Genomic DNA, 60,948 nt, shown 5'->3' on the forward strand with positions numbered 1-60,948 from the left:
CATATCTCAGCAGATTCCCCTGCAAGAGTAAAAGATCACTAATGATCAAACAAAAGTGAGGGAGAGAAGTGGTAGAGCCAACCCTAGATTCTCCCATATGAGGGGCGTTGGATCAAGATGGACCAAATTAGAGTCCTGGAATTACAATCTGGAAATTTCATACAAGAGCTATAGAAACTAATGGTAGAAGAAAAGCCAGTGAGATATGTTATCCATGGTTCCATGTCAGCATAGAGCCAATGAATGACACCTGAGAATTACAGATGCCTGAGGGAAGATACACCCGGGGCACTTAATTAATGCAGTAATAAATGGGTTGCCAGTCGAAGAAGGGGGATTGAAACAGAGATGCCATCTCCATTTAAGTCAGCAATCATTCTGTGAAAAATGAGGAGAGTAAACACCTGAGGCAAATCAGGGCCATGAGGCAGGTATGTCTAGTGGGCAGTCGGCCCGGGAACCATGTGGAGACATAGCTGAGTAGGAGGGTCTATCCTTAGGAGCTTTTAAACTGTTCATTCCCAGCTCCACACCCAGATCCACAGAATGGGGATGCACTGAGGAGCAAATAGGCTGCATTTCTACCAAGTTTGCGGGGCTACTCTGATAAGCAGCCACCATGGAAACCAAGAATCACCCTGAAAGCTACCTATGCTGGAAGCAGGTGCTCTTGGGGTCCCACCCACATCCCAGTGCCTCAGTGCTGACAGAGGGACACCGCAAGCACCAACTCTGCCCCGGGTACTCTCTTACCATTCCCAGGACAGCCCTCAGCCCATGACCCTATAGCTTCCTCACCCTCCAGGGCACTAGCTCTGAGACCCCCAGATGCCCAGTGAGAACCTGCTTATTAGCCCACCCTGTATGCTGTGTCCCTACCTCACTCTTCCACCCACATCTCTTATTGTGGAAATAAACAAAGACTACCTAAATGAGAACAAGAAAATGCTACATTTTCAGAACTTGTTATAGCAGGGGAGGTGAGCTACCATCTCCTGCATGTGGCAGAGTCTGGAGTGCCGGCTGGGGAGTGGGAGAGCTCTATGATGGGAAAAGGGGAAGGCTTCAAGTTTGCCTGGGGGCACTGCAGGCAGGCAATCAGATGTAGCACATCCTATGTGATTGGTTAGGGAAGCATATTCCTTTTTTCTCTGGTTGATGCTAAGTTGGATACAGGGACAAAAATTAGGGAAGCTGGCAGTTATTGACCAAGTCTGACCGTTGGTCCAATTGCTACAGAGGTTGTGGTCTGGCTTCCTGGGTTGGTGCTGCAAGTTGTGGGTCAGATTCTATTGTCACTTATGGTCTGGCCGCTGTCTGTTATGTGTATGTGTCTCTCCCTGGAATCGCCTCCCTGATATGCTGGGTACACTCCAACCTTTGTCTTAGGTCTTTTCCAGGGGACTTAGCACAAGACCTTCCCCAAGAGATAAGGATGAAATTTAAGTGGCCTATGAGACAGTGGAGCCAGGGGACATGCCCCCAGAGGCCTACCAGCTCTTTGTCTGCCACCTTGCAGGCCACAAAGGTGCCCATCCAGTGTGGGGGTAGCCCTAAGCTTGGCAGCCATGAAAGGGGTCTTCCTCTTCCTGACACACCCTGTGGCTAACGCAGTAATGGTTCCAGAGATGCCCATGCCCTGACCCCGAGACACATTAATATGGCACTTTACAGGGCAAAAAGGACTTTGCAGATGTGATTAAGGACATTGGGGTGGAGGGATTACCCTGCTTACCCAGGTGATCCCTCAGTGTAATCACATGAATCCTTAAAGAGCAGAGAACCTGGTTTTGGACAGAAAAATGTGAAGAGGGGAGACCGGTCAGCGAGATGCCTTCCCTCAGCTGTCAGCAGTCCCCATGTCCCTGGGGTTGCACGAGGCTCTGGACACCAAGGAATCCTGCCCTGTGCCTTTACCTCCTCATCCTCTCTGGCCCCCACCTCTTGCAGGGATTGCCCAGAGTCCCAACTCCAAAACCCCTGAGAAGAGGCAACCCTTTCATACCCTTAGATCTGAAAGCCCGATTCAAGGGGGTGTAGCTCATGGGGGCATGTCAGCAGGGCAGGTAGGGGACAATTAGGGTGAACACACAGTCAATCTACACATGGTCCTTGGCTCTCCTGTGCCAGGTGACAAGTCACACTGCTGTCACTCTTCTGCAGGGTGAGGCTTACATAGCCTTGCTGATGACTATAAAACAAATCTCACTCTTAACACCACCACTTGTTCTCCTCAAGCACACCTTTCTAGGGTCAGGCAGCTCCAAGAATGACCCAAACATCCAGGACCACATGACAAGGGCTGGACTGGCCTCCACTGTCCCCAGCAGTAGCCATATGGAAGCAGCATGGCTATCCTAACAAGGAGCTCCCCACACCTGCATGCCATGCCCTTAGTTGAGCTCTTCCTTCAGCTCTTGTCCCTCTCCTGTCCAAGGACACTCCTATCTAATCACCAGAACCCAACTTAAATATCCCTTCTGTGGATACAGTGCATCCCACCTGTTATGGATGAGTTCCCTGGGGAGCAAATGAGGCAGATGGTGCTGGAGGAGCAGGAGCCTGGTGGGGAGTGAGGGCAGTTGGAACTCAGGAGCGGCAGTGGGCATGCAGACATACCCTGCCATGAGCCAACGGGGTTCAGGCTGCCCCTAGGAAAGGGGTGACCCTGACACAGGTGGCTCTCTTCAGCCAAGGATGACCTTTCCAGCAGCTGGGGAAGTGAGCACCCTGGTTCTGCCTTAGAGCCCATTGCTGCCCTGTTCCCACCAAGCAGCTCAGACAGAGTGAGCAGCTCCACCCTCCGCTCTTGCTGGGCAGCACTGACTATCTGAGTGACACCTGTTCTCCCCTCCAGATGAGCTCCTTGGGACCAAGCCTGGGCCTCAGACACCCTCAGGATAGGCACAGATAGTTCTGCTGACAGAGCTCTGGTCTCCAGACATCACCTAGATCTGACTGAAGGGGTGCAGCCTTCTTGAAAACGCTCACAACTAATGTCATGAATCATTGACATAGTGACACAGCCAGGTGGAGAGTCTAGTCCCCACACAGGTATTAGGACTTCTGAGGATACTTACCTAAAAAACACAAGGGTGAGAGGAGCAAAGGAAACACATCCTGCCATGTCAGTACCTGTTCTTGCTCTGGTGACCAAGCAAGAACTCTGAAGCTGGCCAGTATGGTCAGCTGATCAGGCTGACCCACCAAGGCTCTGAACTCTGAAACCCCAAGCTGATAGCTTCCCCATTCCACACAGGAGAATCATGTGTAGAGAGTTAGCAACTCTGTCCTACAAAGTTCACCAGGCTACAGAAAGTAGAGTTTGCCAGATTTGGTAAGTAAAATACAGATGCCCAGTTAAATTTGAATTTCAGATAGTGAATAATTTTTAGTTCACGTATGTCCCATGCAATATGTAGGATATGCTTATACCAATAATTCATCTGTTGTTTCTCTGAAATTCAAATTTATCTTGGCCCTGTATTTTAACTGGCAACCTTAGGTAACCGGATGTCAGAAGCCATGCCAGGCCTCTAAGTCGCCTATACGTAGATGCCACAGAACTGGCAACAAGGAAGACAGGTTGTGTCCAGCCTCTGAGAATCAACTCCACGTCAGTCTGCTGAAAACTGACCAGGCTTGTGGCACCTGAATTCAGTTCCACCCTTTGATCTGGACTTCCATCACAACTAGAAAGGCCTCAGTTCTCCTGGTAAACAGTATTGCCAGCTTTGGCACACTCCCTGGTTTGCTGGCCACTGAAAAGCACATACCCTTGATCTGACCCAGCCACAAACCTGCTTCCTATCCATGTCAGCTGGGGCCTTTTTATTCTAAGAAAAAAGAAAACAACTTGAAAATCCAATTTGAATGGACTACACAGTAAGGGATTTTATGGGAAGTCATACTTGGAAAATCTAGCAGTATGTGAGCCTCAGGATGGGTTTGATTCAGGGGTTATCATGCTTGAATCTCTACAGTTCTCCCCTCTTATGGCTTTCTCTTCAGTCTGGCCTGCCCTTATATACCAAGACAGTTCCCAGCAGCTCTAGGAACTACATACTGTTTTATTCATCCAAGGGAAGAAGAGAGAAAGAAAGAGAGGGAGCAGGATAGAGGAATGGGAGATAGCTTTTCTTTCCTCAACTATGGGAAATAGGTCCTTCACTGGACTCTGACTGGGCCACCTCAGTCACCTGTCCACCTGAAAAAACCAAGTTGATGTGGACCAATCAGAACCCATTCCATGAGCTGGGGTGGTGTCAACCTCTCCCGAACACTTTGGCTACAAGGCCAGCATGCCTACTGCCCCACTGCCCTGCCCTGTCCATTACCAGCATAATGGCAACAGGTGGCATCTTCATTGGATGGGTTAAGTCAGAGAGGGTCCCTTTCGGAGAGGTTTAGACCTGAGTTCTTTCTGGATCCACTTGAAGCAGATAACTTTCCAAAGATGCCCACATCCATGTATCCCCTCCCACATGCTTTTCTTAAGATGTGACAGTGACACTGTCTCACTGAGAGGTAGGGTCTGCTTTGTTTCCTATCCTCTGAATCTAAATGGGTCTGTGGCTACAGCAGAAGGAACACTACGCTCATTTCTTGGATCACAGCGCCAACATGTGGATAAAATTCTCCTCACACAAATGTGTAAAATACATTCTCTGTGAACAGAGAAATACAAGGACAAAAAAGGGTCTTGTAACCTCACCATTCAGATAACCACCACTTACTTTAAAAAAGAAAGTACAAGCAGAACATAAAGGTATCAGAAGGCCATCAGGTAATCCTCTCAAGAACAACTGGTTCTTGTTTCTTCTATACCTGGTTTAGGTACACAAAAATCTCTCATTCACACAACACATGAGACTCCTGAGGCCACTCACTCCCTGCTCTGCAAGGCTTTGTGATGTTTTGGCCAACAGTCCTTCTGGATGGTGTATCAGCACCACCTGCCCTTCTGCATCTGTCCCAGCGCACTTGGGCCACCATCAGAGGCCTCCATTGCCAAACTGGCATCTGCAGGCTAACCAGAGCTCAGGAGTCATACCCCATCCATCCCAGATGGGCCAGTGTCAATGAGGCTGGCACAGACACCCCAGGCCAGGCACTAGGCCAAGCAGGGAAGAGGTGGAGGACAGCAGCAAGGACCCAGAAGCCAGAGCCACACTGCCAGGGCCAGGCCCCTGCTCTGCAGGACATCTTGCAACTTCTTACCTTCTCTTGCCTCAGTCTCCTGCCTCTATAGTAATGGTGCAAGGATCAAGTGAGGAAGTAATCATAATGTGCTGAGAAAGTACCTAGCAAGTACCTAGAGGGAGCTGTCAACCTGCTCCCTCTCACTGTCATCATTTCTATTACTAACTAATTGAGCCCTGGGGCCTGGCTGTGGCTGAGACAGGCAGCATGAAGCAGGGAAGCTCAGGATTTGGAAATAGCAGGATGGTTCAGATGTCCCTTTGGCTTCTCAGCTGTGTGGCTAGGTGGTTGGGGACAAGACAGTGTTAGAACTGATTGGTTCAGGTCAACTGAGCCCCAGTGGGCACAAATGCAAGTTGGGTCCAAGACAGATCCTCAGCCATGAATCCAGTCAGGCTTCATCCAGCCTCTCAGAGCTCCACTCTGGAGTCAGGTCTGTCCTCCCAGGATTCTGGCTTGCATCATGGAGACTCCCCTGCCCCCTCACTGCTCACCCCCAGGCCTCTGCATCCCCCTCACCTTCAGCCTCTCCTCCATGAGACTGGGCCTCCCAGACTCCCAGCCCCTGCAGTGAGGGCCATGGACTGACAGAGGATGTTGGGTACAAGAACAGAAGGTCACTTTTCCTGAGATTAAATGCACATGCTCAGGTCACAGAGCACAAAACTCCAAGCCCAGAATCAACCCAAACTGGTCTTCTGACCCTGCACTCATTCTCTCCTCTATAGAAACAACAGATATGCAAAGGAACATCAAATGTCAGATCTTGAAAGTATCCCAAAGGGGCCTGCCAGGCTCTTCCCTTCTGGACAAGGCTGTGGCCTTCAATTGTCTTCTAGGATGCCAGGACTCCAGAACATTCCCAGAACTCAGTGTAATATCTCTGTGTTGCTGAGCAGGTGAATCTGCAAGCAGCCTCCTCTGCTGGAAAGAGCATTGTGGAAAGTCCTGCTAAGCTTAAAAATAAAACAGTCACTTATTTTAACAGCAAAAATGGGTTTATCCAGGAATAGCAGGGAACTGCAACTTGGGACAGGCACGCTCCTGCAAAACCATAGGCAAGTCCAGCAAAGCAGAGGAACATTATTTAATGGAGAAGAAGGAGGAAATTGCAAGTGGTTATTTGAAACCAATGTGTATTGGACAGAAGCAAGAATTCAGGGTGATGACGGTTTCTCATTAGCTGAGTTGCAGAAGTAGTAGATTTCTTGCAGGAGATGCAATGTACATCTTTTCCCTATTGGGATCTGCGATTGATGATTTTTTCCTGTTGGGGACTCTTCTGTTGGGGTCTGTAATTGACAACTCTTCCTGTAATTGGTGTTTAGTGGCAGGGCTCCCCCTTCTAGCCTCTCCACCCCACTTTAGTGAGGTTTCCTTTATTGATCTTCACAGTCCAGACCTCAGGCTGAGCTTCAGAGCTAGGATCAAGCCCAGCCCTAGAATAAGCAAGCTGTGTGACCCCAGGCAAGTGACTTCCCTCCCTGAAGCTCAGTTTTCTCATTTGCAAAGTGGGAACACTGATACCCATCTTAAAGAGTTATGATAACAATTAACTGAGCCAATTTGCTATTGTGCATCCAGGAGGTGATCAACAAACATCGGCTCTTCTGATTATTTCCATCCAGTCAACACACCAACCCTAGGTAGCCTCAGACCTTTTCTGCCTCCACCTGGCACCCCTGCCCTCCATAGCTCCAGATCAGCTGACCTCCCAGAGACTAGGGAGAAGGCCACTGGTCTGGAAGCTATGGACAAACAAACCTTTACCATGTTTTTCAACGGATGAAGCTTTTACAACCTTGCAAGTGCCCAACATACATTGTCCCATTTACCCTCCCATGGATTCTGTGAGATGCATGTTTCATTGCCATTTGTCTTCAGGTGAGTCAACAGGCCTTGGGGGGCTGCCTTCACACTTGCTAAGATTGGACCCTCACAAACCACAAAGAGCCCAGCTTGTGCCCTTTGTGCACATGAGACTCTCAAGGCTCAGAGAGCCTGAAGTCATTTTTTTAGGACATTCTCTCTCCCTTGCTGGCTTTAAGGAAGCCAGTGGCCATGTTGGGAAGGCCCACATGGCTAGGAACTGAGGATGGCCAACAAGCACATGAGCTTGAAAGGGGATCCTTCTCCAGTTGCACCCTTAAATGGGACTCAGTCCCAGTCAACACCTGAATTGTAGCCTGGTGAAGCCCTGAAGCAGAGAACCCAGCTAAGCTGTGCCAGATCCTGACCCGCAATTACTAAGACAATAAACATGTGTTTCAATCTGCCAAGTTTGTAGTTGTTTGCTATGCAGTAATAGGTAATGAATCCAATAACTAGAGCCATGCCATTGGATTTTTCTTGCAAACTTGCAAAGGGAGGGACAGTGGAGGAAACAAGCCAAGCACCCTGAAAGCAGGGCTGCCCGGAAGTTCACACCGTCTGTGCCAAGATGCACCCTCTGCAGTAAAATTCAATGTGTTTGAATTGCCTTGAGGCTGCCAATTGTGTCCATGGGCACAGACACCAATGCCATGACACCCACCTCTCCTGCAGCCCAGCCCCCTGCTGAGGATGAATACCAAACCTGGCACACATGATCAGGGCACAGAGCCTGGCGAGGAGACACCACCTTGGAGCCCTTGTGTCGTGGCCACTGACAGCCAGAGGGTGAGTGTCCACGACTGACACAGCAGACCCAGCAGAAAGTGGTGGCCCTTATTGAATGCCACCATCTACCATCTACACTCTGTGCCAAATGAGCTTTGCTAATAACAGTCCTCCCGATAAATCTGGGTAGCCAGGGACCCGGGAGGCCCCAAGAGTTGATATGGCTTGTCTGATCTCCTACTTGAAAGTCAGTATGACCCAGCAGGAGCCATCTGAGGAAGGCTCAGGCATCTTCTTCCTCCTTGTAGGGCAGTCCTAAAGTCTGGGGGGTTGTACGAACCACCCCAAAGCTAAGACCATACAATGTGCTCTAGCCCAGCCCTGAGCATTTATACTGAGGAAGTCCCCAAACTCTCACCACAACCATCAGGGGGAAACTGAGGCACAGAGAGGCTGTTCCTCACCTAAGGTCCCCAGCTGTTAAGAGGCAGAGCTGAATTCAAACAAATTCAGGCTGTGTGGCTGCAAAGCTCCCACTCTAACTGCTGGGCCGGGAATGTAAAGGGAAACCTCTTGGGTCAGATTCTGTTCTTCCTTCTTCTTTGCCAGTGTGGAGCCAAAGTTGGGAAGTAATCATACACTTAACCAGCAAACACTGCTGTCTGCCCATTTCCAGGTGCAGTAATAACCCAAAGGGAGCATGTTTCCTGGTGATGTTCATTCTCTGAAACTGCAGTCTGCACCCCATTTTCCTGCCCACTTCCTAGGGGGAGATGCCCACTGACACCAACAGGAGGGTGGTCTCCTGCAAGGGGCCACTCAGAACGCTGGAATCTTGGGCCTAAGAAGTATCTTCTTTGGAAAAGGAAACTCAGATCATTCTGCTTCCGAAAATCCCTGTTATTTTTTTTAGTTTATTTGAGAGAGAGAGAGAGAGAGAGAGAGAGAGAGAGAGAGAGAGATAACAACTGGGGGAGGGGCAGAGAGAGAGAGAATCTCAAACTGGCTCCGCACCGTCAGTACAGAGCCTTGGGGCTCCAACTCAGGAACGGTGAGATATGACCTGAGCCAAACAGGGTCCGCGGCTTAACCAACGCAGCCACCCAGGCGCCCCCGTTATCTTTTTAATGCGTTCTCTTCCATGTATGTTCTGAAGGTAGAAAAATCACGAAGGTTTTGTTCACAGCTTCTCATTTCTCTTCCTCCTCCCCTTGCAAATAATCGGTTTGGAAACTTTTGTAAAGGAAGCGGTTGACTTGGTAGCCCAAAGATGTGGAGGTGAGGAGCTTCTAGTCAAAATGATTCAGCAAGAAACCATCACCGCCCCGCGCCGCCCCAGCCGGAGGCAGGCAGCCCCCACCCCGGCCTGGGGGCGGTTTGCAGGGCGGGGCCCCCCCTGCTCTCCAGCACTGGGCACCGACTACCCCAGTGCTCACCGCTCTCCACGCAGGCAGCCATGCGGCGAGCCCGGGAGCTGCTCGCCTTCTGCTGCCTGGTCTTGAGCACCACCGGGCGCCCTTCGCGAGGTAAGGACAGGGTCTCCCCTGGGCCACTTCGGGTCAGGGCTCCAGGGCTCTGGTCGTCCCCGTGGCGAGGTCCCGAAATTGCCCGACGGCGGCTGGGTGCGCCATGAGCTTCCAGCCAGGTTGCCCAAGTCATGTTGCTGAGCCCCAGGGACTGCCTGGGGCGGGTGGGGGGAGGGGGCGGGAAGAAAGCGTCCTTTGTTTTCAGCCCCTACAGAGACCGGGGGCCTGAGAACCGTCCGCCCAAGGGAAGCTTTCCTGTGGCTCCTCCATGGGGACCTAGCCCCGGAATGTCCAATGGTTAGTTCCTGCTGCTGTCCTTCGACTTGGCTCCTGGGAGCCTGAATATCAAATACTTCCTGCCGGTCCAGCGTTGGGGGAGAAGGGGAGGGAGGAAGTCGCTGCTGTGCTCCTGGCAGCTGAGGCAGGAGACTGGGTGACTTGCCCAAGCTACACAGCCAGTGAGCACCTGTCCTCACTAGAGCACGGAGAAGTAGGCGATGCCCTCCCATCACTGGAATCATAGGCCAGGGTCACTGGTGGGGACTTAGAGGGCCCCCACTACACCTCCTTTAACTTATATGGTGGAGGCCTCATATGCCCTCATGGTGACACTGCCTCTGACCTCTGGATTGTCTCAGGTGGGTGCTGCATTTGGGGACATCAGGGACAGGACACCCTGCTTCCTCTCTCTCCTCAACCCTCCTTCTTAGCTCTCATGGTTAGGACCCCCCTTCTCCCCGGGATGCCACTGTCTTCCTGTGCCCCCTACTTAGTGCCCATCCCAGGAGGGGACATCGGGGGAAGAAACTGGATGTTCAGCACATTCCTTCTCAGAACCTTAGTGAAGGGTCTGCTGGAGAGATGTGGAGCCTGCTGTCTTAACTATACTGGGATTTCATTATTCACACTCATTGTCAATTGTTTTGCCACATTCCTCTGCTTGCCTGTTTCCTCACTGAACAAAGCAGGGACAGGAACAGGATTGAGTGGGAAATCCAGAGACAGGTGGCACTGGCCAACTACTAGTGGCCTCTTGCTGGCAGGTGCTCCCTCTGCTGCTGCTTACTGCTGGACCAAACCCTCTCCAATCCATGCCCACACCAGAGCCGCCTGTCCCCTTGGGAGGTAGGGGAGATGGGCTCTAGACAGCAGCAGCCCTCCGCTGTGAGACCTACTCTCTGTCACTGAGCAGCATCTGGAAAGTCCAGAGCCCACACTTACATGCAGAGAGCCTTGGGGCACCATAGACTCCCCAAACCTACTAGCTGTGGAACCTGCAGCCTAGCCTCCCTAAGCCTCAGTGTCACCATCCATGAGATGGGTAAATAACTGCATCACCTTGGAGAGTCCTGACTGTGGGGGCCCATGGAAAGCACTCTCACTGGGTCTGGGGTGCTTGGGAGCCACCCACCCACATCTCTGCTCTGAGTCTCTGCCATGTCTGCCATGCTGATAGCTTCCCCCACCCCCACCCCTCTGATGTAATCCCTTCTGGTGCTTCCTTCATTTGACAGATGAAGGCCCAGCAAGAACCTCAGAAAGAGGGGCTTGGAGGCCCCTCTTGTCTGGTGGATGGACAGAGACAGGAACTCAGCCCAGCCCCAACCCTGCCTCCATGGCTCTGACAGCCTTTCCCTTCCCTCCTCTGAGAACAGATTCCAGAGCCTTCCCATGGGGGAGTAGAGTATGACAGGGCCCCTGATGATGGTGCCATTTGGGCATATGACTTCCCCACACACAGACACTAAACTGCACTGACAGAAATGCAGAGCCCCATGGCAGCTTCCCTCTCTGATCCCTTCAGGACTTGGGAAATTGCTGCATCATTGTCCTTAGCCCATCTGTTGTCTCTCTGGGAGGCTCCACTGGGCTGCCATGTCATACTCTGCCTCCCTCCCCTGCCCCTAGCCAAACTTGCAGTGGCCCATCTTCCCATTTACAGGGCTGCCAGAGCAGAGGCCCCAGAGACCAGCAGCCACCACTCTTTCCACCTGTAAGATGACATGAGTTCTTGTTACCAGTAGCAAGGGCTAGGTACACCTGCCACACCCAGAGACCACCAGCAGCAAGGTTCACACTCCCCTGCATCCTGGGAAGGGGCCCTGAGAACTGCTATAGGCTGCATCTGGGCCCATGGGGGTCACCTGTTTACCCTCAGCGACCTCTGCTGTAGCCATATTGCATATTTGATATTTGTGAATTATTACACTATTCATGTCATTTGTCCATAAAACTTCATTTGTACTGGCTCCTGTCTTCTCATCACTGCTCTGTGAGGCCAGTGCCATTAACATCCCTATTTTACAGAGAAGGATACAGAGGCTCAGAGAGGGGTAGGCAACTTGCCCAAGACTTCACAGCCTGAGAGGCATAGCTGGGATTCAAATTCTGAGCATGCGTCAGTGGGTTAAATCAAGGACTAACCATATGTAGCCTCAAAAGGATGGGCCTATCCTTAACTGAGAGCCCCCAGAACACAGCTGGGTGGGTGCAGCCCCATGGAATTCATGGCAATGACCCAGACTTACTGAATTTTTGTGTCTTACAAGACGAGCACATGGATATGGGGCTCAGGGTGACATCTCCAGGTAGGGGCAGTACCCTACCCCAGTGGACCCCAGTACCCATGAGCCTAACATTCACTACCCACCACCCAAGTTCTTAAGCATAGCCTTCCAGACTGTAAGCTCTAGGAGCAGGAACCTATAGGGCCCCCTCCCCATGGGTCTCAACACCTGACCCACAACAAGGGCTCAGAGATGCTGTTGGGGAAAGCCCAGCGTGGATGTGTCCAAGCAACTGCACAGAGGAAACCACCCCAGGTGACAGGGGAAGAGGCATCTGCAGGGACTGTCAGCATTTGGCTCTTGGGCACCCTGGTTCCCTTCTCAGGGATAGTTTCACAAGCTGGGGTTCCCTCCACCTCTAGTAGAACACTCCTGAAAGAGAAAGGTGATGGGGAACCCCAGCCTCCCCAGAGCACCCCCTTTTCCTTCCACTTGCAGGAACTAGCCCCCCCCCCTCATAACTGGGACCCCCAAAGTAGCAATCAGGGTGGGGCAGGGCAGGCCGGAGGGGACCACAGGGTCTAGTCTTCCAAACAGCTTCAGTACTTGGGACACATGACCAGCATCCTGGGTTCTACTGCCTTCCTACAGGACATGTGTCCAACACATCTTAGTTTTTCAGAAAAGTAAATTAAGGAACATCTACCAAAAGCATTTACTACTGGATTATTTTACCAGCTGTTCTTGGTGAGGAAGTCTTTGCCCCATGTCTCTTACAGACATTGCTTGTAAGTTTGGTGGTAATTCCAAGGCAGATTACTCCTCTTTACTCTGTGTAGAAACAGTCAACTGTTGCAGCAGGTAACATCCTGGCAGTGTCCCCAAGCTTTGGCATCATCTGTCCAATTGTGGATTTCATTTAAACTCTTAGGTGTTCTGGGGCCTGTACATGCAGTACTCCCCTTAGAGAGGAGGTGCTCGGAGAGCACCTTGGGGTGGCCTCCAGAGCCTGGCACACAAACAGGGGTCAGTGTCATACTCTGAAGGAAAGGGTGTGGAGGCAGATGGAGAACAGGACAGGATGTTGGGAGTAGGAATCATTTGGGATTTATATGGAAAGTTACATTTTTAAGCAAGGAATAGCAGAACATTTCCTTGAAGCTCTGCTTCCCATTCTGATCAGAGGGAGAGGAGACTTTTAGACTCCTCTGGGTGTTGAACAAGGAGGAGGGGTGGTTTATGGAAGACGACAGGGGGAGATCCCCTGGGGCAGGCCCCAAGCAGCTGCGGAGACTGTGGGATCCCCGGCTGCCCCCTAGCTGATTCCTACCCACAGGTTCTGCTGCAGTGCCCGCTGTCCTGGGCCTGCTGAGTGCACGGCCCCTGGGAGGAGGCTACAGCAGCCTCAGATAAGCAGCCCCCTAACTTTAGCATCTTGCATCTGCACCCCAAGTGTTCAGTCCCGGGTGCTGTTACAACTGCATGCTGGGGGCGGACCTCGGTCCCCCACTCAGCCCAGCACAGCCTGCTGTCTCCCTCATCTGCCCCCAGGTCCCCCTGTGCCCTGGTGTCTTGCCTAGTCTCTTGAGTCATTTTCTTCAAGATCAGCTACAGTTATTCCTCTCCTGAGAGCATGAAGGGTCCCTGGGCATCCTGCTCCCGGGGCTGCTCTGGCAGAGCCTGCATGCCCTCCTTTCATACTTGTCCACCCTGGCCAGGCCCCACAAGGGACATCTGCCCACCTTCATCTTTGCTGTTCCCCCAGGCTTTGTGCCCTTCTGGGTGTGCCCCCCACTCACTCCCCAGCTGGCATCAGAACCATTCAGGCTGTGATGCAGAATCTGGGACTGCATTCCCTAGGGAAGGCCCACCTGCCTGGGCAGGGGCAGCACAGTGCAGCTCCATGCAGAATTTCTCATTTCTCCTCACAAAACTGCTCCTCTGCCCATTGCTCTTTCTATTGTCACCCAGGCCATCACCATGTCCCCGGTCTGAATCCTGGATCAACCTTTGCTTGCTGCCCCCGCCCCCCAGCCTCCAGCTGCCCTGTCAGTCCTGTCTTAGCACAGCCTTGTCCTCTTCACCTGGGTCACCTCCACAGTTTTTTCAGTGGCCTCCCATTTGCCAGCCTCCACCCCCTCCCCCCAGGGCTCTCTTCTTGCCCAGTGTCAGCTTCCTGGGAGCCTCCCGGCCTGCTCACCTCCCCTTCCAACCTCCCCTCCAGGACTGTGGGCTCCCCAGGCTCTGAGTCATTTGGCATTACCTGTAGTGTAGCACCTACAAGAAATACTTCTTGGATGAGAAAAAAAAAAAATGTTTGGTCTTTATAATTATTTGAAGCTGATTTAAACCCACTCTGCACTCCTCTGGGGCCTTAGTCTCTCCTGGGTGGAATGGGGACACATGCTGCCCTTGGTTGTGACAAGAAAAGAACAGTTCTGGCTGTCCTGCTCCCCAGACTTCAGCTGCACAGCACACACCCAGATGCCCCATCCCTGATGACAGCCCAGGGCCCCCTTCGTGTGGGAGGGGCTCACCCCTGGCCCAGGCCACCCAGGCTGCCCTGTCATCTCTTGCTCAGAACCCACATGGTGGCTCCTGTTCTTCTCTGAAGGACCACTGCCTCTTTGGGACATTGATTCTCCATGAAAAGCCTTTCCCTGTTGATTTCTCTTGAAGGATCCTAAAAATAGATTTGACTTTTCAACTTTTTTTTTTTTAATTAAAAACTGTTCAGACAACTGTGCTGATGAAGTTTTACTGACTTGAAGCCTACATTTTAGGAAATGTGGTTAAATAAAAATAAACCAACTTCAGTGTTTTCCCTAAACTTTTTGTAACATTACCGAAATTGCTCAGGAACCAACATCACATGTTTGAACAGGACACTTATCTGAGGTTAGGCCGCACCTATTTTCACTTCATTTTTTAATCCTGTTAAATTCAAGGAAAATTAAATTTAATATGTTTTATTTAAAAAACCATTAGCAGTGGTTACCTTTGAGATCATGAGTGACTTCTAATTTTGTTCTTATATTCTTCTGTATTTCTTTAATGTCCCACCAAAAATACATAAGCTTATAATCAGAAAAAGCAATAAATGTAATTTATACAAAGCAAAAAATAGAAGTCATATTGATCCATAGCAAGGGGGGGGGTGGTCCTCTAATCTCTGAGAGCAGGAATAACATTAGAGCTTCAATCCTTGTGCCAACGTGGCTTCATTCTTTCTCTGCCATCTAGACTACATTGATGAGCAGAAATGAAGCTATCAAAATGGTTTTTTGTTTAAACTAAAGATCATGCTACACTTCCTGTGGTCAACAGGCACAGGTGCTAGAGGAGGAGGCCCCCCCAGTAACACCACCTGAGTCACAACCATGTGGGAAGCTGGGGAAATGCAGGTTCCAGGGCCTGACCCAGCCCAACCAGCCGAGCTGCTGGTGCTCAAGGATCACAAGTAGTTTTCCTTGTTTCCATCTTCAGAGACTTTAACCAAAGACTGTCCTGTGAGGGCTGGATTCCTGCAAGAGAATCCCAGTGTTGTAAGGGACAAAGCTATGAGGGAAACTGAGGCCAGCAGATGGCCATAACCCTGTGTTGGTAAGGGCACCAGCAGTATGCTGTTTTCACAGGGGACAGAGGGCAGGTCCTTGGGGCTGCTAAAGCTTTGGGAGCCTCGCAGAGGTATCATGGGCTTAGTCTTGATGTTTCGCCTTTGGCCCAAGGAACCAGCTGGGGAAGATCCATCTGCCAGGCGGGGCCCTGCTTGGTCAAGCAGTGCTGGCCCTCCCCAGACAGCAGGAAGCCCAGGGCCACAGAACACACAGACCTGTACCTTCCCATGCCAGTCCTCCTTCCATTGTACTACTCACACAGGGGAGGGGAGAGCAACCAGCCAGTGCCCACCTCCCATCCCACCTGTCCTGGTTCTCACACTTGGCAGGGGTCTCATGTACACAAGGTGTACAGCATACAAGGCACTGTGTGCACAAGGGGGTCTTGTGCCATAGCAGGGGCACAGCACACAAGGCACCATCCTGCTCAGCACTTCCTAGGCCCAGCCAGCCCACTGGCCCTATCTAACCCCTACCCCCACTCCCATACAAGGTAACAGGCATTTCCCTCAGCCGCCTTCTGTCAGTCCCCATGGGTGGGGGACTCCTTGTCCCCAGTGGAACATCCCAATGCAGCTTCCATTCTAGAAGCTCCCAGAGCTTCTATTAAAGCTCTGTTGAACTTACACTGCCACTTCCTCCCCTCAAGTTGAGATTTCTTGACAACCCAGGGAACCAGCAAGTATCTTGACTCCCTGAAGGCCTGCATGCCTTGTCACCATTATCTTCCTCAACCCAAATACACTTGAGTGTCTCTGACCTGAGCCAGACTTGTCTCTCAGGAGGGGATGGGGTGGGCTGGGGTGGGCTGGGGACAGGTCAGGACTAATCTCTCCACCTTACATATGCTCAGCCCGGAAGCTTGGTTAGTGCTGCTGCTACCCACACATCCTGAGTCTCCACTTCCTGCTGTTTCGGCACCTCTGCCTGGTGCTAAACTCAGGCCTCCCCTGACTGAACATAGCCGCCTGCACCACAGGTGCTCCCCAAGGTCACAGTAGAGGGAAGCAAAGTCTCAGAGCAGCTCAGGACACCATGTCCCTATCTATACCCACAGCCACAACCACGTGTAGCTACTGAGCACCTGAAATGTGGCCATGCTACTGAGGAGCTGATTGTCACAATCTGTTTAATTTAGTTAATGAAATAAAACCACTCAGCTCAGGATCATCTCTGGCATGCTAATATTTCAGGGAACTCTGGGAGAAAGTCTTAGTAAAGCAGTTTACAAATGTAAAATCCTCTTCCCATTCTCCCTCCCACCAGTTTATTTAGACTTTTCCCTCCAAACTTTTGACTTTTTATTTAAAAAAATTTTTTTATTATTATTTTTTACATTTATTTATTTTTGAGAGACAGAGAGACAGAGCATTAGTCGGGGAGGGATAGAGAGGGAGACACAAAATCCGAAGCAGGCTCCAGGCTCTGAGCTGTCTGTCAGCACAGAGCCCAACGCGGGGCTCGAACTCACAAAACCATGAGATCATGACCTGAGCCAAAGTTGGACGCTTAACTGACTGAGCCACCCAGGTGCCCCTGACTTTTTAATACACCAGTTGTCCACTGTAGAAAAATTGACAAATACTGTAGAAAAACTGACAAACAGAGAAACCTAAATTCACCATGAGATGAGCCACCAACCAGAAAAGGCCACCATTGGCTTGTTGTGATACAGAACCTGTGGGGCTTTTTTTTTTTTTTTTTAAGTTTATTTATTTATTTGGACAGAGCATGAGCGGGTAAGGGGCAGAGATAGAGGGGGACAGAGAATCTAAAGCAGGCTCTACACTGTCAGCACAGAGCCAGATGTAGGACTTGAACTCACAAAACTGTGAAATCATGACCTGAACCAAAATCAAGAATCAGATGCTCAACCAACTGAGCCACCTGGGCACCCAATATATTCGTGTTTTCTTTATAATAGTTTGTAACCCGAATTGGCACACACCCATGCCTCGGCTCTCAGCCCTTCTCTACATGCCCTCCTTGCTTCAGCCACGCTGGGGTCCTGGGCCCTCAGACTCCTCTGCCCTCCTGGCCCACAGCTTGCCCCCGGGCTCTCTGTACAGATTTGTGCAGATGGCACAGCCTGATCCTGCATCTCCTGTGGACAGACCCCTGCACAGCTCCTGCCTTGCTTCACCTGCTTGCTTCTCTAGTGTTTGTCTTGCCTGTTTATTTACGGAATGTGAACTCCAGTGAACATAGATTCTGCACCCCCTGAGCCTGCGGGATGAGGAGGGCTCCAGAAGGGCCAGTGAGTGAGCTGGACAAATAAATAAAGTCGGGTTCCTTCTTCAGAGTGTGGCCTGGCTCTGCTTCTGTGGGAGCTGAAAGCAGAGGATGTGGAGAGCAGGGCAGGGGTGTGGGGGTCCCTAGTTCTGCCAGGCTCTGTCAAGCACTGAGGGACCCAGCTGCTGGGGGAGAAGCCCCTCATGTTGTTTACCCCATCTTTTATCCAAATATGGGCCTCTGTGGAATAGGAAGAGCATGGAAGGATGAAAGCAAGCCAGCCATCCCTCCCTCCACCATACACCAGCTCTGCAGTGGAGCTGGGTGGGAACGTCGCCCAGGCCTGACCCCCATCCTCAGACTTGTATCCAGAACAGCACAGAAGGAGGCAGAACGTGAGGGGTACTGGGCTATGCTGCTGCCAGGAGCTGGGGCCCCTGGGGAGGCCAACCCAGAGCCTGGAAGCTGGGCAGATTCTGACAAGAGTCACTGAGGCAGGGTACAGTAGGAGTGTAACCACAAGTAAGAAAGTAGGACAGGCCTTTGGGCACTTCCCCATGGTCCACTTCTTGGGGACAAGCTGAGGAGCTGGGGCCAGATGGTGGTGGCCTCAAAGGCCAACTGGGGTGATTCTTCTAACCCCTGGGGCTGCATCCTGCCCAGAGGCTCTGCCACCTGGAGACATGTTTCGGTTTTCTTTAATGCATTAGAAATGAACCTGGGTTCTGAAGGAGGCTGTGTGGGCAGGCACAGAGACAGGACTATATTTTATTCATCACCAGACCACTCACTGCGCCTGGTCCTCAGCTCTGAGTAGGGAGCAACCATGGGGACACATGATAAATGCCGTGTGGGGTGTGGGGTGGCTGGTTGAGGGGGTAGGTAGATGGCTGGAGGCCACACTGGGAGCAGACAGGAGAACCAAGGTATGAGGTGCAACACTGGCCTGAGGACCCTGCTAACAGTAATGTTCTTGTCTAGTTCTGTGCTTCTCTCTTTCAGATTTTTGTGCCCAGACCCTTAACTCAGATGTGAAACCAGGATTTCCTAAAACAATAAACCCCAATGACTCAGCAGTCCTCAAAGCAGCCAGACACAGCGTTGAAAGGTTCAACAACTGCACAAATGACATCTTCTTGTTCAAGGAGTCCCACATCAGCAGAGCCCTGGTCCAGGTGAGGGTCTGGGTCTCACCAACAGCCCGTCAAGGACATCCCTAAGAGGCCAGGCTGCAGTGACTCCTATCTTACCAGGGGCTGGCCCAGCTAGTACCCATCCATCAAGAACACAGACCCAGGCAGGCCAGGAGGCTGAGAGCAGCAGCCACACAAACAGCCCATGAGCAGCCAAAGCCAGAGTCACCAAGGGCACAGCCAAAAGGCCCTGAGCCACCTCTTACGAAAGCATGCTTCTGGGAGGAGCCATCAGGTTGTGGCCTACAGCACATCTGGAACTAAAACAAGGAGGGCAGGGGCGGAACGGGGCAACTGGCACTGGGCATGCTGAAGGCTGCTGGGTGGGAGTGGGGGGTGGTGGTAGTGGGAAGAAGTGGAAAGCCACCCCACAGGAACCAAAGCGAGGAAAGCATTGCCCCTGCAGAGTGCACACACTTGCATCACCCATCAGAGCCCCTGCCCTGTCTCGCCCCCGCAGCAGCCCCATAGGACATCTTGCCATTTTCCATTTGGGCCATGTTTTTCACTCACAGAGCTTTGCCCAAACCACTGCCCCTTACCCACACACAAACCCCAAGGAAAGGTGGTGAGGTGGTCCTACTCTAACAGTTTTTACACATACGAATAATGGTACCCCTGTGTAACAAGATTATTGGAAATTCTAAACATCTTTATACTTTTTGAAAATTGCAAACTTATTTATTTTTGAGAGAAAGCATAAGTGGGGTAGGGGCACAGAGACAGAGGGACAGAGAATACCAAGCAGGCTCCAGGCTGACAGAAGAGTGCTTGATGTGGGGCTTTAATTCACAAACCATGAGATCGTGACCTGAACCCAAGTTGGATGCTCAACTGACTGAGCCACCCAGGTGCCCCAAAACTGCAAACTTGTTAAAGGGCAGCATATTTTTATGATCAGAAAGTGTGTTGTAGAAAGGCAGTCTGGTGTACAGTGGGCTTTGAAAAGCTGTCCCATGGAAATAGCCAAAGTGTTAGCTCTGCAGGGACTCCCCTCAAGGGGCTGTGGGATCTTCTCAAGCCTGGCTCTCACCTCCTGCGGGAACACCATAAGCTCGTGATGCTCCTGCTGGTCCTCGAGGGCCTACAGGAGCTGGTGGATGGGAGGTTATCCCTTGGTGACATTGGGGACTTTATTTCACCTGGTTCTTAGTGGGGCTGAGGCTTTATTGAGAGACCACAAACAAGGAGATGATCCAGGTTGCTGCCACATGCAAGTGGAGAAGATCTATTTTGAAACTGGGAAAAAATTAACCACGGCTGGCATGCAGGGCAGGGACTAACCAGCAGGTCAGCACAGGCTGCAGGTGAGTGTTGGGCGTGAAGGGGGCATCAGTTCACCTTCACGGGCACAGGGCCCATCCCTGCTGATGGAGAGTTCTGGGCAGGAAGGAAATGTCTTGGACACAGAGCCGCAGTCTCACCTGGGAACCAAGAACTGGTGCCATGAGCAGGACCAACATGAATGGGTAAGAAGGGAGGGTTCTGGGGTCTAGGCAGCAGTGTCCCTCCAGAGCTCTCTGGTGAGTCCCAGATAGGCCTGCACACCCTCAGCCCCTTTCCAGGGGTCACGTCCAGGCTTCTCTCCTCCCTGTCTCCATGCCTCCTGCTGGTGTGGCCAAGTAACACAGATGTGGCCTGTTTCCCCCTTAGATTGTGAAGGGTCTGAAGTACATGCTGGACATGGAGATTGGCAGAACTTCTTGCAAGAAGACCCAGCACCCTAGTCTAGACAACTGTGACTTCCAGACCAACCACACCTTACAACGGGTAATCAAAGGGGTCTCGCCTCCTTACACGTACTCACTGCTGTCCCAGCCCCTACCCGCTCCCTAGGACTTTGGGAAACACCCCCTTCATCACCTCTCTGCCTGCAAAGTTCCAAATCTCACTCACAGACCCAGGAGAACACAGAGATGAGACTCCCAAGAGAGCACCTCAACCTGCCCACCCCACACTTCCTCCTACCTGAGGGACACACCTCCAGGAAATAAACACCACGAACTTCCGGACAGGGGTAGTTACAGCAAAAAGAGTTTTCAAACAGTTCAGAAATTATAGACACACATATACATGCAGGGAGAGAGCAAATGTGGCAAAATTCAATTTGCAAATGAAAGAAGTATATATTCTTGAATCACTCTTTCAACTTCTCTGTAGATGTGAAATTCTTCAAAATAACTTGGGGCAGGAGGAGAGCTTAATAAGGAAAATGCACACACACACAGGTATGTGTGCACATGCACAGCCCACAGGCAGCAGCACCAGAACTTAACCTCTGTGGAGCATGTCGGGAGGGCGGCCTCTGCCCCAGGAAGATTCTCAGGAGGATTCTTCTTTGTTTCAGACTTTCAGTTGCTACTCTGAAGTTTGGGTCATCCCCTGGCTCCAGAGGTTCGAGGTGCCCGTCCTCCACTGTCAGTGACTTCCACCTCACAGCAAGACTGCACCTGTGCTGTTTACTGTGCTCAGTCACAGCCCTGTCCTGGCTGTCACAGACCCTTGGACCTTCTAGAGGAGCTCAGCAGTGAGCAGAAGTGCCCACAGGTTCACTGCAAAGTAGCCAGAGTGGAAGAAAAAGATACTGCCCCTGGCTAGATTATTTCACATTTTTTTCTAAACTTCATTTTACTAATGCTGTGTCCCAGACAGATTTGGGGTCTGGACACACAGGAGCGAGTCCTCTGGTGGGAATTTTTCAGGTTCTGGACCCCTGAGCAAGCCCAATTACCCTGTGGTCCCACGCTCACCAATGAAAAGCCCAGAGATCCATCCCTCTGACTGAATAACTGTTACAGCACTGGGCAGAGGACCCAAGTCTGCTATTAAGCACCTTTGCCCTTTCATGGATGAATAAAGTCATGAATAAATAGGAATAAAGAACTGACCATCTCAAAGCATCTTTAAAGGGACAGTTAGGAGGGTGAGGTGTTGTGAGGGGTGCCCCTCACTTAGTGGTCTAATGAGTATAAGTGACTTCCATAAAGCCCCTTGGAGGCTTTTCCAGCCACTCACTGCTAGCTAAAATATACTGAAGACCAAAGCAGCCAAAACAGGCCAGCATATATCTACATCATGAACTGGCAGGACAGAAAGCACCCCACTTTGGAGGGCACTTACCCTCCAGCTGGGTATTCTTCTGACAGGGAGCCATACACCCAAGTTCTCTCCACTGCCTTTGAGGCTCAGCATGCACACAACAGCACCTGGGCAGGTGGGGTGAGGCAGAGTGCTGGGACCACTGCCCACAGCACCTCAAAAGAAGGGAGTCCAGGTTAGGGATGGAGGTGTTGTGTTGAGTTGGGAGAAGGAGGGGACCACTGTGAGGTGGGAGGCACTAGGGTCCTCGTAAAAGACAGGGATTGAGCTGGCATTAGAAAGTGCAAGGCTGGGCCACAGAGACACCCAGGAGCTTGTAGACAGAGGCTTCACTCAGAGAAGACAGCCCCCCCAGCCACCTTGTGTAACCCTGGGTTCAAATGCAGAGCCCCTCATGTTGGACTTCTTCCTCTCCAGGTCTCTTCAAACTACAGGCAAAGTACACTGTTGCCTTTAAAAAAAATACAACTTGATAATTCATAGGAAACAAAATCTACATTAAATATGTATGACAACTTAGTACACAGTTATAAACTCGATCAGTGTGAACACCATAATGAATTATCCTTTGGCTTCCTTCAGTGAGGACAGAACTACTTTAATAATCCAAATCCTCATTCATTTTTGCTGGCTCACCGCCTTCTGGTCATTTAATTCAGGGACAGTAATGGCAACTATGCCACAAGACATTTAATTTATTCGATGACTCTGAAGGCCATCCTTTCATAAAGATAAATGAGTTCACCCGGCCCTGTTGATCCCATACATACATTAACAAGGTGGCAGGAACACCACCTTGGACACAGACAAGGGGACAAGAAGACACAGCAAATGAAGGGATGACCCCCTGCTAGCTCCCAGTCAGTCCTCATTTACATTTAAAAATGGATCAGAGCACAGAAGGCCAGGCCTCTCCTGAAAATTATTACTAAGCCTCCAGTCCCACTGGCCAACGTGGTATCACCTGGCCTCAAGGTCAAAGACGAGAATGCACACATGTCTGGGGTAGAGCAGCCTCACAGTACCACTGCTCCAAGCTGAGCTGCATTTGAACTCCCCCCGCCTAGCCAAGAGCTAGGGCTGACCTTCCCTCTGGGAACAGAGAAGGAAGCCTCACAGTTTAATCTCAAAACTCTCAGGTTTCAACACCAACCTATCCCCACAATTTTCAAAACATCATTTGAAATCTTGTCCTACAGGGATGCCTGGGTGGCTCAGTAGGTTAAGAGTCACTCTGACTTTGGCTCAGGTCATGATCTCACGGTTATTGGGTTCGAACCCGGCATTGGGCTCTGTGCTGACAACTCAGAGCCTAAAGCCTGCTTCAGATTCTGTGTCTCCCTCTCTTTCTGCCCCTCCCCTGCTTGCACTCTGTCTCTCTCAAAAATGAATAAATATTAAATTTTTTTTTAAATAAAATCTCTTCTTATAAAGTAAACAAAGAGAAGTCTTAGAACTAAGGCAAACCAGCTACCAAAGATGCCAGTTGGCCGTGGGCCCCCAACCTCAGGCGTCTGCAAACCTTCTCTACTTGGGGAGCCTCAGGGACCAAACTCCAGGTGGAAATGGGACATCTGCTGTTTTATTATTTCCAATCTGCTTTATGTACTACACCTCATAGAAAACAATGCTTTAAATAACTCTTACACCAGCCATGGTCACAACAGAAGAGGCTGGGCCAGTGAGCCAGTGTGAGGCTATTCTGATTTTTGGAATACAAGAGCTGGAATACCTGTGTCCTCCATAGAGATATATCTACCAATCATACTCTCGCAGACGTTTTTTTGTTCTGGCCGCCCCTGAGCAGGCCCTGAGGGCACACTGTTTGTTCCATCAATGCACTTTGGCCCTATCAAAGATTTCTCTCCAGACTGACCTGGGAAGGGATGCCAGAGAGCCATTTGGTAGGATTCAAACAGATGAAACTAAACACCCACACAGAGATGGTGTAACTTACTGCAGGGAGCAGATGTCAGCCAGTGATGCCCTGAAGTCTCATCTTGCCAACCCAATTTTACCTGCTGTTTTCAACTTAGAGCTTTACTCTGACTAGGAGAGAATGACTGATACAGAGGGAAGCTGTGACACCATCTAATGTTATTGTCACTGAGAAATGTAAAGTTAAGTACCTGGGATTCTAAGACATACCAGAAATAGGACTGAAGAGAAGAAATACTAATTGCTCAAGGTCTTGAAACTGAGCAAAACCAGTCAAAATTCTAACAGTCTTGCCCTGAGTGTTCTAGCGCTTTCCCCAGCCATGCCTCCTCACTAACTATACACAGACTCTAAGGGATTCAGCTCTACTGTCCCTTCTCCAGGGGTGCAGACAGGCCCCAGCCATGACGGGTGCCTCCCCAACTGCCATGGGGGCCACCTGTGAAGCTTGAAACTATGATGATGCCAGGCCACTCTAGAAGACCAGGAACCCCAGAGGACTCTGATGTGCAGCCAAGGTCCAACCCTTGGGCTGGGCAGTGACCACCAAAAGGCCAGGTCCTGGGAACACCACCCTGCCTCCTCATCTCCCAGCTTCCCCAGCACATTTTATAGTCAGAGCACGGTTTCTGGCCCAGCAGTGTACTGGCCCTGTGTTCCCAGTGACTTTGGGAAAATCACTCCCCCTAGCTTCCATTCCCCTATAAAATGAGGCCACATCTCTTTCCATCAGTAAAAGGTCAGTGTATGTGAAAACCCCTTTTTTTTAAAATTTATTTAAAAAGTAAATTAACTGAACACTTTCAGAGAGAGAGAAAGCACTCATTGGGGGAGGGACAGAGAGAGAGGGAGAGAGAGAGAATCCCAAGCAGGCACCATACTGTTAGCATAGCACCCAACACAAGGCTCAACTCCAACTCAGGAACCATGAGATGATGACCTGAGCCGAAATCAAGAGTCAGATGCTTAACTGACTAAGCCACCCAGGAGTCCCTGTGAAAACACTTTCTAAACTACAGACCACTCTGCAAATGCATGTTGATGATAAAAATCTCAAAACAGGGCCTCTGTCATATGAAAGGCAATAAGTGAATCCTGACAGAATTTTTGTAATAGATAATAAAGAAGCACACAATGAATGAATCACTTAATTTAATTTTAAAAGCATGTTAGTAATTCACATTAGTGCAAATCTGCTTCATGTTTACAACAAAAGCACACCACATACTTAAACCTAACAAGGCTATATTTTGTACCTCACCATGGCAAATTACCAGATAAAACACAGCAAATGACACTTTGAGACAGAAAATCAAAATCTGAGTTAAAGTCAAGACTCCTTTGCTGAAAACTCTGGAAAGCAATTTACCAGCTTCTCTGCACTGCTAAAAAGTAAGCACTAAAACCAAAGCCCTCTGTTCTCAATCAAGAAGTCAACTTATATATGCTCCTCACATTTAAATTGTTTTTTATGGCATAATGATCAGGCTTTCCCTTTTCCTGTACAGCTGATGTATGGGATGCACCATTATCTACTAAGAAGTATTTAATAATCACTACTCAACTTTCTTTTCTATAAAGTAATATAAATAACATTAAGTCATTCACCTAATACATTCTGCATTGCATCAACTGGACTGAAGCCAATCTCTGACCCTGTGCTACTGCTGCTGCACATAAAGCCATCCCTGAACAGGTAACACCAGATGAGCCAACCACCAGATCCTGCCTGTTTTGCCTAAAATGAGGCCAGCCCAGCACATGGGAGGGGGGTGGCCGCTGTTGGGAAAGGGAACAAAGGGATTAGTGCCAGCCAGTGCAACACCACATAAATGGTTGAGATTTTACCACAGCTATCAATCCTCTTTGAATTTTAATATCATTACCTATTGAAAATATTTCCTTTATTAAGTTACTTAAAACAATTCTAGAGAGACGATCTCCTATGGATTCTCACAAACAGGACAGAAAGGAACAGATATTAGGCCCATTTTGTAGGCTGGAAACAGGAACACAGTATGACATCAACAAGCCCAAGAATAAAGCACTGCCAGGAGGCAATGGCTGGAGGGGCTGCCCTGTGCCCTGAGCCAGCCAGATGGACTGCTTGTCCCTAAACAAGGTCCTGACCAAAATGATCCTCTTATCAGCCCTCAATGGAATCAAATTCCAGTCCCTGTTAACATAATTATATTAGAGAAAAACTCCCAGGCAACACCATCAAAAAAGATTAATCAGCAGAAAAGTCAATTTAATTATCATTATTACATGGGTTCCCCTGACAAAATTAGGACCAATGTACAGGCATACCTGTCAGGAAATACAGCAACTTCAGGCTTGTGACCCTCTAGCAAATGGCACTAGCATGTGCACTATTCATCTGTGGGCCTAGTGGTGAGGAGCAAAGGTATGTAAACAGGACCTGCTTAAATTCTCCCCTGCAGTACCCAGCTGCTGGATCATTCCATCAATGTAGTAAGTTGTTCACAGAGAAGAGCCCAGGGAGTCCTGAGCTGCTGCTTCTATGCATTTACTCGGGTCCTTGCCTTTAAATGGTTATAGGGACTCAGGAGTCTTGAAAAGCCTCTGGTTCAGAGTGGGACAGGCTGGAGGGTGTGAGCTATGGAAGGGAACACCCAGGATCAAGGTCCCAAGTCCCACACAACTCTACATCTAGAGTTAGAATATCACTCTAAGGTCTTTACTTACATAGCTCCGCCCACCAGCCTCAACACATGTTTGCACTGAGCTCTCCTTGCCCTTCCCATGCCCCTCCCCCAAAGACAGGTATTACCCCATTTTATAGTAAAGACACTGAGGCTGGCAGGACAGCCAGTAGCAAAAACAAGATCCTTAGACAGCTCATCTACACTCTATCCACCAAACCTTGAGGCCTGTTATAAGTGTATGAAGTCTCCTAAGTCCTAGAGAATCACTGTACTTAGAAAGGTTTTTTTTTTAACAGAAAATAGTTTAACATGGACTTATCCTCCCTATGGCAAATTATGCTTCCCTCTAAATGCAATGTCAAACCCAGGGGAGAGGTATCCCACAGGGGCCCAGACATCCACAGGGTCTCACTGTCCACTTCCAAGGACTGGCAGGTGCAGATGGAAAGGGCTGTGTGCATGGTACCTCCTGGAATAGGAGTAGTGCCCAGTGTGAGGACTCCTGGCACAGCCACAGTCAGGCTGGCTAAACAGACTGAAGATTGAGTCTGCAGAGGAAGGGGGCCCTGAAGGAGCCCAGGTATAGATGCCCATCATGCTCGTGCACTTCACTGATGTAGGAGGCCACCTGCCCGTCGGGATCGTGCAAGCTTCTCCGGAACGCCCCGCTGTCGCTGAGTTCTAGAACAAGGCTGTACCGTGGCACAAACTTCATCACAGTCTCCTGACTAAACAGCTGGGAAGGAAACGGCATGAGGAGAGGTTAGCTTCTGACCAAGGGAGTGGTGTGAGCAGATCCAATTTGCTAAAAACAAGACCAAAGGCCCAAAATGGAATCACTTATGCTCAGTCCCACATCACTAAACCAGATCTAACTTACTTACAGTTTGGGCTCTCCCAGAAATAGAATTTTACATGAGTCAATCAGAAATCTCCTGATCAGCACTAGCAAGGTAATGTGCCTGACAGACCCCTTCCATCCCCTAAAGGAAAACAGCCCAGCAATAATCAACCTGGGTTTTTTTGTTTTTGTTTTCCCAGGGTAACCCCCTTGGTTCCCACCTCTTCCTGCCCGGAAGTCTTTCATTTTGTACAGTTCCTCCAAACTCCTATCTGCTCGACTAGATGCTGCCCGAATCAGGAGTCACTGATCAAAGCCAATAAGATCTTTGACATTTACTCAGTTAAATTTTACTTTTAACAGATGCCACAGCCACTCGCCATCTCATAAGGACCCAGCTCTTCCAGTGACAGGGAAGCCACATAGAATAAACCAGCTCCCTGCCCTTGGCACAGGACCTGCCACCCCACAGGCATCCCCCACCTCTGCCCCCATGCAGATCAGGCCAAGGAGCCTCCTGTCATGTGCACCCAGAGGCAAGGCTAGCCCAGCACAAGGATTACAGCTTTCTAACAGCCCTCTGCATGGTACCCGCTAGACCCAATGCAGGCGCTACTCCAGACAACCCAGCTGAACCCAGAGAAGGGTTCAGGGCTCCCCACATCTGACGAAGACACAACACTGAAGCCAATGCCCAGACTGACATGGACTCCACCACAGCTTAACCAGAATGAACGCCAAGCTCTCAGACTAAGTTTAACACATTTCAAACATGCAAGGTGCAAATGATGGAGACATGACAGCAGTTTGTGTTGATGAGGAAAGACCTGGACAAGTTAAATGAGCATGTCCTTGCCCCCTGAGCCCTGGCAGCTCTGCTCAAGGCCAGAGTACAGATGGAGGAAAACCCCTCCATGCTAAGCAAGGCACCGTCTAGCAGCCTCCTGACTCAGCCAGGTCAAGGGCCACATGGGGCTACTGAAGGGTTTTAAGAGCAGAGAAACCAGAGGGTGAAATATGAAATTTCTGGCAGAGCAGGACACTAGGGAGGAAATGATGCCAGTACACGACTGCATAAGGCCAATGAGCGCAAATTAATAGGCAGATGTCTACCTCTTTTTAATTTTTTTTTAATGTATTCATTTTTGAGAGAGAGAAAGAGACAGAGTGAATGGGGGAGAGGCAGAGAAAGGGAGAGAGAAAATCCCAAGCAGGCTCCGTACTGTCAGCACAGACATGGGGCTCGAACTCAAAAAACCATGAGATCATGACCTTAGCCACAACCAAAAGTTGGATGCTTAACTGACTGAGCCACCCAGGCGCCCCTATCTACCTCTTAATGTAAGGGGAAACAGCCAAACAACTGTACGTGTCCAGTGGATAATGTCTCCTAGACAAAGGAGAAACCTTGCAAAGGTCCAAACAGACATACAAGTTGACTGAGTTCTAAAAAGTTTTATGGCAACCAAAGTTACATTATAACTTAAAACACTCCATAAGACTTCCCATGGCCTGTGAAATGCCATCTCACTTCAGTGTTAGGTCCTCCCTTTTCTGCTCTATCTTATCCCTAAGACATCTCACCCTCTCTCTTTGGTTTAAGTTGCTTTCCCAGAAAGCCCTCAAATCTTCGCCCCAATTTCTAACCCCCAGTGCTGAAACTTCCCCACCCAGACTTTCTAAAAGCTCTTCAAACTCAACAGACTCCCCAGCAGAGGAGACCAGGCCCCTGACACCAGCTGCTGATGCCAAGAACCCTGCCCTCATGCCTGATCCCTTCTCTCCAAGCCATACAAGCCGGGCTCCATGGGGTCTTATCATGTGTATGCACCTCCCACCCCAGGCTCTGCCTTACCACCCTTCCTGGCTGCCGCAGCCTCCTCCACGCCAAGCTCCTCACAGCCAGTGGAGCTATGCCACAGGCTGCTCTCCACACAGCAGCTTCAGTTGTCACTTTAAAATTTCCTTTGTGCTATATCACTCCCCACCCAAACAATTCAGTCAAGAAGTGACTTGTGAAACCCAGCAGGGTAGGTGTGTGCAGAGGCTGGAACCACAGAGGCCTAGACCAAGAGTCAGTCTTAGCAGGGTGAGGGACAGTCCACGCTGGGGGTAAGGAGAGGGCAGTGGCATGAAGCAGGGCATCAGAACCCAGGCAGGGTGAGACATGTTCCTACAGTGGGGTGATCAGGCACAGGCTGGCAGAGCTCAGGCAGAGTGAGGAGGGTGTTTGCCTGGGGACGACTTGGTGCAGGTACCAGAGTCTCTGAGAGAAAAGGCAAGCCCCTCACATGGCTGGGAGGAGGAGGAAGGCCCAGTGTAGGATGCTAGAGCTCTAGCAGGACCCATGATGGAGGGACAACGGTCAGATTGGTGATGTCTGGGGAATCTGATCAAATAGGTAGGAAAGATAATAGGATCTAGGTTTCTTACTACTAGAAAAGGGAAATACAAATACGGAAGTGGAGAAAACTAGAATAAATCCTGTGGTATGAGACTGGAAGCAGCAATACCAGCATTACTTACCAGCATCAATTTAAATAAACAGATGGCAAATAAACATGTGTGAACATGTGTACATACACTGTATATACAGTTGACCCCTGAACAATACCAGTTTGAACTACAGCAGGTCCACCTATATGCAGATTTGTTTTGATAAATATAGTGCTGTATATGTATTTTCTCTTCCTTACAATTTTAATATTTTTTTCTCTAGTTTACTTTATTGTAAGAATACAGTATATAATACATATAACACATAAATTATATGTTAATCAATTGTTTGTTATCATTGAGGCTTCTGGTCAACAGGCTGTTGGTAGCTAAGTCTTTGGGGAGTCAAAGGTTATAGGCATATTTTCAACTGCACAGGGGCCAGTGTCCCTAACCCCCATGTTGTTCAACAGTCAAATGTATTGATAAATGTATGAATACACATGCATATATTCCCTGGTTTTGTCTATTGAGGGAGCCTGGTGGCAGTGATACACCAAAAGCAATGAGCACAAGCAACACCAGATCCCCTCTAGAAGGAACCAGGGCTCCTTGGAGAAATGGTTGATTACAGAGCTGGAACATGGAAAATACAAGATGAGCCTAAACACTGTATGGTGCCAGAAAGTAAGGAACCACTCCAAAAATGTTAGGAATATGTGCAAAGGTCAGGGAGCCACACTGAAGGGGCTCCCACTGGCCATAGCCAGACAATTTGAGCCTCAAAATAAATAATGATAGCAATAGACTATAATCCATTGAATAAAAAAGACAACCATGAGATCATACCAATGTTTACTTATTTAGAAAGTACTTCTTCACAAAATATGTGTTAATTACTAGTGGAAAAGGAGTGACTTCACAATGGAGAAGCCTGGCATTCACCACAGAATCAAGTGGCCAACACTGCCACCACCAGCATGGGACAAGCTGACATCATGTGCCTCCTCACAGGACACACTGAGAACACAACTTCACTTCATGGTCTTCCTGCCAGAGATGCATAACCTAAATCTAATCATTAGAAATGCCAGATGACCCAAATGGAAGTATACTCTGCAACATAACTGACCTGTAATTCTCAAAAAGATCAAGACTAAGGCACTGTTCCAGACTGAAGGAGAATAAAGAGACGTGACAAGTCAAGGCCACTCCTTGTCCTGAGTTGAATCCTCTGTTATGACATCACCAGGGTAACTCCCAAAACTCAAATGGGGTCTGTGGATTGGATGGCCACCACTATCCATGTGAGTTTCCTGTTTCAGTGGGTGGTCATGGGGAGAATGTCCTTATTACAGGAAAATCACAAAAGTAGCTGAGGATGCAGGGCATCAGGTCAGCAACTTATTGCAATAGTTCAAGGACAAAAGTCCTTTGCTGCTCTTCTAAGTCTGATACTGTCTCAAAAATAAAAACACAGAAAAACTAAAAACATACCAAAATCCTCAATGACTTCAATCACATTTAGAATAAAATCTAGCCTCTTTTTCACATCTGCAAGGCCTGTGGTCCTCTCCCATTGCACTCAATCTGCCGTCTCTGTGGCCACACAAAGGTGCTGAGCTCTCCCGCACCAGGAACATGTGTCACCACTCTGGCTCCTTCTCATACCTGTGGTCTCAGCTCCCTGAGCACACATCCTTCCACAGTAATTCTGAGAGCCTACCGTGTGCCAGACAGTGTTCTAGGTGCTGCAAACACAGGAGCGAACTAAAGATGCAGCATGTGTTCTGTCATGCGAAGAAACAAACCACCACCCCCATCACCACATCACATCCTTGCTGTGGGAAGACGGACAGGCACAGAATTGGAGTACTCACTACAGTCAGTACGGGTATTATGTGCATATTCTCATTACATTTTTTCAGTACCTAATGAAATAGAACAATGCTATTATTCTTTCCCCTTGAAAGATGGAGGAATTGAGGCAGAGAGAGATCATATCATCTGCCCAGGATCCCACAACTGGTCTGGCCTTCTTCAAAACTCCCGTCCTTCCCACCTCACTATTCTGCCTCCTCCTAGGTCCCAGTAGGAACAGATGGTGGCTCTGGAACCAACAAAGTGAAGAGGAAGAATGTGTTATTTCTAAACAGATCAGGATTATCCACAGTGACACACTGAACTTGGAACAAAACCGAAGGCCATGGGCCAGCCCGACAGAGCAGGTACCCACAGCCCCTCAGCAGGGCCCAGACACAGGGCCCAGCAGTACAGAGACTCAGTAATTACTGCCTAGTACCTTTCAGGGCCTTAAGTTACAATTATTTTAACATCTATTCAATATTCAATATCCAATATCAATTTCAAACATCTATTCGGTCTGTGAAATGGAGCTTGTTAGAAATGAAGGTTTCTGCATGATAGAAGTACCTATATCAGCAGGTTGCTCATCCAGTATAAAACATATAGAATTACACTGAGTACATTTCATGGAACTCACTGGGGAGAAAGGCTTTTGTAAAGGATCTGTGGCTGGCCATTGGTGGGGGTAGGTGATTTTTTTTTTTTTAATGAAAAAGTTTGGTTCCTAAGAGGTCAAAGGTCAAGATCTGGTACAGGGTACAGGAGAGATCGGGATGTGAATGACAGAAAGTTCCAGAAGGTAGGAGGACGCAGGGTGGGATGGGGCCGAGGTAAGTGTGTGCCTGATGACCATTTGAGAAGCAGCAGTATGGTCTGCAGGGGCCCCATATGAAGGCCTAGTTGCAGGGTCTATGGAAAGGGGAGGTATGGAGGGGGCAGGCATGACTGACAGACCATGATGGTGAGGTGACAACAAAACCAGAAGGAAAACATCAAAGGGTTCAAATGTTTCAATTTACATTTCAGGCTGAATAATAAAATATGTTTTAAAGAAGTCACTAACAGTACTAAATATGATCAGAATGAGAATTTTTAAAGCTGTGAAGGTCAAAAAAAGATCGTAATTAGATGCATTTTCATTTTGTTTTTTGGAATTGTAGTTTTCATACTTACCTTAAAAATCATTCTTTTAATATAGGGTCTCTCAGATAAGAAATCCAACATAGAAAACCCAGGATTGGAGCGAATAGTCCCCATGCCGACCCAGTACCCGCCAGAGCTGCTAGGTCGGATGTTGTCTGGAAATCCAGGCAGGTTCTCCACGAACAGATCAGCCCCTCCCTTCATCAGGCCAGACACGTAGAATCTGAAAAATTCACCCAAGCAGGTAGTGAGCAGTAGCCCCCGAATTTATGGAAAAATTTTAGCCAAGCACCAAAATTGTCTTGGTTCCAATCAATTTATGGAAACAACTATAAACCTGTCCATCATGAACAAAAGCACAGCTGATGACAGGGGCCCCTGCCCTGGGCCCAACTAGATGCAGTTGCAGGGAGATGGCCCACCTAATGGATAAAGGGACCCAGGATGCATGCAACCAGCATTAAATTGAGACTCTCCAAAGCTACGACTTTTCAAGCAGGGTGAGATGGGGGAGAAGGAAAATGCATTCCTGAATTTTACTGCTTTCCTTATCACACAAAAGAGAAGGTAACCTGCCGCATCTCAGATCACGTAGGTTGATGTCTCCCAGCCCATCCCAGGCCAGGCCAGGCCACAGTGAGCTCTGGCCATCCCGACAGCTCAGTGGGTACCGCACGTACCTTCTTATCCTTGCCATTGTTGTCTCGGCCACCAGGACAAAGTCCTCTGCAGGAGAAAGCTGCACTCCGTTGGGGAACCGCAACTGGTCCAGTAAAACCTTCACTTCCTGGGTCTTGGTGTCATACTCTAGCAGGCTGCAGGGCGCCAACAGCTAAGACTCACGTGGGAGAGTCCGTGGCCTTGCCCCATTGGAGCCTTGCTCCCCTCTGAGCCTGAGGCAGAGGCCTGCAGAAGGGGATCCTCCTTACGCTGCAGTGACAAGGCCCCTGGTGGTCCTCTGCCCAGACCTGGCTCCAGGCTGCCCCTGGAGGCCTTCCCATCTGAAGCAGACCCAGGCATCCTCTTCCTGAGAACCCCCTAGTCAGTTTTCTCGCTGAGCTGGAATCTGGCTCAGCACCAGGGAGGGCCCCCATGGCTCCAGCCTCACAGGAGTTCCCCTTTGGAGGGATGACCTGAAACCCAGGCCAGCCTGCACGGTCCTGCCTAGAGTGCCAACCGACCACATGCTCAGATGGACTGGCTTGTTTTAATTTCATTTTTCAAAGAGAAAGTGTGAACATCTTGTTCTGTTGTGTTGCATCCATCACCCATTTCCAGAAGCCATTAATGTCCTACCTCAAAAGCTCAATATTATGCTCAGAAACACTCCAATGACTCCCACAAATAAGGTCTGTGAAGTCACCCTGCCTGACTGATGATCTCACTGAGCAGAAGATCTGAAATAAACACTCACCGCCCATCATCTGTTCCCTCCATAACCAGAAGCAGGTAATCTCGTCTCTGCCATTTGCTGCTAGAATCTGTAAAGTAAATCTTCCTCCCATCCTGAGTTACTGTAAGATCATTCACAAAGGACATTTTCCTCCCCTCTATCGGTGTCTCAGAGGAGAGCAGCAGCTTCACCTCACCTGACGTAGGAAGGAAGAAAAGGAGGGAGGGAGAGAAGACCTGTTTTCATTCCAAGAAATTGTATCTCAATGATCTCAAAATATTAATCAGCTTACCTGATTTAAAAGGAAAAACTAAAATGAGCTTCTCTCACATGCCAGTAAATTTATTCCCTTACAGTTAAAAACCAGTGTTTTCCTTTCTTTCATCTGTTAGGTGATAAATTTTTTTAAACTAACTTCATTAAAGGCAGAATCCTCCCTCTAAGGATGAGGACCTCTTCCTTTTATCAAGACAAACTGACTTTTAAAAATCTATTATGAGTCTTAGGGGCGCCTGGGTGGCTCAACTGGTTGAGCATCCGACTTCAGCTCAGGTCATAATCTCATGGTTTGTGAGTTCAAACCCCGTGTATCAGCACAGAGCCTGCTTTGGATCCTCTATTCCTCACTCTCTGTTCTTCCCCCATTCTTTCCCTCCCTCTCTCTCTCTCCCTCCCCCTCTCCCCTCAAAAAGAAAAAAAAAAAATAATAATCTATTACAAGTCTTAGACAAAAGGCAACTTTCTTTTCATTTGCTTGAGAGAAATACAAAATGTTCCATTCACCTGGTTTTAAGTAAAGAAAAGAAATAGTGATGGTGGTAAACTTTTAAAAATAGGAAAACAACCATTTATGGAATGATAAGCTCTCTCTATGTATAATCTCATTTAAACCCTCACATGATCCCACAAGGTAGGCACTACCATTAGCCCTGTATCATGGATGGGTAAACTGCACAGAGAGGCTGAGGCAGCTGCATAGTCACACAGCCAGCAAACAGGTCCCAGTTACTACCCACGATAACAAATTCCTCCATCATACAAACTCCCCTGCTGAAGCACATAGAGAAAAACAGGAGGAACAGGTGGACAAAGAACAAATGAAAAGACAGACACAGAAAACAAACAGACGAGATACAGAGAGGCACAGAAAAATAAAGATAGAGGAGTTCTAACTTTTTAAGGATAAGATCCTGCAGCTAAAAAACAAATAGGAAATTAGGATATATGACAAATACCATCATGTAACTGATACATGATACACGTAGGCATTACTTGCAGTACTATTCAATGAATAAGAAAATAATACAAAGTTTCCAGTAGACTTACTGAACAAATATCATTAAATCCACTTATGTACATATTGTTTAAAACATCTGAAGTCACCACAGAAGGAAATAAGACATTGTTACGTACGTTTCCATGGATTTACTTCAAATAGTCCCTTATACGCATCAGCCACAAAAAGGGTTCCATTGGGCCCTGCTCGGATGCCCAGGGGCCTCCCACAAGCAGGCTCATCATCTCGGGTTTCTAGAGAAACAAATGGTAGGAATCAGTGGCTGGTCCCAGGTTCTACCTGTGTCTCCAAGTATCTCATCCATCCCCTACTAAATATACGTCAAGTTGTTCAGAACAAAAAAGACCATGGCTTTAGAGACAGATGTATACCCTAGCGTTCCAGCCCCCTCAGAACTTATGACAACTGTCTGGTGTATCCAGAGAGACCAACTGAGAACATGGATCTGAGCATATGAACAACAACTGGTACCCGAGAATCACATTCATATCAGCATCCTGAGACTTGGACAGTTAACTCAGGGACATCATCAGGACCCAGGCCCCAACTCTAGAACCCCCACCCCGGAATCTCAGGAATTGTGAGTTTAATCCCAATAGCCTGACCTGAACACTGTGCCCATCTATGGCACTGCCAGTTGTCCCTCTACCTGGCTTAAAGTAAGAGCTACTATTTTAATACCTATACCTTTTTAAAACCTGAGGCAATGCATATTTATTGCAGTGGTGTTCACTGCAGGGTTCCTTATGCAGAGGCACTTACTGCAAGGATTCTCACTGCAGGGGTGCTTATGCAACATGCTTACTGCAGGGTGCTTTCTACAGGGTGCTATCTGCAGGGTTGCTTTCGGCAGGGTTGCTTTCTGAAAGGTGCTTTCTGCAGGGTGCTCTCTGCAGGGTTGCTTACTGCGGGGTGCTCACTGCAGGGTTGTTTACTGTGGGGTGCTCATATTGCAGAGTTGTTTACTGCGGGTTGCTTACTGTGGGGTGCTCACTGGGGGGTTGCTTACTGCGGGGTGCTCACTGCAGGGTTGTTTACTGCGGGGTGCTCACTGTGGAGTGCTCACTGCGGGATTGCTTACTGCAGGGTACTCACTGTGGGGTTGTTTACTATGGGGTACTCACTGTGGGGTGTTCACTGCGGGGTTGTTTACTGCAGGGTGCTCTCTGCAGGGTTGCTTAGTGCACGGTGCTCACTGTAGGGTGCTCACTGCAGGATGCTCTCTACAGGGTTGTTTACTGCAGGATGCTTACTGCAGAGTGCTCTCTGAAGGGTTGTTTACTGTGGGGTGCTCACTGTGGGGTTGCTTACTGCAGGGTGCTCACTGCAGGGTTGTTTATTGCAGGGTTGCTTACTGCCAGGTGCTTAGTGCAGGGAGCTCACTACAGGATCACTTACTTCATGGTACTCTCTGCTGGGTCGCTTACTGCAGGGTGCTTAGTGCATGGTTACTTACTGCAGGGTGCTTTCTGCAGGGTTGCTTACTGCAGGGTACTCTCTGCAGGTTGCTTACTGCAAGGTGCTTTCTGCAGGGTTTTTAAGGGTTGCTTACTGCATGGTTGCTTACCGCAGGGTGCTTACTGCAGGGTTGTTTACTGAGGGGTGCTTTCTGCCAGGTTGCTTACTGCAGAGTACTTTCTGCAGTGTACTTAGTACATGGTTGCTTACTGCAAGGTGCTTTCTACAGGGTTTTTAAGGATTGCTTACTGCAGGGTGCTTACTGCATTCAGGATTGCTTACTGCAGGGTTGTTTACTGCAGTAAAGGGGTGAGGGGTGCTTAGTGCAGGGTGCTTTCTGCGGGGTGCTTACTGCAGGGTGCTTACTACAAGAATCCTTACTTCAAGACACTGACTGCAGGATCACTTACTGCCAAAATATGGAATGGAAAAGGCAGGTTAAAAAACTGGATATACAGTATGATTCCATCACAAAACCAGAGTATCTGTGAACAGAAAGATATCTGAAAAGCTATTCACTAGAACGTTAACAGTTACATCTGTGAAAACTCTGAGATGATTTTTACTTCCTTCTTTGTACCTTTGTGTTGTTTGCATTTCACAATGAAAATACATCATTTTTACAAAAACATTCTACCTATTAAAAACAATAACTAGGGGCACCTGGGTGGTTCAGTGGGTTAAGCGTCCAACTTCAGCTCAGGTCATGATCTTGCGGTTTGTGGGTTCAAGCCCTGCGTCAGACTCTGTGCTGACAGCTCAGAGCCTGGAGCCTGCTTCAGATTCTGTCTCTCCCTTTCTCTCTGCCCCTCCCCCACTCACACACTAACTCTCTCTCAAAAATAAACAAACATTAAAAAAAAACGATAACTAATAAAAAAATCTGTGGGTTATCAGTTTTTAATGGTGAGATTCTTCTACTCTCATTTCCCAAAAACTGAGTGACTTCAGGGTGTTTTGACTTTGAATGACACTGCTGAAATTCCTGGGAAGCTAATGTAGGAATGACATTTAAACCTCCAAGTAACAACAGAGCCAACTGTGCTTCCACAGCAGCACTGTGACAATGGCTATAATCTTCTCCAAAGTTAACCTCAAGGATGAACACAGGCCACTATGGAATGGCAGGGGGCGGGGCCCATGTGATAACTGGCAGGTGCTAAGGCCACTGCCTCGAAGAGTAACAATCAGGTACAGTGAGGTCCAGGGACCACAGGGCAAATGAAAAGCTGATGGTAATGCCCAGGTCAGGTTTGATCTGCCAGGTGGTCAGGGGCTCTTTTTTCTTCAAGGGTGAACCTGACTTCTAGGGAGAGTTAGTTCCACACAGTCATTCAGCACTTTTCTCAGTAACAAGAGACATGTATCAGGGGGACGGTCACTGACTTACTGCATGGGCCTGAACCAAAGCGGGCAATGGTCTCTACTTCACCATTTTCAAGTTTTACGATCCGGCCATCTGCCGTACCAGTAAACATCACATCTGTTTAAAAAAATAAAAAGGAATAAGAGAGTTACTAGATTAGCCTAAGAACTGTCATAGCCTTCTACAACAGAGGTGGTTTGTTTGTATTTTTCATCTCTAGAGAGAAAATGGCAGTTCTGAAGATGAAGAAGTTGTCTGAGTCCTTAAAAAGTCCTTAAAGCAAGCAAGCAGTGATAAAACCACGGGGGCCTGGGGCCCAATGTCCCAGGTATGTGGGCTTGAACCTGACGTTGGAGCAAGGGTGCAGCCAGCAGACACCAATCTGAAAAAACAAGTGAGGACTTTCTACTCTCAAAGGAGCAAGGACTCACGGGCTGACTCTTAGCACTCAGGGGCATATGATCATGTCCGCCTCCAGTGAGTGTCTGCTGCTGCGTGGATTATATCCAACTGAAGAGGAAGAACTGCTAGAAAGTCGCTCGGGATAAAACTAAAGCACACTGAGTGCTCACTTCATCAGCACATATACAATTGGATCAATGCAGAGATTAGCATGGCCCCTGTGCAAGGATGACACGCAAATTCATGAAAACACTCCATAGTTTTTAAATGTATACAGGCAAACTCTAGGACAACCACTAAAATAATTATTTAGAAAAAGTATAATTGATATGCTAAGCAAGAAGATAAAATGGAATCATAAAAATGGTCAATAAAACTATAAAAGTAGCTATACTTGTGGTGAATATAGCATAATGTATAAAATTATCAAATCCCTAAGCCGTACACCTGAAACTAATGTTAACACTTTGTGTCAACTATACTAAGACAAACAAAAAAACATAAAAGGCAGAAAGAGGGTGAAGACAAAAACAGGAACAAACAGAAAACAGTAATGATTATGGTAAATATTAATCCAACTATATAAATTATCACTTTAAACATCAATGGTCTAAATATACCTATCAAAAATACAGAGACTCTCAGAAGAAATCAAAAAACAAGACCCACTACATGCTGTCCACAGGAAACCCACTTAACATATAAAGATACACCAAGAAGAAGATATACCAAGTCAAATGTTGACAGAGCCAACTTCAAAGAAAAGAATATTAGGGATAAAGAAGAACATTACATATAATAAAGGGTCAATCTTCTAAGAAGACATCACAAGCTTTAATGTGTACGTGCCTAATAACAAATCATCAAAATCCATGAGGCAGCACTGATAGAAATGCAACGACAAAGAGATAAAAACACCATAAGAATTGAAGACTTCAGCATCCCTCTATATCAGAAATGGACAAGTCCTGCAGACAGAAAATCAATAAGGACATAGTTGAACACAAGGGCACCATTTACCAATTAGATACAATTGACATCTATCAATTAATCATCCAAATACAGCAGGATACACCTTTTTCTCAAGCTCACATGGAACATTCAGGAAGACAGACCACAATCTGGGCCATAAAAACACCTTAATAAATTTAAAAGAATATAAATCATACTCTCAGACTCTCAAATCTACTCTCAGACCACAATGGAATTAAAATCCAAATCAATACAGAAAGATGGCTGGAAAACCCTAAAATACTTGAAGATTAAACACACTTCTAAATAACACCGAGGTCAAAGAAGATATCTCAAGAGAGATTGAAAAACATTTTGAACTAAATGAAAATGAAAATACAACTTATCAAAACCTGTGCATGCAGTGAAAGCAGTGCTTAGGAAGAAATGTACACCATTGAATGCATATATTAGGAAAGAAGAAAGAACTAAAATCAATTACTTAAGCTTCCATCTTAGGAAACTAAAAAAGAAAAAGAAGAGCCAAGTAAACCCAAGGTAAGCAGAGAAAGAAAGGATAAGAGGAGACTGATATCATTAATATGAAACTGGAAACAGGAAACCAAAAGAGAAATCAGCAAAACGAAACGATGGTTCTTTGAAAAGATCAATAAATGACAATCCTCTAGCCAGGCTAAGAAAAAAGAGAGAAGATACAAATTACCAACATCAGAAATGAAAAAGGGAATATCCCGATAGACCCCATGGACATAAAAGGATAATAAAGGAATATCATAACAACTCTATGCTCACAAATTCGACAACCTAGATGAAATAAACCAATTCCCTGAAAAACACAATCAGCCAAAACACAAGAAAAAATAGACTATTTGAATAGGCCTATATCTATGGAAGCAATGAATCAATAACTATAACTTTCCAAAACAGAAAGCACAAGCCTCTCATTAATGAATTCTTCCAAACATTTATAAGGAAGAAATAACACCAGTTCTCTACAATCTCTTCCAGAAAATAAAAGCAGAGGGAATACTTCCTAACTCGTTCTATGAAGCCAGCATTATCCTAATGACAAAACTAGTCATTATCAAAAACTACAGACCAAGATCTCTCATGAAGACAAATGCAAAAACCCTCAACAAAATATTAACAAGTCAAATCCAATAATATATGAAAAGAATCATACACCCCAATCAAGTGGGATTTATCCCAGGTATGCAAGGCTGGTTCAGCATTTGAAAATCAATTAAGTAATCCACAGTATCAACAGGTTAAAGAAAAATCACATGACCATATTGACACATGCAGAAGAGCATTTGACAAAAATCCAACATCTGTTCATGATAAAAACTTTCAGCAAATTACGAATAGAATGGCACTTCAACTTGATAAAGCACATCTACAAAAAACCTACAGCTAACACATCCTAATTCTTGGCAACAAACTTGTAAGCTTTCCCACTAAGATTAAGGAACAAAGCAAGAATATCCCCACCTCACAACTCCTTCACAATACTGTACCAGAAGTCCTTGCTAATGCAAAAAGAGATGGAAATAAAAGGTACACTGAGAAGAAATAAATCCATCTTTGTTCATAGATGATATGATCGTCTATGTAGAGAATCCCAAAGAATCAACAACAACAACAACAAACTCATAGAATAAGTGATTATAGCAAGGTTTCAGGATTCAAGGGTTATATTTAAAAGTCAATGACTTTCCTATATACCAGAAATGAACAAGTGGAATTTAAAATTAAAAACAGAATAGCATTTACATCAGCACCCAAGAGAATAAAATATTTAGGTCTCAATATAGCAAAATATGCACAAGATCTATATGAGGAAAACTACAAAACTCTGATGAAAGAAATAAAAAAAAAAAACAAACAAATAAATGGAAAGATATTCCATGTTCATGAACAGGAAGATTCAAAATTGTGAAAAGTTCAGTTCTGCCCAACTTGATTTACAGATTCAAAACAATCCCAAGCAAAATCCTAGCAAGTTATTTGTAGATATCCTAAAACTGATTCTAAGGAGAAGGAAAAGATCCAGAATGGCCAACACAATATTGAAGAACAACATCAGACGACTGACCCTACCTGACTTCAAGACTTACTATAATGCTACAATAACCAAGACATTGTGGTAATGGCAAAAAGAATTAGACAAATTGTTTGATGTAACAGAATTCAGAAATAGAGCCACATAAATACAGTCAACTGATCTTTCACAATGCAATCTTATATAATATATTGCAATACAATGGAGCAAAGATCATATTTCCCACAATGGTGCTGAAACATCTGGACATCCACATGCAAAAAATGAATCTAAACACAGACGTTACACCCTTCACAACAGTAAAGTCAAAATGGATCACAGACCTGAACGTAAAATGTAAAAGTATAAAACTCCTAGAGGATCACATAGGAGAAAATTTAGGTGACTTTGGGTGTGGTAATTATTTTTTTGATACAACAGAAAAGGCACAATCAATGAAAATATAACTAATAAGTTGGACTTCATTAGAACTAAAAATTTCTGCTTTGTGAAAGACACTGTCAAGGGATTTAGAAAACAAGCCATGGACCGGGAAAAAATACTGCAAAATATACATTTGATAAAGGACTGTTGCCCAAAATATACAAAGAACTCTTAAAATCAACAATAAGAAAATGAATATACCAATTTTTCAAATGGCCAAAAGCCTTAGATACCTCACCAGAGAAGGTATGCAAATGGAAAATCAGTGTATGAAAAGATGCTCAACATCATATGTCCATTTGGGAACTGCAAATTAAAACAATGAAATACCACTATACACCTATTAGAATGGCCAAAAATCTAAAACACAGACAACACCAAATGTTGGTGAAGATATAGAGCAACAAGGATTCTCATTCACTGCTGGTCAGAATGCAAAATGGTACAGCCATTTTGGAAGACAGTTTCACGGTTTCTTATAAAACTAAACATATTTTTACAATCCAGAAATTGCGCTCCATGGTACCTACCCAAATGAGTTGAAAACATAAGTCCATATAAAAACCTGCACATGGATGTTTACAGCAGCCTTATTCACAATTGACAAAATTTGGAAGCAACCAAGATGTCCTTCAGTAGGTAAATGGATAAACTGGTACACTCACACATGGAGTATTACTCATCAATAAAAAGGAATGAGCTATGAAGCCATGAAAAGACGTGGAGGAAACTTAAACACAAATTACTAAGTGAAAGAAGCCAATTTGAAAAAGCTACATGCTACATGATTCCAATTATATGACATTCTGGAAAAGGCAAAAATATAGAGAGTAAAAAGGTACCTAAGGTTGCAGGGTGGGGAGGGATGAAAAGGTAGAGCACAGAGGAATTCTGAGGATTTGTAGAGCAGTGAAACTACTCTGTATGATATTATAATGGTGGATACACTTTATTACACATTTGTCCAAACCTATAGAATGTACAATACCAAGGGTGAACCCTAAGGTAAACTATGGACTCCAGGTCATAATGACGTGTCAGTATAGGTTCATGAACTGTAACACATGAGCCACTCTGGTACAGGGTGTTGATAATGAAGGAGGCTGTCTATATGCGGTGGGGGGGGTAGGGGAATATGGTAAATCTCTGTACCATCCCCTCAATTTTGCTATGAATCTAAAATGCTCTAAAAAAACAAATCTATTTAGAAAAATGAAAGCATGTTAATTGGTGATTACTCTTCTCTGGCACCGTCCCGAGGCTAGTGCCTCCTTCTGCTGCCAGCAACATGCCAGCCAATCCCCAGGGACAGCTTCCAAATGAAGCTGGAAGCAGGGGCTCCCTGGGGCCTCCGTGTGGTTACAGCTGCAGGCAAGTTAACAGGCCCCCACTCTGCCTAACCAGAAATGTCACAAGGAGAATAACCAAGGCCTTTAAGGAAAAAAAGCAAGCCCTGGTGGCAAGGTGCAATGAGGGGTCAGTCTAAGACAAAAGGGAGGGACTAAGAAAAGCATTCTCGTTGAAAGATAACGAAAAAGATCACTGTAACTCCCTGAAGTTCCAGTTGTAAATATCAATATTTGGTTTTTCACCAAAAAACACAAAATCTGAGAAATGTATTAATAAATATCAATGTCTTTTAAAGAGAAACATGAGGTTCTATCATGAAGTGCCTATCCCTCTTACAAGTTTGACTCAGCCAGCCAAACAAACCAATAGTCACAGAATGCATCAGATTTGGGTCCCACATCCAGCAGCACAAAGGACACACAAGTCCACCACCACTTCACGGAAACACACCATCCTTCGGAACGAGGAGTGGCCTGCCGCATTAAGCGGCTCAGAAATCCTCATCCCATTTTAAGTTCTTTAACTTCTCATTAACCGTGTCTTTTGATTCCTGATCTTAATCTTCATCCTAAAAGGCAGAAAGTGCCTTGTGGCTAGAGATTCAAGAATCAGAACCAGAGCCACATCTAATTGTTAGCACACAGTTAAGTTACCCTTAAACATACCCACCAAAGTCAGCCTCAAACAAAAACAAACAACACAACAGTGGAAATACAGAGAATCATTTGTACTCTTTTCAAAAATGAAATCTGTACAAAGACAAACTGAATGAAGAAGCAATGTCCTATCAAGTAATACCTACCGAACTCTGATAAATGAGCTAACATCAAGGTCATCATCTTTCCTTTTTCTCTTCAATTTGAAGAGACTTTGAGCCCGACACTTTGAGCAAAAAAACTACTCCACAGACATGAACTCAAAACCACACAGCACTGAAATGGTCTGTAACTCAGAGAGCTGAGGGGTGTCTGCTCGACAAGCACAGCGCCTCTGCAACTGAGGAAGACGTCCAGGATCCCCCCACACACAGGAGCAGATGCATTGCAGCTGCTCTGGCAGAACCCCCCTCATAGAGCCTTGACGTTCCAGGGGTTTACTACTTACCCCCAATATTTGCTATGGACTCTGGCCCAATAAGTTGATTTTCAAATAGCCTTTCCGCCTGTCGTAACTTCATATTTGGTTGCAGAACACCAAGCAAGAGAGGGGGTTCTTTGAAGCTGTAAAATAATGCAATTATAGGGATTTGTCTATAAGAAATACATGAAGAAAGTGTTAACCGGGGACCTTCATGCATTATTCCCCAGTTTTTGACAAAGAGGGCATGTTGCAATAACATCCTCAGTTGCCAGAAACACAAAGGTCAAGGGAAAAAAAACATTCTAGGATATCAGAAAAGGTCACCGTACAGAAAAATTAAAATATGATTATGCCTAATGCAAGAACTTTGCTAATCACTTAAGACAACTTGGGGCCTCCAACTACACAAGCTCCTGTCCCAGACCTTGAGGCAAGTTAGACCTCTTCACACCCTCTGATTCACACACCCTGGCATTTATTTTCCCAGTGGCTGCCCAGTCTGCCCAGTCTGCCCAGTCATTAAAGGCCAACTAAGGCAGAGGAGAGTGGTGCTGACATTTCACAGCTGATAGAGTTGCTTCCTGCTTCAAGGAGAAGACACAAGAAATAAGAGGAGTTTGGCTGTACCAGCCCATCGTTCAGCACAGGTGCACTCTACCTCCTACCTGTCCCTGTCAGGGCTCAGCCTGGCTTTTCTCTGAAGCCAGCTTTTGCTAGGCCCTGGACCCTTCCCCTGACAACAGACTTCAGCTCCAGAGATCTTCCCTCTCCACTAGTCCTTCCCATCTACACACAAATACACCTACTTCTTCCGAGCCATCAAATCATGCTGGTGACACCTACAGAAAACAGACACAGTTTAAAGCCCTTCTCCCCATGTCATCTGCTACCCCCCCTGGTCCAGGCCACCATCTTCTCATTCCCACTTCCTCCCTTGTTCTCTACAGTATATCCTCAACCCAGCAGCACCATGCACTTTGTGAGACACAGTCAGATCACAGCGTTTGGCTCTCACAGCCCTGCAACAGCCCCATCTCACCCAGAGCCTACAGCCTTGCAGGGACGCCCTTCCCAGCACACCCACAGTTACCTCTCTCCACTCCTCTCCCCCTGACCGTAACAGGCACCTCCCACCTTAAATCCTTAAATCTGTGCTCCACCCTCACCTTCTCAGTGAGGCCTGCTGTTAACACCCAATATAACATTCCATACCTAATACTCCCCCAAAAGCCTAGCCCCTACCTACCCTACTCTATTTTTTCCATAGTATTTATCAGCTTCTCACTTCTCTGTTACATTTATTGTCTGTCTATCCCCAGTAGAACACATGGCCCGTGAGATCAGAGATGTGTTTCTATTTTTCACTGCCGAATCTCAAGCACCTGGCATACAGGAGGCTCCTAATGAACACTGTGGGAGGGAGGAGTGGGGAGAGGAAGGGAAGAATGGAGCGGAGAGGGAGAATATCTCCCAATTCCTTCCCTACCTTGCCCTCAAGCAGGGCAGTTTCCCAGCCAGTCCAGCAGAGTGCAAGAACTAAGAGGGAGTGGTGGCTGAGGCTATGGAATGATGGAGAAATTTCCCCGCCTTGCCCAATCCCTTCCTTCCCGGCAGAGCACTTCACTTCCTACTGCCTCCTCTGAGTCAGGTGTGTACTCAAGACACTGTACAATTTCCTCTGAATTAAACTCTACCCCTCTCCCCCATCCCACACCTTCACTATACCCTGCCTCCCAATTATGGCTTTCTACCTGCTTTAAAAAAACACTCTGTGTAACTAGGAGTTTTATTTCCAAAGGAAGAGAGCAGGGCTGCAACCTACATACTTTGGTGAGAAGAGCCTAGGCTACAGAGATGGACACGGCTGGGTTCAAATTCTGACCTTGGGAAGGTCAGACCTCCTGAGGTGTGCGTGAAGACTGAACAAGCACATACAGCCAGAGATAGAGGACAGCACACCAGATACTCAGCCACCCCCTACCGCCCAGTCCTTGGACTTTGCCTAATTCCTTACACAAAGGAAGTCCTTAAGAAATATATATAGCATCAACCTAACCAGTATATCATGCACTATCCCTGCCAACAAGAAGTCTGAGTATTATCTCGATTGGCAGACACAAAGAAACTTAAATGAGAAAATGTAAAGGATGGGTAAGAAAGGGCTCCCACTCCTGTAGCCTGAGCAGAAGCATCAAGGAAGAATGGCCCCAGGAAGCCCAAATCAGTGCTCTATGGCCAGCCAGGCCACATGGAACCTTGTTAAAGCCTGTGAACTTATCAACTCTTATTAACTCCCTGTTAATTCCTACTAAGTCCTGCTAACTCGTATCAAGTCCCATTAAATCCATGTGTTAAATGTATCCTGAAAGAACTGACCAACATCCTCCAGAAATCAGGATGTCATACATGCTGTGTCTACAATGGTCCTCCAATCTGCCAAACAAGGAATGAAAGAAAGTCACCTTGCATGGCAGGTTTTTGACAAAGCCCTGCAATCTTCCTGGTGACTGCTGCTTAGAACTGAAACCAACTTCATATAATCCATTCTGGAGGGATCTGCACCCCTCTTCATTTTTCTCTTTGATTTCTCAGAGATTTCTAAGTGTGGTGTAAGGTCTCACAGGATGTCATGTAAACTAGAGGTAGACTCTCTGAGGCACCTCCATCAGCTGCCCTCCCACCTGGCCAGTTGGCTTGGCCTGACCCCATTCCCTGCCATGTCCCATACTCCTTGGCTCGTGGAGATAACAGAAGCGGAGCAGAAGCTGGTAGCTCTGCTTTTCCATCATCATCAATACTGCAACCACTTACTTGCTCCAGAGAGTGGGTTTCCCCCTTCCTTGCTCTTTTTGCTCTGAATAGAGTTTGAAAGAAGCCTTTTTTGCTGTCGTCGCTAGCATTTTCTCTCAAACCTCAGCTCATTCCTATTCTTACACCTTCGCCAGTCTTCTGCTTTTGTTCTGCATTTTGGGGCCACTCCTTCCAGTTTTTGAGCAAGTCATTCCTGAAGTCTGAGCATGGGAGAGATCCCTGTCAGCCATTCTGGTTTCACTGAGTTTCTCCTCCCTTTCCTCCTCATCAGGCTCATCTACTCCACAGACAGAACTTGCTTTGTACAACTTCAAATCCTTAGTGGGCCATGTTTCCTTTCAGTTTCTGGTCAGGAGCAAACACCTATCTTTCCTTTGAATTTCTTTACTCTTTCCACGCACAAATTCATCTCTACTGAGATCAAAGGCCTCTAGTTACCGAAGCTCCATCTTTGCCTGCTCTTTCCACTCTCCTGCTCTTCTCTAAGGTTAGCTCCCCAGCCAAGGTTTTGATCCCCGGCTGTGGACACGGTTCACACTCCCACCTTAAACAACTAGATTACCTAGAAAGCCCCAGGTCAGTTTCTATTTGGGGTGGTTTGAGCTACATCCTTCTACATGTTGAGAGGGGTTAGCAAAGAGAGCCTCCTTCCTCCACCATGTGTCCTGGGAGACCCCCTCAGAGAGGACACCCAGTATGCACTTGGGTCCTGCTCAGCCAAAAAGCCGCATGCAAGGGTCCACTGACACACCAGGAATTATAAGCTAGCAATCTCATGAGTCTAGAATGCCCAGGCCTTCACCCAATCTCAATCTTGTATTTTAACAGCACTTTGTGCCTTTACTAATTCTAAATCCAACAACAAAAAGTAGACTCTTGTATACAGATGTAAATCTAAGGTCAGAACTGTGTCCTTTTTATATCCTTGAATCTAGCTGGGTACCTACTTAAAGCACTGTAGGTGCCAAATACTTTCTCAGTAAATTGAGTCCAATATAATGCCTTTTTATTTCTAAAACATCAACACATAATTCCATTGTATATGTTATATTCACTCTATAATGGGGACATAGTTCTGGTCTGAAGTTTTTAAAGCCTTACATGGACTAACTTACTTAAAATAAACTTCAGAAAGCATCACCTCTGGGCAGTTTCAGAAGAAAAGGGGAATTTACTTACTGAACCAGACTGCACAACCCTCAACATCAACGTCATAAATCATCCCACCAGTAAGAGCCTGGCTCTGCACTATTATAATTACATGTGTGAATACATTTCATGGGGCCCCTAGGTGTATACTATTTTTTTCAAGTTATAATGGACTACATTACTCATAGATGCCCACCAATGAAAGGTAATTTAGGAAAAATAGAACACTAATCACAAGTTTAAAAAAAAAAAAATCAGTTACTTATATGGGCACCTGGGTGGCTCAGTTGGTTAAACGTCCGACTTCGGCTCAGGTCATGAACTCACAGTTTGTGGGTTCGAGCCCCGCATCAGATTCTGTGCTGACAGCTTGGAGCCAGGAGCTTTGGATTCTGTGTCTCCCTCTTTCTCTGCCCCTCCCCTGCTCATGCTCTGTCTCTGTCTCTCTCTCTCTCTCTCAAAATAATAAACATTAAAAAAATTAAAATAAAAATCAGTTACTTATAAATTTTAAACAAGGTAACAACCTTTGTGTGTGCTTTTGCCACTTCAAATGAATTCAAGTTTTAATTATCTCTAACACATATTCGGGATTCATATTCGGGATTTTTTCTGGGTTTTGCATTTGGTTTGTATAGTTTTGTTTTTGAAAGAGTATCGTGGACAATACCATGCATATATTGTGGTACACCTGAATCCACACAAAGCACAGGCAGTAAAGAAATCACAAGTCTCTCTCTCTCTCTCTCTCTCTCTCTCTGTGCCCCCCTCCCCCCAGTAACTTACCTTTCAAACCAAATTGGTTTATTACCCTAGATACTATCCCAGCCTACTTTATCTGCCATGCAAGTCCTCCCAAGAATGGCCAGGGAAGCTCACCTGAGAGGCTGTGGGTCTATGGGAGAATCCAGCAGCAACAAGGCTCCAAGCAGGGGAACTGTGAGGGAGACAGCCAGCATCAAGAAGGTCACTCGGAACACACGGCCACTAAAGGAGCTGACAGAGATGGAATATACAAAGGCAATTAGCAGAGGCTCAGCCAAGACAAGCTAGGCTGGTCTTAAAGCCCATCAAGCAGGAGCAGGCCTCTAGCCTAGATTCACCCCAAGGCTGCCAACCTCTGTGGCTTGCGATGACACTTTAGGACGGCGGTGTGGGAAACTCTTACTTGCCAGTTACTTGCCAGACAGTATGATAGGTTGCATCTTCAATCCTCTAGTAGAGTCTCAAAGAGGGTAAATCAAAGAACTGATAAACACAAAAATGGGAGAAAAGAGGTACAAGGAGGTAATGGAGACACACTCGTCTATAGAGAAGACACATGCTTCCCAAAAGCCACTATTTCCAGGCACATAGATTCAAAGCAGCAACCTTAAGATTCCCAGATTTTGTAGATACAAGAGAAACAAATTCATGAAGCAAAAAGAACACAGGACAACTTCCTGAGTGACCAACTCTCCAATCATTTTTCCAATCACACTTTTAAGAACTCAAAAGCACATCCCAGCTCTCTACCTGGTAGAAGTCTGACAGATACTGACAGTTACTTAAAAAGAATCTATACGATCACAATTCCAAGTCATCTTTACTAAAGCCTTACAAAGATCTAGAAGATGTCTTTGGAATCCTGTGTGACATTTTTGGACAAATGACCAATGGTAACTAAAATAACTCTCAAATGATCTCACATACACCATTGCTCATCTGCTAAACAAGAGAACACATTTAGCCTCTTGCAACTAAATAAACTTTATAGGATCATTATTTGCTGTAAATGAAAATTTATTAAATACATCAAGATTAACTTAAAGTAAATAAAATCATGAGCTCCTAAGGCAGAGAATCTTTTTCTGTCCAAAAAAAAAAAAAAAAAGTTGACTTAAAGAAAAAAATCCAGATTCACACTTAACAAACACTTCATTTAAGGACAAAGTTTTGTTTGACTTCTGACAAGCTACGCTTCCACTGTATAAACCTGATCCAGGTAAAGCATAGAAATGTGGGGGCTTCAGGGAAAGTCCTAACTTTCCCAATAGTCAGCAACTCCACTTCAGGCAAGGTTCTTCACCCAAAGTCCTTAAGTTCCCCACTATGAAATGGGGTTTGGGGCAGGATAACCTCAAAGTCTTGCCCAATTTGAACATGCATGATTTTAATAAATGAATATGGAAGAAAATAAAGCATCTGTTTCTATTGGGTAGAAATGAAAGACAAAGGGAAAGAAAGACAAAAGAGGAGAGTGAAAAGCTTTCATAGTGTCACCTTGCAGAACCATGGACAGCATAACTGAAGAGTGTTTCCACCAACAATCTGAATGGGCAAGAGAACAGTCTCCCTAGAGCCTCCGGAAAGGAACACAGCCTTGCTGACACCTTGATTTTAGCACAGTGAGACCTGTCCAGCACTGCTGACATCCAGAACCACAAGTTAATCCATTTGTGTTGTTTAAGCCACTAAGTGTGTGGTCATCCGCCATAACAGCCATAGAAAACTAACACAGTTTTCTAATTAAACTACTTTTGTTGCCTGGAAGTGGGGGACTGCTGTAACAAATACCTAAACATGTGGAAATAGCTTTGTAATTGGGCAGTAGATAGAGGGAAACATTTTGAGAAGCAGGACAGGAAAAGTCCGTATGGTAGAATGGTCCGTATGGTCCGTATGGACATGGTAGAAAAATGGATGTTAAGGACTCTGCTAGCAAGGGCTCAGAAAGCAGCGAGGAGCATGGCAGAGAAAATGTACGTCATCACAGGGAATGATTAAATTGTTGGGAACAGACTGTTAGCAGAAACACGGACAGTGAAGGCACTGCTGGTAAGGGCTCAGAAGGATGTCAGGAACAAGTTACCGGAAACTGGAAGAGAGCAAATCCTTATTATACTGTGTCCTGCAGCAATGTAGAAAGTAGAACTTGTAAATGACGAGCCAGGATGCTGAGCTGAGGCCCTTTCCAAGCAGAATGGAAGGTGTGGCCTGATTTCTTCTTGTCCTTTCTCCTCCAGAGGACAGCATAGGGGGCAGCACTAAGCACTTCTTTTGGCCTTTGACATTTCCTCCTTTGCTAATGAGAACTCTAGTCTGTGTTTACCTTCCTTCTAATAACCTTCCAAAAATGAATTTTGTTCCTAACTTCCTTCTCTTCACTCACACAGGACTCAGAGCCCAACCCCCACCCCAGGCCAGGTCATCAGTCATTACCCTTTTTGCTAGCTGGGAAAGAAGGCAGTCCCTCCCACAGAACCCGGCTGGGAGAGGCCAAGGGTGCCCAAGCTCCTAGAAGGGGACAGGTAGCCAGAAAGGGAAAATTCAGGCCAATTTCTCCCTCTCAGCCCTGTCTCCAAACCCTAGGCCACAGAGTCTTCTAATGTGACTGACACCAGTCAAGGGTACAAGAATACAGTGCATGAAAATGCACATATGGCACAGATCAGCTATGACCTGACATGACAGCTGGCTAAGGCAATCTGAGAGATCTGCAGCAAGGGAAGGAATAAGGGCCATAAAAAGAGTAATGATAAAAACAGTGACAATAAGAATGTCCCATACAATGGGCTTCACGTGGGTAGTCAGGTAGAACTATGTACCTCTCTGCTTTCCAAAGAGAAAAGAAAGCAGAGAGAGACAAGTGGGCCCACAGCCCACTGCCAGAACTGGAAGAGCACGATGGAGGGCTAGATCTGAATGTAAGGCTGTAGTCACCATTAACAATGCTGCCTGCCAAGGACAAGTGAACAGGGAGAAGATGCCCAGACCTGGAGCCCTCGGAGCTGGGGTTTGAAAACTCTGCACAACTTAACAGTGTTTTGCCTATTCTAAACGTTTCATATCTATGGAATCATATAAAAATGTGACCTTTCACAAATGGCTTCTTTCGCTCAGCATATGTTTTGAGATTCATCCAGGTTGCAGTATGTTATCACTACTTCATTCTTTTTTATGGCTCAACAATATTCGATTGCAAGTATATACAGGTATGTCTCTTTTACTGTGCTTCACAGATATTGCATTTTTTACAAGTTAAAGGTTCAAGACTTCAGTGGGAGATAACTGCAGATGTGGTGGAAACAGCAAGAGAACCATCAGAAGTGGAGCCTGAAATTGTGATTGAATTGCTGCAATCTTGTGATAAAACTTAAATGGATTAGGAGCTGCCTCTTACAGATGAGCAAAGAGTGGTTTCTTGAGATGGCATCTACTCCTGGAGAAGACTTTGTGAAGATTGTTGGAATGACAACAAAGGATTTAGAATATTACATAAACTTAGTTGATAAAGCAGCAGCAGGGTTTGAGGGGATTGATTCCAATTTTGAAAGAAGTTCTACTGTGGGTAAATGCTATTGAACAGCATCACCTGTTACAGAGAAATCATTTGTGAACGGAAGAGTGAATTGACGCATCAAAACTTCATTGCTTTATTTGAAGAAATTGCCACAGCCACCCAGCCTCCAGCAACCACCATCCTGATCATCAGCAGCCATCAACATCGAGGCAAGACCTTCCACCAGCAAAATGATTATGACTCACTGAAAGCTCAGATGCTGGTTAGCATTTTTAGGCAGTATTTAAAATTATGGTATGTACATTGTTTTTCTATACATAATGCTATTGCACATTTAATAGACTACAGTGTAAACATAATTTTTATATGCACTGGGAGACCAAACAATTCACCTGACCCACTTTATTGAGGTAAAAATGGTCTGGAACAGAACACACATTATCTCAGAGGTATGCCTGTAACACAATTTGTTTATCCACTCATGGACATTTGGGTGAGAGGCGGAAATGAGTGATTACTGAATGGGTACAACATGTTTTTATGGGGTGATGAAAAAGTTTTGAAACTAGAAAGTGTTGCCCAACACTAAGTATCACTGTACACTCTAAAGTGGTTATTTTTATGTTATATTAATTTCACCTCAATTTTTTAAAATGTTAACAGTGATGAAAATGTTCTAAACTTAAGGCTGTGGTGACTGTTGCAAAACTCTGAATATACTAAAAACCTCTGATCTGGACATTTTAAAATGGGTGAATTTCACAGTATGTGAATTATATCTTGTTTTAAAAAAAAGTCAATGACCCAAACTATGCAAAGTGCCACTCTGAGGCCAGGACTCAAATCACTCAAAGTGATTTTCTTTAAGTGGCCTAAAGTCTTTCAACACACAGGAAATAACAATGTTTCTGTATGGTAAAGCAGGGCTATTTACAAGTCCAAATAACAGGAATAACTTTGTGTGATTCTTCTAAAAGAATCCCAAGAGAGACAAATGCAAAGGTGTGTGGTGAACGTGTGTGGCTGCACTGCATACAGCATTCAGGTAAGGTCCAACAAGGAGGTCCTGTCCTTACAAGGAGGCCAATGTAATCACCCCTCACCACCCCTGCTAAAGGTGCAGTCAGCCCCACAGCAAGCTGCATTGTGCAATCTTTCACCACAGAGCTGTCATTAACAAAAATGGTGACACTCTGGCCAAACTGCTACTTTACCTTTTCCTTACCTAACATGATTCTACATAAAACACATCCTTCTCATTTGTCTCAGACTCTAAACTCTCCTTTACCACACCATAGCTTACATTTATTTTAATCTTAATTTAGTAATCCAATTCAGAGATCTTGAGTCCCTGCTTGAATATCTGGTTGCCCCTTCACATAATAGTAAAAAGCTCACTGATCTCCAGAACAAAAAGTCCAGCCAGGACTGAAAGCAGGTGCTTACAGCTAAAAAGGCAGCCAGAAATTGGAAGTCCATCCTTGCCAGAGTTCTAGCTACTGTCTTCTTACAATCACAGTCTAAAAAGCTAAAGAAAATTCAGAGGCCACCCAGTCCTGGGCTTCCAAAGCTGGCCGGTCCCTGGAGGGCCTACACCAGATGACTAGGGCAACTTTAAATAAAGCCCAGAAATTCTGATTGGGCAGGACCAACAGGGGCCTGGGAACCCTTTTTCTGTTTTCACACTCCCCAGTTGTTCCCGATGTGCAACTGGATACCACCAACCTTGTCCAACTCCCTACCAGGTGAAAGAAGTCCATCAACATCCCCCTGGCTGATCATGAGACACAGCCTCTGATGGAAAGTTCTATGGTCAAGTTTTAGAAACAACAGCCTAAACTTAAACTCCTTGAGCAGTGCCAGCTAACAGAACTGTCATGATAGAAATACAGCAGCTACTAGCCACATGTGGCAGCTGAGCACCTGAAATGGGGCCAGCATGTTATACAAATGAGCCAAAGATGGCCTCTGTATATTGGCTCTGTGTTATTTCTTTACTGCAGGCTGAGACCTTTAGTTCAAAAGGTCCACCAGCACCAAACTCTAACTTTTACATACTCAATTATCTTTAAAACAGCCAAACAAGCAAACTTTTAGCCATTTGGAGTCACCTGCCTTCCATACTCTATGAAAGCTCGTGGAGGGCAGTTACCCATTGATAAGACAGGCTTGAAGTTTTAAGGCCCTTACCTGCTACTGCTGCCCCTGGGGCTCTCTGACACAGAGACTTACTGAGATACAGGTGGCCCCTCTCCTTCCCCCTTGACTCCCCTCCCCTTCTGGACTGTGGACCCCTCTCCTGCTCCCATATGCGAACCTGTCCAAGTGTCACCCAATAAAGCTCATGTGTGCCACTGCTCCCTCAGTTGTATCTTTTTTCTTGATGAGCCCCCAAATCCCTCACACTCCCTACATAGTGCAAATGAGGAACTGAATTTTTAACATTAGTCCATTTAATTTAAATAGCTACATATGGCAAGCAGCTAGCACATCAGACAGTTCATTTAACATTCCTTCACACATGAGCATTTAATAACAAACCATATACATGTGCCAGGTACTATCCATGGCCCTGAGAGGATAGCAATAAATAAAATAGTTTCCTGCCCTCTGTTTATTTTAGTAAATAAGTAGATGCCAAACAGTGACAAATACAATGAAGAAAAACACAGTATGATGGGGTACAGAGGGGGAAGGTTGGCCACACACAGGGGTCAAAGCAGATGACCTCTGAACAGAGACTTCAGTGAAGCTGGGGAAAAAATCAAATACCTGAGGCAGAGCAATGTAGACAGAGGTAACACAGTAAGATTCAATAAGCACTTGCCATGAATAAAGAATACATGCTTTAAGGGGTTAACTTTAAGCCCCCATTCCCAAACCTTGACCACACAGACAGAATGACCAAGGCAAGCATTGAGGGGAAGCTGCTGGAACAGGTCAGGCCCACAGCCAGGGGCAGATCCCACAGTGCCCTGAAGGTCGGGGAAGTGCCTGCTGGCATGCAGGATGAATGTCCATGAAGGCTACAACATAGAGCACTTCCCTACTTCTTTTACTTGGGGGACATTGGCTGCTCAGGTCACCTCACACAATATGTTCTGCGAAACACACTTCATCTCTGCTTGCACTGACTGGGCCCAGCTGTGTGCCTTCAGGGGCAGCAAACCCTTGACCTCCCAGACACCCAAGATCACACCACCATCCTTGGGCAAAGCATCCCCAGTCCTGCAGGAGTTCCTCAGATGGTAGGGATTGCAGAACTTTCCTGGTTGTTTCAGAGTTTGTCAAAATTCCCCAATAAATTAAATGTGGTGCCCATCTGTGATGGGTATGGAGCCGGATTAAGATTCTTTCTCCCTCTCCCCCTCCCCCACACACCCCACAGGTTCCCACTCTCATGCGCATGTGCTCTCTCACTTGCTCTCTCAAAAAAAAAAAAAAAAAAAAAAAAAAAAAAGTGGTGCCAGAACTCAAAGCAAAGCTCTAGTTTAAACCATAAACATCATTCCACAAAATGGCTTTAATTGCCATAACTGAAAAATAAGATGATTTTACATAAAAATCTGGGTTTCCAGCTTCTCTGGAAAAAAGAGATCTATGAAACCTAAGGCTGCAGGACAGGTGCACAGGGCTTTCCACTCTTCAGACAATCACACATTCTTTTCTTCTCCCAGCCCCACACCTGCTACAGACTCTACCACAAACAAAATGACCACTATATGTGCAGTGCTAAGGCCAGGGCCTGTAACATCTAAAGCACTGGGGTGTCTGGCTGGCTCAGTCAGATATGCATCTGACTCTTGATTTTGGCTCAGGTCATGATCCCAGGGTCATGGGATTGAGCCCTGCATTGGGCTCCACACTCATATAGAGCCTGCTTAAGATTTTCTCTCTCTCTCCTTCTGCCCCTCTCCCCCACTCTCTCTCTCTAAAATAAAAAATAAAAATAAAAGCACTCCCTAAATGGTAGGTAGCAGGAATGCTGCTCCCCTGGCAGCATCTGAGTCTGTGACTGTGTGGCAATGGGGCTTCTGTACCCATTTATTTTAGCCCAAGGTTCATTCCTGCAAACTCACATTCACCTATAATTCTGCCTTTCCTCCATGTCTGCCCCCTGCCTCTGCACATCTGCCTTATTAAATAAAGGACACTCCATTTATTTCTATCCATTTTCACTGACAAAAGTGCACATGTTCCCACAATACTCTCTTTCCCAATCTGTGTTGACACATCCAGGAAGGCTGGCAACTTCCGTTCCAGGGGCAGTTTGGGAAATCAATTTGTTTGCCCAATCTCTTAGAAAACCCCAGAGTGATGCTCACCTCCTTGAAGACACCTGCACCCTGAAATTTCCAACATTTCTAAGGGAAATAGAACAATCATGGTGATACAACAGGATTTGGCAACTACTATTGGTTCATCCATGATTTGCAAAATCCTCTATAATTTCACCAGGCAAACCTGAAAGATGTTCTCCAACATCAGGGCAAGGCATCATTCATGGACTGATGATTCCATGAGATCAAAAACAACTTGTGATTTTGTGGAAAACCTATTAGCCACAAATCTGTGGGGCATCAGAGGCCCAGGTGTCAAGGTGACCCATGGAATCTGAGAAAGTCAAATAGCAGCCAGCCTAGTCTTTTAACCGACTGCACCTTGAATTTGTTGGTGTCCACATTACTTTAAACTGGGGCTCCTGGACCATAGATGTCTTCATTTTAGCATTGAAAATAATAAGAAACAAGTTAAAAGAGCCATTTGAAACACACACTCAGGGGGAAGGGCTGAGAAGAAATCGTGGATTCCTGACTCCTCATGTCCATGACTTTATGATGGCCACATCTGTCTCTCCACCCTGCCTCCCTTGTTCCTCAGTCTTAAAAAGAAAAATGAATGTAGTAGAGATTTTTAATTAGCCTAAAATCCTTTAGAAGTTTATTGAAAAAGCAGTTGTTAAATTTCAATGTATTCACTCTTCAGTCCTTAACAGTTACATAAAGACATTAAGCAGCTATTCTCTCTTCCAGACTGAACTATGTTCCAAAAGAGGAGGAATAGTTTCAGTGTTACAATCATTCTGATAGAGTTTCTAAAGCATACGGGGAAACTAATGCCAAATAATTATCAGCTTGCTCCAGTATTGTTCAAGTGCTTAGTTCATCTATATTCCAAACTGAATAAAAGGATTTAATGACCACATTCCCCATTATAGCTTAAGTACAGAAATTCAAGAGCTTTGGTATAAAACCTTATTTCCAAAGCATAATTTTAAAAATATGCTTCTCAATCCTTGTCCAGCTGCCAGTGCTATCCTCATTCATTCATTTCTGCTTCTCTTTTGACTTCATTACTCTAATGTTATATAAATCACTTCACTCACATAGATCTCAATGACCTTAGCAATCAGAGCTAACATCACATTTTATGTCAAGAGTCAGGAGACTAGCTAAGGTATCACTAGGCATCCCTTCCACTAAAATCTACTGTCCTATTTCTGTTAATTGAATAACACATTATTCAAGGTTTGTTTTTTTTTTTTCCTGTTTAGCACATCTAAAGTTTATTCTATAGTTGTCAGATTTCTATTTCCTTCGGTTTCCTTTACTTCACCCACAATACACAATGCTTCCCTGTCTTTTGGTGAATCCTAAATTTTTAAGGTAAATCAAGAAGACAATGAGAAAATTTAGAAAAACAACTATAACTCTATAATATACAATACTAAATGTAAGGAAGAAGGTGAGAACTCATTTTGAAAAAAGATCATTACAGATATATGGCAATGGGATCAAATAGATAAGAGAAAGAAGGAAACACAGGAAAATAAGAACAACGTTCATGGACAGGGAAGTCAAGAAAATTTCTTAAATAAACATAGTTTTGTAAAAGGCACAGTGGAAAAGATGAGCAGCAGATGATGATTCTGGAACACCCAATTTATCCTGCCACTAAGTCAGAAATCCCAGAGAAACTGAAAAACAATTTAATTCTGCCCCTCTGTCCTGAGGTCAGGAGTGTTCAGAGGAGCCCAGGTGAGATGGGCCCATCCCACAAGTGCCTGCAGATGCTACATGCCCTGGTTTTCAACACACTGCACCTCAAAGTAAACTCAGGGCCAGCTGCTCTTTCATTTCTCATATAGCAAGTATGAAGCAAATCTCGTTTTCATGGTTTCTGCTGTAAAGTACTGCCAATCCTTGCATGTTAACTCTAAAAAGCTCCTCTGTCATCAGCAGACCATGACTTCACAATATCCACAATAAGTAGAGTGACCAACTTGTCCTGGTTTGCCCAGGGTTAGCATTGAAAGTCCTGCATCCGTGGAAACCTCTGAGTTTATTCAGCATACTCCTGACCTTTCCACAGGCACCGGGAGTCAAAAATAACCAAAATCTCTTCTCTGCCATTTGCCTTTCTAGAGTCAAAACACTTGTCTCTGCTATAGCTCTCCTTCAAATGTGGTCCTCTTATTATCAGTGAATAAATTCAGTCTTTCCCCACAAAAACTGGCCCTCATTCAGTATGCACCACACCCTTTGACATACTGATATTTCCACTAAATATCTCCATCAACTTAGAATTCAATCAGTTCCACAACTTTGAGGTTGGTCTACATGAAGCCTCTTGGTTCTCCCTAAAAATTCAAAGTTACGAGCCTCAGGAGACAAAATTAAAAAGAGAAGCTTAAGTATTATATATGTAAATAGATGTTTAAGGGCCATGCTTCAGTTTTTAGCTAACAAAATAGTGTGCTTAAATTCTGGAAGGTTGGGAGAAGCAAAGGCCAAAAATCTGAGATTTCTTTATTAGGTAGGCATCAACTAGTTTCCTATGCTTCTTCGTCCCTATCAGGAAAAAATCTGCAAGCTTGAATTCTCACAAAATTTGCTTAACATTAAATGTCACTTCTGTTCTCCACTTTTCCCTGAAAACCACGGTAAAGGCTGGTGACCACGCAGAGAGAGGTGGGCAGGTGCAGAGGCCAGCTCTACGCTGGAACACGAGGCGCGACCTGAGCATTTCGGACCTTCCCTCGGGACAGAGCGAGCCGGGGACAGGGAAGACCTTGGACCCTGGCCAGATGGCTCTCCCCCGGGGATCAGGTAAGCCAGCAAGAAGAATAGGGCGGAGGAGGAGGAGGGGGGCTGAGGGAAAGGCGAGGAAGCAACTGCTCTAGAAGTTAGGGTGAGATTGAGACGAAGAAAGGGGCAGATGGGAAGCAAGGCGGTCTTGAGACCCCGAGAGCCGGGAAACAATGCTGAGATTGGAAGCAGAATGCACCAAAGCCTCAAGAAGGCGGCAGGTGCATTTCCTTGGCCAGGGCCTGTTTCCCGCCCTGTAAAATGAATTTAGCCAGAGGAATTAACTGGAATGGCACCTGCACCCCGCTTGGCAACGCATTTACCCAACTGCTGTTATTGCTGTCCTGTTGGTTAGGAGGGTCGACCCAGCCATTCGCGGCCCACGTCCGGGGTCCCGGCCTACCTGCCGTCCTTGGCCTCGGGGACCTGGCCATCGTCCGTGACGACCTGTGGCCGCAGCGGCCGGCGCTGCCGTAGCCCGTCCGCCTCGCTCATGGTGCGAGCGCCACGGTTCCCAGCCCCGCTACAACCCGGGAGACAGCAACGAGAGCTCAGCACTTGCCCAATCCCGCCGCACCGCCCTCGGCCACGCCCCTCACCCGACAGCGCGCGGATGTGACGTTACGACCACCGCCCCTTCCGGGAGCTAGCGCGCGGGGCCTCCGGCACGAAGGTCAGAGGTTCCTCTCCGCCAGGACTAGTGAGTGGGGCAGGTCTGGGGTCACGTACCTGGCGCGGGGTGCGGGGCTCCGAAACGGGTCCCGGCCCAGTGCTGACGCCTTAGAGGCATCGGGACGCGCGTAGCCTAACCCCGGGGTCGCCCAGCTCAGCGTCTGCGCTTCCTGTGTTTTCATTGCAGGCGGTGGGGAGGCAGGAAACGTTATGCTCAGAGTAGTGCACATAGGCGGTGCTGGACTTAGGTGTTGGCCGTTTGTGTCGGTAGAAGTT

At 46.5% G+C, this 60,948-nt stretch overlaps 2 protein-coding genes and 1 non-coding gene across 7 annotated transcripts; 2 read left to right on the plus strand and 1 right to left on the minus strand.

Moving 5' to 3' along the window:
- Nucleotides 1–9,089: 9,089 nt before the first annotated feature.
- Nucleotides 9,090–22,413, plus strand: CST7 (cystatin F). 4 transcript variants are annotated; one of them, XR_007461953.1, is made up of 5 exons: nucleotides 9,170–9,326; nucleotides 18,664–18,857; nucleotides 20,529–20,645; nucleotides 21,036–21,103; nucleotides 21,223–21,305. XR_007461953.1 is itself a non-coding variant. In XM_049650127.1 (4 exons), exons 1-4 carry the CDS (start codon nucleotides 9,257–9,259, stop codon nucleotides 21,298–21,300), a joined length of 459 nt encoding a protein of 152 aa, XP_049506084.1. In that variant the 5' UTR covers nucleotides 9,090–9,256; the 3' UTR covers nucleotides 21,301–22,413. The 4 variants fall into 4 exon arrangements, 3 of the variants coding, with proteins under 3 accessions (XP_049506084.1, XP_049506085.1, XP_049506083.1); XM_049650127.1 differs by lacking the exon at nucleotides 21,036–21,103 and having other exon boundaries at nucleotides 9,090–9,326; nucleotides 21,223–22,413; XM_049650128.1 differs by lacking the exon at nucleotides 21,036–21,103 and having other exon boundaries at nucleotides 9,090–9,326; nucleotides 18,685–18,857; nucleotides 21,223–22,413.
- A 2,634-nt stretch (nucleotides 22,414–25,047) lies between these two features.
- APMAP (adipocyte plasma membrane associated protein) lies at nucleotides 25,048–60,568 on the minus strand. Of its 2 annotated transcripts, XM_049650118.1 has the most exons (9): nucleotides 60,404–60,568; nucleotides 49,510–49,626; nucleotides 44,695–44,810; nucleotides 38,406–38,498; nucleotides 35,674–35,790; nucleotides 34,282–34,456; nucleotides 33,548–33,682; nucleotides 32,898–33,090; nucleotides 25,048–27,317 (listed from the first exon to the last, which is right to left on the minus strand). In XM_049650118.1, the coding sequence occupies exons 1-9, from the start codon at nucleotides 60,493–60,495 to the stop codon at nucleotides 27,108–27,110; spliced, it is 1,248 nt and encodes a 415-aa protein (XP_049506075.1). In that variant the 5' UTR covers nucleotides 60,496–60,568; the 3' UTR covers nucleotides 25,048–27,107. The 2 variants fall into 2 exon arrangements, with proteins under 2 accessions (XP_049506075.1, XP_049506074.1); XM_049650117.1 differs by lacking the exon at nucleotides 33,548–33,682 and having other exon boundaries at nucleotides 60,404–60,564.
- LOC125937245 (U6 spliceosomal RNA) lies at nucleotides 38,946–39,047 on the plus strand. The gene has a single exon (XR_007462327.1). It is a non-coding gene; the product is annotated as a U6 spliceosomal RNA (small nuclear RNA).
- Nucleotides 60,569–60,948: the final 380 nt, after the last annotated feature.

The sequence above is a fragment of the Panthera uncia genome (genome assembly GCF_023721935.1).
Source record: "Panthera uncia isolate 11264 chromosome A3 unlocalized genomic scaffold, Puncia_PCG_1.0 HiC_scaffold_11, whole genome shotgun sequence".
NCBI lineage: Eukaryota > Metazoa > Chordata > Mammalia > Carnivora > Felidae > Panthera > Panthera uncia.

What these genes read in the sequence shown, in the direction of transcription:
- CST7 (XM_049650127.1), top strand. Translation starts at nt 9,257, where the DNA reads ATGCGGCGAGCCCGGGAGCTGCTCGCCTTCTGCTGCCTGGTCTTGAGC. An exon ending in CACCGGGCGCCCTTCGCGAG is followed by an intron (nt 9,327 to 18,663) that starts GTAAGGACAGGG and finishes GTTCTTGTCTAG; the next exon opens with TTCTGTGCTTCTCTCTTTCA. An exon ending in TCAGCAGAGCCCTGGTCCAG is followed by an intron (nt 18,858 to 20,528) that starts GTGAGGGTCTGG and finishes TTTCCCCCTTAG; the next exon opens with ATTGTGAAGGGTCTGAAGTA.
- APMAP (XM_049650118.1), bottom strand. Translation starts at nt 60,495, where the DNA reads ATGAGCGAGGCGGACGGGCTACGGCAGCGCCGGCCGCTGCGGCCACAG. An exon ending in CCCGAGGCCAAGGACGGCAG is followed by an intron (nt 49,627 to 60,403) that starts GTAGGCCGGGAC and finishes CATCTCTGTCAG; the next exon opens with CTCCTTTAGTGGCCGTGTGT. An exon ending in GAGGGAACAGATGATGGGCG is followed by an intron (nt 33,683 to 34,281) that starts GTGAGTGTTTAT and finishes GGCGCCCTGCAG; the next exon opens with CCTGCTAGAGTATGACACCA.